The sequence below is a fragment of the Stigmatopora argus genome, chromosome 7 (genome assembly GCF_051989625.1).
Source record: "Stigmatopora argus isolate UIUO_Sarg chromosome 7, RoL_Sarg_1.0, whole genome shotgun sequence".
NCBI classification, from domain to species: domain Eukaryota; kingdom Metazoa; phylum Chordata; class Actinopteri; order Syngnathiformes; family Syngnathidae; genus Stigmatopora; species Stigmatopora argus.
Window position 1 is genome coordinate 16,787,038 of NC_135393.1, and position 70,983 is coordinate 16,858,020.

Below are 70,983 nucleotides of genomic sequence, written 5' to 3' on the forward strand. Positions count from 1 at the left end.
GCTTTTTTTCTTAAAAAACGACATAGTATAGTAAGGCTTTTTTTCCGTAAAAAACGACATAGTATAGTAAGGCTTTTTTTCTTAAAAAACGACATAGTATAGTAAGGCTTTTTTTCTTAAAAAACGACATAGTATAGTAAGGCTTTTTTCTTTAAAAAACGACATAGTATAGTAAGGCTTTTTTCTTTAAAAAACGACATAGTATAGTAAGGCTTTTTTTCTAAAAAGAACGACATAGTATAGTAAGGCTTTTTTTCTTAAAAAACGACATAGTATAGTAAGGCTTTTTTTCTTAAAAAAACGACATAGGATAGTAAGGCTTTTTTTCTTAAAAAACGACATAGTATAGTAAGGCTTTTTTCTTAAAAAACGACATAGTATAGTAAGGCTTCTTTTCGTAAAAAACGACAGAGTATAGTAAGGCTTTTTTCGTAAAAAAACGACATAGTATAGTAAGGCTTTTTTCTTTAAAAAACGACATAGTATAGTAAGGCTTTTTTCGTAAAAAAACGACATAGTATAGTAAGGCTTTTTTCTTAAAAAAACGACATAGTATAGTAAGGCTTTTTTTCTTAAAAAACGACAGAGTATAGTAAGGCTTTTTTCTTAAAAAAACGACATAGGATAGTAAGGCTTTTTTTCTTAAAAAACGACATAGTATAGTAAGGCTTTTTTCTTAAAAAACGACATAGTATAGTAAGGCTTTTTTTCGTAAAAAACGACAGAGTATAGTAAGGCTTTTTTCGTAAAAAAACGACATAGTATAGTAAGGCTTTTTTTCTTAAAAAACGACATAGTATAGTAAGGCTTTTTTTCTTAAAAAACGACATAGTATAGTAAGGCTTTTTTTCTTAAAAAACGACATAGTATAGTAAGGCTTTTTTCCCTTAAAAAACGACATAGTATAGTAAGGCTTTTTTCTTAAAAAAACGACATAGTATAGTAAGGCTTTTTTTTGTAAAAAACGACAGAGTATAGTAAGGCTTTTTTCGTAAAAAATTGACATAGTATAGTAAGGCTTTTTTTCTTAAAAAACGACATAGTATAGTAAGGCTTTTTTTCTTAAAAGAACGACATAGTATAGTAAGGCTTTTTTCGTAAAAAAACGACATAGTATAGTAAGGCTTTTTTTCGTAAAAAACGACATACTATAGTAAGGCTTTTTTTCTTAAAAAACGACATGGTATAGTAAGGGTTTTTTTCTTAAAAGAACGACATAGTATAGTAAGGCTTTTTTTCCGTAAAAAACGACATAGTATAGTAAGGCTTTTTTTTCTTAAAAAACGACATAGTATAGTAAGGCTTTTTTTCTTAAAAAACGACATAGTATAGTAAGGCTTTTTTCATAAAAAAACGACATAGTATAGTAAGGCTTTTTTCATAAAAAAATGACATAGTATAGTAAGGCTTTTTTTCTTAAAAAATGACATAGTATAGTAAGGCTTTTTTTCTTAAAAAACGACATAGGATAGTAAGGCTTTTTTTCGTAAAAAACGACATAGTATAGTAAGGCTTTTTTTCGTAAAAAACGACATAGGATAGTAAGGCTTTTTTTCGTAAAAAACGACATAGTATTGTAAGGCTTTTTTCTTAAAAAAACGACATAGTATAGTAAGGCTTTTTTTCGTAAAAAACGACAGAGTATAGTAAGGCTTTTTTCATAAAAAAAACGACAGTATAGTAAGGCGTTTTTCATAAAAAAACGACATAGTATAGTTAGGCTTTTTTTCTTAAAAAACGACATAGTATAGTAAGGCTTTTTTTCATAAAAAAACGACATAGTATAGTAAGGCTTTTTTTCTTAAAAAACGACATAGTATAGCAAGGCTTTTTTCTTTAAAAAACGACATAGTATAGTAAGGCTTTTTTTCTAAAAAGAACGACATAGTATAGTAAGGCTTTTTTTCTTAAAAAACGACATAGTATAGTAAGGCTTTTTTTCTTTAAAAAACGACATAGTATAGTAAGGCTTTTTTTCTTAAAAAACGACATAGTATAGTAAGGCTTTTTTCCGCAAAAAAACGACATAGTATAGTAAGGCTTTTTTTCGTAAAAAATGACAGAGTATAGTAAGGCTTTTTTCTTTAAAAAACGACATAGTATAGTAAGGCTTTTTTTTTTAAAGAACGACATAGTATAGTAAGGCTTTTTTCGTAAAAAACGACATAGTATAGTAAGGCTTTTTTTCTTAAAAAACGACATAGTATAGTAAGGCTTTTTTTCTTAAAAAACGACATAGTATAGTAAGGCTTTTTTTCTTAAAAGAACGACATAGTATAGTAAGGCTTTTTTCGTAAAAAACGACATAGTATAGTAAGGCTTTTTTTCGTAAAAAACGACATACTATAGTAAGGCTTTTTTTCTTAAAAAACGACATAGTATAGTAAGGCTTTTTTTCTTAAAAGAACGACATAGTATAGCAAGGCGTTTTTCATAAAAAAACGACATAGTATAGTAAGGCTTTTTTTCTTAAAAAACGACATAGTATAGTAAGGCTTTTTTTCATAAAAAAACGACATAGTATAGTAAGGCTTTTTTTCTTAAAAAACGACATAGTATAGTAAGGCTTTTTTTCCGTAAAAAACGACATAGTATAGTAAGGCTTTTTTCTTAAAAAACGACATAGTATAGTAAGGCTTTTTTTCTTAAAAGAACGACATAGTATAGTAAGGCTTTTTTTCTTAAAAAACGACATAGTATAGTAAGGCTTTTTTTCTTTAAAAAACGACATAGGATAGTAAGGCTTTTTTTCTTAAAAAACGACATAGTATAGTAAGGCTTTTTTCGCAAAAAAACGACATAGTATAGTAAGGCTTTTTTTCGTAAAAAATGACAGAGTATAGTAAGGCTTTTTTCTTTAAAAAACGACATAGTATAGTAAGGCTTTTTTTCTTAAAAGAACGACATAGTATAGTAAGGATTTTTTTTTTTAAAATTGACATAGTATAGTAAGGCTTTTTTTCTTAAAAAACGACATAGTATAGTAAGGCTTTTTTCCCTTAAAAAACGACATAGGATAGTAAGGCTTTTTTTCTTAAAAATCGACATAGTATAGTAAGGCTTTTTTTCGTAAAAAATGACATAGTATAGTAAGGCTTTTTTCGTAAAAAAACGACATAGTATAGTAAGGCTTTTTTTCGTAAAAAATGACATAGTGTAGTAAGGCTTTTTTTCTTAAAAGAACGACATAGTATAGTAAGGCTTTTTTTCTTAAAAAACGACATAGGATAGTAAGGCTTTTTTTCTGAAAAAACGACATAGTATAGTAAAGCTTTTTTTCTGAAAAAACGACATAGTATAGTAAGGCTTTTTTTCTTAAAAAACGACATAGGATAGTAAGGCTTTTTTTCGCAAAAAAACGACATAGTATAGTAAGGCTTTTTTCTTAAAAAACGACATAGTATAGTAAGGCTTTTTTCGTAAAAAAAACGACATAGTATAGTAAGGCTTTTTTCGTAAAAAAAACGACATAGTATAGTAAGGCTTTTTTCGTAAAAAAACGACATAGTACAGTAAGGCTTTTTTCGTAAAAAAACGACATAGTATAGTAAGGCTTTTTTTCTTAAAAAACGACATAGTATAGTAAGGCTTTTTTCTTAAAAAAACGACATAGTATAGTAAGGCTTTTTTTTCGTAAAAAACGACATAGTATAGTAAAGCTTTTTTTCGTAAAAAACGACATAGTATAGTAAGGCTTTTTTTCGTAAAAAACGACATAGTATAGTAAGGCTTTTTTTCTTAAAAAACGACATAGGATAGTAAGGCTTTTTTTTCTTAAAAAACGACATAGTATAGTAAGGCTTTTTTCTTAAAAAACGACAGAGTATAGTAAGGCTTTTTTTCGTAAAAAAACGACATAGTATAGTAAGGCTTTTTTCGTAAAAAAACGACATAGTATAGTAAGGCTTTTTTCTTAAAAAACGACATAGTATAGTAAGGCTTTTTTTCTTAAAAGAACGACATAGTATAGTAAGGCTTTTTTTCTTAAAAAACGACATAGTATAGTAAGGCTTTTTTTCTTTAAAAAACGACATAGGATAGTAAGGCTTTTTTTCTTAAAAAACGACATAGTATAGTAAGGCTTTTTTCGCAAAAAAACGACATAGTATAGTAAGGCTTTTTTTCGTAAAAAATGACAGAGTATAGTAAGGCTTTTTTCTTTAAAAAACGACATAGTATAGTAAGGCTTTTTTTCTTAAAAGAACGACATAGTATAGTAAGGCTTTTTTTTTTAAAAAAACGACATAGTATAGTAAGGCTTTTTTTCTTAAAAAACGACATAGTATAGTAAGGCTTTTTTTTCTTAAAAAACGACATAGTATAGTAAGGCTTTTTTCCCTTAAAAAACGACATAGGATAGTAAGGCTTTTTTTCTTAAAAGAACGACATAGTATAGTAAGGCTTTTTTTCTTAAAAAACGACATAGGATAGTAAGGCTTTTTTTCTGAAAAAACGACATAGTATAGTAAAGCTTTTTTTCTGAAAAAACGACATAGTATAGTAAGGCTTTTTTTCGCAAAAAAACGACATAGTATAGTAAGGCTTTTTTCTTAAAAAACGACATAGTATAGTAAGGCTTTTTTCGTAAAAAAAACGACATAGTATAGTAAGGCTTTTTTCGTAAAAAAAACGACATAGTATAGTAAGGCTTTTTTCGTAAAAAAACCACATAGTACAGTAAGGCTTTTTTCTTAAAAAAACGACATAGTATAGTAAGGCTTTTTTTCTTAAAAAACGACATAGTATAGTAAGGCTTTTTTCTTAAAAAAAACGACATAGTATAGTAAGGCTTTTTTTCGTAAAAAACGACAGAGTATAGTAAGGCTTTTTTCGTAAAAAAACGACATAGTATAGTAAGGCTTTTTTCTTAAAAAAACGACATAGTATAGTAAGGCTTTTTTTCTTAAAAAACGACAGAGTATAGTAAGGCTTTTTTCGTAAAAAAACGAAATAGTATAGTAAGGCTTTTTTCGTAAAAAAACGAAATAGTATAGTAAGGCTTTTTTTCGTAAAAAACGACATAGTATAGTAAGGCTTTTTTTCTTAAAAAACAACATAGTATAGTAATGCTTTTTTTCTTAAAAAACGACATAGGATAGTAAGGCTTTTTTTTCTTAAAAAACGACATAGTATAGTAAGGCTTTTTTCTTAAAAAACGACAGAGTATAGTAAGGCTTTTTTTCGTAAAAAAACGACATAGTATAGTAAGGCTTTTTTTCTTAAAAGAACGACATAGTATAGTAAGGCTTTTTTTTTTTAAAGAACGACATAGTATAGTAAGGCTATTTTCTTACAAAACGACATATTATAGTAAGGCTTTTTTTCTTTAAAAAACGACATAGTATAGTAAGGCTTTTTTCTTTAAAAAACGACATAGTATAGTACGGCTTTTTTCTTTAAAAAACGACATAGTATAGTAAGGTTTTTGTCTTCTTAAAAATAGACATAGTATAGTAAGGCTTTTACCCCCTAAAACAAAGCCCTACTAAGCCTTACTACAAAGCTTTTCTAAGAAAAAAGGCCTTGTATAGTTTAGAAATATCTGATGCGTCAGGCTCTGATTTGTTCAAAAAATGTCCTAGCAAGGCTAATTATGGGTGTTAATGGCAACCTCTACCTCTGCGTCAACCTTGGACAAAAAAGTTGCGGTGACACCCAGATCACCATCTTTATTATTGACACTTCACAGACATGAAAAGCAACTTCAGTTGAATGTATTCATATGAAATCAAATGAGTCCTCACATCGATATTTATACTCACTACACACCTTTCAATAGCAATAACTCAAATTATCCGTTCAAAACGGTCATCTGAAAAAAACGCAATGCGGCGGCGGGCGTGTTAAGAGAGAAAACTTAAATCGTTTGGAGATAGCGATGATTTCAGGCGTAGCAATCGAATCGCCCAGCGAGCGACCCGCGATGGCGTTCTGCGCACACGGTCGCTCGATAGACGCAAAAATTCCTGTAGCTAGTCGACTTAAATAGAAACGCACACACCTGGAAAGCTAAAATGGTCTTTGGAGCGAGGCCAAGGTCCGTTCCTCCCTCCTCCTGTCCGTCCGTCCGTCCAAGAACCTGAAAAAAAGTCTTCTTTTGCATAGCCAGGGAGGAGCGCCTGAAGAAACGTGTGGCCTCCGTGGCGCTGGTCGGGTTGGCGCTCCTCCCTGAATCAAGTCCCGACCTCCCGGCTCACAAGGTGGCCTCCTTCTGCCGCTCGCGCCCGTTGGACGTCTTCTTGACTTTGGAAATGCCTTCCAGGGCACCCGACTCGGTCACTCTGGACACGCAAAACGCAATCAGTGGTGTTATAACTGACATCAAAGTGAAAATGAGGATTGACTCAATTTAATGCGATTTGGACATTAAAAATGTCCAACAAAACTGACTATTCTGCCATTACTTCAAAAGAAATATATATTAACAAACATATCTTCCTTGGGCAAACAACAATGGCCAATGTAATATTGCTAGTCGATCTTTTCTCAGTTACTTTTAGCTTTCAGTACACATTTAAATCTCAAAACGTTGTTAATCAGGCGTGATTTGTACAAGTCCAAAATGTACCTGTCGTTAGTAGGGCGCCAAAATAATCTTACATTTCATCCATCTCTTCGTCTTCTTCGTCTTGGGGTAGCTGGAGGTAGGGATTGTTGGAGGCGGGCCGGAATTTGTAGCCCGTCAACACGAAGAAGACGAGCGTGGACACCTCCACCAGGAACTGAGGACGGAGACTGGGGTTAAAAAAAATAAAGCTCACCCTCGTCACCGCCCAGGCGCTTTGAATCCGGAGAACCTCGTAGAACCACTGCCACTGGAAAGGCATGGTGACCTTCAGCAGGATGGCGATGATTCTCGTGAAGTAGATGTAACACACGATCTGACAGGGAAATAAATGCAAAACCAAAAATCAAGGTGACAAGTCCTGAAAAATAAGGTCAAAGACAATGTTCCCTCTAATTTTTTGGTTGTCTGGGCAGAAAGACAACCTCCCTGAGCACACCGAGTACCGGTGTGAGCAACATCATCATTGCTCGCTATGGCCACACACCAGTATCACACCTGCCATAAGCAGGTGTATGTCTACTACACATAAATGATTTAGTAATAATAAAATGTAATGATTAATATCTATGAATGGGCGGCCCGGCGGATGAGTGGTTTGCGCGTCGGCCTTACAGCTAAAATATATATTATATATATATAAAATATATATATAAAATATATATATATAATATATATAGAGAGAGAGAGATAGATATAGAGAGAGAGATAGATATATAGAGAGAGAGAGAGATAGAGATATATATATATATATATATAGAGAGAGAGAGAGATAGATATAGAGAGAGAGATGGATATATAGAGAGAGAGATATATATATATAGAGAGAGAGATATATATATAGAGAGAGAGATAGATATATAGAGAGAGAGATATAGAGAGAGATAGATATATAGAGAGAGAGATAGATAGAGAGATAGATATATATATATTAAATTGGGATTTTATTTTGTGCGCTCCATATGATTTGCTGTGCGCAGAGAAGACGAGAGTAGTGCGCAATTGCGCACGCGCGCAGCTTAGAGGGAACATTGACAAGGCCAAAGCTTACCATGACGTAGTAGTGACGGAAGAGTTTGAGCTTCTCCAAATTCATGGCGGCTGCAAGTTAAAATCAAATACGTCAGTCGCCGGAATTCTTTGGATGGTGGAATCATCCGCAGACTCGCCTTTTCCGTCGGTGCTCGATGCCTCCTGCAGGTGACGGATGGACCTGCCAAAATATGCGCAATGTATACGTTTCTGTTCTGAATCACGGAACGGACATGGAACGGGCTAAAGACGAACCAGACGACAGGGAAGAGGATGGCGCCGCAGCAGATGAGGTCCACCAGGAAGAGGATCTCCTTCCACAGCGGGTACTCGCTGGAGCCTTCCTCGGTGGACTCGATGATGATGTACGCCACATTGGCCAGGCACTGAAATATTGTCACAAAGTTAACAAAAAACAAAATCAACTCCACTGAACTGCCAAACATCAAAAATCACATTTGGTAGTGGGTAAAGTGAATTTCTGATATTATGACGCTTTTGCTTAGAGGTCTTAACGTGAACAAGAATAAAGCTCAATATTTTTCAAATAATTTCCTTTTTTCAATAGTTAGATCTTGCAATGAAATAAAAAACTATGACTGAAATTTTCATTTTGGTTACCACATGTCAACAATACTTGAAATAACTAAGGAAAAGTGAGCACGCTACTTAGATATCAAAATATAATAAATAATAAAAATGTTTTCACAACGTGCAAAAGACAAAACTTATTTAAAATACGATGTTGCGTTTCAAAATGAATTGTTATGGTGAGTTATAATGGTAAGCCATGAACCAAAGCCTTATACATTTTTTAAAACGTGAATTGCTGAAGATATTGCCTTATTTTTAAAATGGTATTTTCGTAGTTTTTATACAAAATGCGTCTTTAATAGTTGGGTAAAAACTGGCAGTAAACTACGGAAGATTTGCGGTATTTATCACCTGCAGCGGGATGACGATCATGAAGATTTTCTTCTCCTTGTCCGACAAGATGTACTTGACAAAAGCCCAGCCGGTCCCGATCAGCGCCAGCGTGATGAACAACAGTGCCCCCTTGAGCCTGGGAGGGAGAGAACGCTGTCATTGTCTGATGCATTCCAGGTCATAGAAATAAGAAAGCGGGCAGGCTCACTCACAGGTGAGTGATGTAATACATGACGGCCCAGCCCTCGATGGGGTGTCCCTCCGTGTTGATGAAGTGATAGTTGATCTGAAAGAGAACGCGAGTAAGCTTCGTGAGAAGAACTTGGCTTTGTTGACCGCATCTGCCCAAGGGTAAACTTTTTATTTTGGACTATAAATTAAGGATGGCTAAGTGATGAATTTTTAAAGGAACCCAATTTAGAATGATTTTTTTTCATACATAGTATAGTAAGGCTTTTTTCTTTAAAAAACAACATAGTATAGTAAGTTTTTTTTCTTAAAAAACGACATAGCATAGTAAGGCTTTTTACTTTAAAAAAACGACATAGTATAGTACGGCTTTTTTTCTTAAAAAACGCCATAGTATATTAAGGCATTTTTCTTAAAAAATGACATAGTATAGTAAGGCTTTTTTCTTAAAATAACAACATAGTATAGTAAGGCTTTTTTCTTAAAATAACAACATAGTATAGTAAGGCTTTTTTCTTAAAATAACGACATAGTATAGTAAGGCTTTTTCTTTAAAAAAACGACGTATTATGTAAGGCATTTTTCTTAAAAAATCGACATAGTATAGTAAGGCTTTTTTTCTTTTAAAAAACGACATAGTATAGTAAGGCTTTTTCTTTAAAAAAACGACGTATTATGTAAGGCATTTTTCTTAAAAAATCGACATAGTATAGTAAGGCTTTTTTTCTTTTAAAAAACGACATAGTATAGTAAGGCTTAAAAAAAAAAAAAAAAACGACATAGTATAGTATGGCTTTTTTTCCAAAAAAAACGACAGTATATATAGTAAGGCTTTTTCCGCGTAAAAAACGACATAGTATAGTAAGGCTTTTTTTCCGTAAAAAATGACATGGTATAGTAAGGCTTTTTTTCCGTAAAAAACGACATAGTATAGTACGGCTTTTTTTCTTAAAAAATGCCATAGTATAGTAAGGCATTTTTCTTAAAATAACAACATAGTATAGTAAGGCTTTTTTCTTAAAATAACAACATAGTATAGTAAGGCTTTTTTCTTAAAATAACGACATAGTATAGTAAGGCTTTTTCTTTTAAAAAACGACGCATTATGTAAGGCATTTTTCTTTAAAAATCGACATAGTATAGTAAGGCTTAAAAAAAAACCCGACATAGTATAGTATGGCTTTTTTTCCTAAAAAAACGACGTAGTATATATAGTAAGGCTTTTTCCGCGTAAAAAACGACATAGTATAGTAAGGCTTTTTTTCCGTAAAAAATGACATAGTATAGTAAGGCTTTTTTTCCGTAAAAAACGACATAGTATAGTAAGGCTTTTTTTCCGTAAAAAACGACATAGTATAGTAAGGCTCCCCCCCAAAAAAACGACATATTATAGTAAGGCTTTTTTTCTTAAAAAACAACATAGTATATATAGTAAGGCTTTTTTTCGTTAAAAAAACGACATAGTATAGTAAGGTTGAGTACTATAAGTAGTATATTTTTGAGAGGCGGGGGTTATCATATTTTGGTGGTGAGGCTGACAGACAAGTGAGGTATGTGTGTATTTTTTCTTGCAGTTTCATGGAATGTTGGGGTGCGGCTTATATTCAAGTGGGGTTTAAATGTGCAATCCTAAGATTTGATCACATTATATGGTGGTGTGTTTTTTTAAATTTGATCTAATTATGCTAGTGAAATGGATCAGCCAACTATGGCCATCAAATAACCCGCGGTTATTCAGACTTACGCTGTGGAAAACCAGCGATGTGGACTTGGTGAAAGCCAGTGCCGCCATCAGCCAGTGGATCTTAAAAACGCTGTACCTGCGACACAAGCCACGTTGACAATGTTGACAATGCACCATCACCTTTCAGAGATGGGCGTGCGGTCGCTTGCCATACCTGTGCTTCATAAGCGTGTACACCCACAACAAGGCGGCCGTGAAGAAGACTGCGGCCATCCCGATGTAGAGGCGGGAGAGCGGGATTTCGGCCGCCGACAAGAAGCCGCCGGGATTCTTCTCGGTTACTTCCAGCTGACGGGGGCGGGCGAGGGGCGTTAAGGTTTGCGAGTCGCGTCGGACGGCGAGAGACTCACAGTAAAGGAGTACGGCAGGTCGATGCCGGGCGCCATGTTCTGGCAGTAGTAGAAGTTAAAGTTGTACAGGCCTTCGGAAAGCAGGCCGAGAAGCAGATGGAACTGTGAAGGAGAAGAGGTCAGTGGGGTCAAACCGAAGGCCGGCCGGCGTCGCACGGTGAAGCCGCACTTACATTGAAGGCGTAGGTGTCGTTGACCTTATCCAAAGCCAGCGTGATCTGCTTGGTGGACGCCAACTGAAACCAAACATAGATTTGAGAATTTTTACAAACAAGGCGATCGCGCGCAAGGACTAAAAAGCTCACTTGGAAATCCATTGTGATCTTTTCATCTTTCTTTGGATCCACGGGCGCCGCGTTAGTTTTCGCCTTTGTGTCGTCCACGGTCGAGTCGGGGGTCTTTTCGCCGTCTTTAACGGTTTCTGCGGGATTTCCCAGAGCCGGGTCAGGGGCCTCCCTTTTGGTCTTCTGACCTGAATGAAATAGGCGTCACGGATTGGACGGGGCAGTCCAACACAAAGCCCCCTACCAGCGGGTTACGACACTAACCTTTCTCTTCGGTTGGTACGCTGGCCTTCGGTTTACCGGTCAGTACGCCGTCATGATTTCCGAGGACGCGGACATTGACGCTACACGGTGAGAAAATTGGTCACCATTTCTATTCCTCGCATCGCGCTGGCGTGAACGCACCTGGTGCTGCTCATGTTAATCAGAAAGAGGATAAGAGGTTCATTGCTGGTCACTTCGGTGATCTTGAGAGGGCATGTCCCTGTCTCTTCGGCCTGTGAAAGGAGAAAAAGAAAACACGGCATCAAAACGGTTGCGTAATTGTCGCCGTCTAATGTAAACCAAATGTGTCATGTTCTAGGTTTCTGTTTTGAGGAACAAAGCCAAGAATTACATCAACTGTCACTACACAGGGTGTGAAGATTACTTCTTCTGAGTAACATGCACTATGAATTCAATGTAAATGTGTCATTAAAAAAACACAGAAGTGTTTTTAGCGAGCCTAAAAAAATAAAAATAATAATCATGAACCCTGTTCCAGACCAAGTAAAAAAAATGGAGCTCTCGGATCAATAAAAAGCGGCCTATGCTACATAGCTAGCAAGTTTCAAGATTATAGGTTCATGAATGATGAAGGAAAAGGATTCAAAAGTTAGTGTTCACAAGAACAACAACAATCTGGGTGGCAACTAGATAGGCATTTAGACTGTAATAGACACATGATTTTTTTCTAGTGTCAAACTGGCAAATCATTTTGTTTGGCCTGCAAAACTAGTTTTGTTTCCCGCTATAATTTTTATGAGTCTCCAAATATTTTTGTGCCTTCTTACATTAAGACATTCAACATAGTTACCTTCTTGTCTTTTAGACAAATGTTAACTGTTGTTCCCCGTTTTGTTATATTAATAACAAAGGATGAGCTTCTCATTTGTGTTTTTGATTTTAACAAATAAAGGGAAAATGTTTCGAATTGCTATTAAAAGGCTCAAAAACGTGTATAAGGACAATTTTTAGGTCACCGATAGCTTTAAATAATTCATTGACTATCAAAATAGTTAACGATTCATTTGCAAATGAACAGAAAAACTTTGGCAGCCTTAGGAAACTTTTTGTAATGCGTTAATAATGGATTTGGATGTATGTTGATGGCGGTTATTATTTGATAACTAGTAATGATAAGGTATTGGGAATACTCACCGTGTAGGACAAGACTCCACTCACACGGGATCTGGAAAGAGTGAACCCAACCTAAAAAGAAAGAGGGAGTAATGTATCACATGATGGAGAATGATCCTGCACGTGACTCCTTTTTTTTCACCCCAACACAAGCGAATGTGATGAAGTGAACAAGCCGCCATAAAGCTTCTTACCGGGTTCAAACTGTAGTCGACGAGCTGTTGCGGGAGCCGCAGGGAATGTAGTTTCATGTCCAGGGTGCCGTTGGCATAAAAGCCAAACGTGTTGAGGTGGACGAAAAAGCGAGATTCATTCTGGTGACATGGAAAGAAACATTACTAGTCACAGACAAACTTGGCAATTGCCACATAGTGACCAGAGCACTTGTTACACTATAAAATGAAAGGAGGAAGAAACTGAGTACTATGAAAATTCACTGTGAAATAGCTGATAATTTCGTCACCAAGTGTTAACTTGTAAATACACTAGAACAATTTTGTTTCAAAAAGTAGACATTTCAATCAGAACATTCCTTTTCAATTAAAAAGGTGGAAGTTTTGGCTGATTTTCAGAACTAAAAGAGCTGTAGTTTACGTATTTGTTGATCGATTTCAAGAAGTGAACTTTGTTGCCATTTGTCTTCTCAACAAGAAAGTTTGAAAATTTTGTCCACGTCGAAAAGTAGCAAATCGAAACGTTGCGTTCACATGCTATTGAACATTTGGAATTACAGAATCTGGTGCGAGAACCCGTGACAATTGAATTGCATGTTTGTATTGGCATTATACAAGTATAATATGCAAAAGAGAACATTAACACGCAAAAGGCCTAACTAACCCCTAACCCACATTTCAAAAGTGAAAATTAATAACGTCAAATGATGTATTTGAATCCCTTATTACATGTCGCGTGGGTTATCTTTACTGGCATGGAAGGATTTCGCTACTGTGTTTTTTGGCCGAATTACTCGGCTGATAACCGCAATGTGACGACTTACCTTCAGGGTGAGTTTGTGTATCCTTGCTTTGCATCCACTCAGAAAAAATAGTAGTATGAATCCAGCCACGACGCCAGTTCGTTCAACCACGGCCATATTCCGGCAGAGAGAACGAGAAGCTACGTTACAAACCAAAACGATGTACGAAGCGGTTCGCAGTCCCTCGCTTGCTAGCGCTCTCCCAACAACACAAATAAGAGCAACGCAGATAAACGGCCGGCGAAATTTACTTTAAATCACGTCGATTATTAAAAATATCACTATTTGGTGAAGCCGGTGCGCTTACATCGCTACAAATCAACGGCAGCTTTGAACATTTAGCATTTAGCTCATCTCGCTTCCTGGTGTTGTACTCGCGACTAGCCAAACATTTAACAAGGAACCGGATGTGACGTCACCATTCTCGTCACTTCCAGCATGGAGAAGAGAGAAAACTAAAAAAATACGCTCTTTAACTGTCATATTTATTTAGTAAATTAATTTTGTCCCATGTAATGTTTATTTTTAAAACTTGCAGTGGTGGAATTGGAATGAGTTGGTAATATGACAACCAGTGTTGACAGACCACTTCCTGTTACACGTCCCCCGTGTTGCGATGACGTCACGTACGTTTAACAGGTTTGACACGTGAAAATAACGAAGTATTTACGTAATACGTCCGGGGCTGATAATGTATAATAATAATAATCTGCCATTAATGGCACTGAATAACGACCATTCAGAGCCAGTCAATAATACATAAAACTGCCATTAAAAAGTGTTATTGGGGGCCATAACCAGAGTATATTTCTGTTTTTGCTCATTTACTGAGATTGTTATCGTATTTGAACTATGATTTAATTTTATATATATGTTGATTAAAAAATGCATAAATGAATGACTCAAAATGTGATGTGAACACCAGTATTTTGATATTTTTTTAAGTGACCAAAAATAGTGCATCTATGGTACCTAGAAAAAAATAGAAAAGGTTTACCTACCTTATTCCTTGATACATAACTCACCTCTCATTGTTTTGAATGGAAGTACAACTCCTAAGTTCTAGCCCTCCCTGAAAAAAGGAGAAATCATTTTTTAAAATGTGAAAAATAGCACTGTAGTATAATAATGTAGAAATGACCAATAGAACTTAAAAAAAGTCATTGTTTAAAAACATTAATCAACATGGTCTTCATCACACACACCATTTTGTCATCAGACCTAAGACGTCATCAATTTAATCTCGAACCCCCTATTTTCAAACATTGTATGGCTCATTTTTCCATGATGGATTTTCATCCACCCGCATAGGCATAAAGGGGTGCGCCATGCCTCCTTGCCCAGTGTACTGCAGCACTCCCTACCATTATTCTTGACCCTCCCTTCCTTCCTCCCCCGATATACCAACAGAGAACGCCCATGGTGCCTTTGAGAGGCCAAAGCAAAGGAATTGCCTGGTCATCAGCTTCACACACATAACCAAAACACACACACACTGAGACCCCCGTCATAAAAGGCCGAAGACTCACCGCTCTGGCATCGAGTCGTTAGCCGGCGTACTCCCAAAACGGTCTTTCTGCTACTCTTTGGGAGACAACGTCGAAGATACAGAACTTCGTGAGGGATGTGCGCCTCAAGGTGGATCAAAGTCACTTTGCTGCTTCACCTGTTTTGCTCAGGTAAGTCATCATAACATACTAAAACTAAAAGTAGTCACATAAACAACTGGAGGCATGAAATAAATCAACAAGACTGTAAATAAAGAACTGACATGGTTGTAAAGTAACTGGAAATATCATTTCAGGATCTTTGTTTCAATTTAATAAGAAAAAAAGTACTTTGTACAGAAGTCATTTCTCCATTTAAAAATATATTGCATTTTAAATACCAAATTGAGTGATGAGTAAATAAATTAAATTAGAATTTAGTACATTATAACATAGCACACTTACTCTGTGTTATATTGCATATTGATTTTATCTCATCAGTTTTCTTTACTGATTTGAGTAAATAATAAATTAAATTAGAATTTAGTACACTATAACATAGCAGATTTACTGTGTGTTATATTGTATATTGATTTTATCTCATCAGTTTTCTTTACTGATTGGCTAGCGGAAATCACATGGTGATCAGACGATAAGCTTGTGTTTAATTTTTAGAGTTAAAGGGCTTCGATTGTTATTTTTAAGTGCGAAAAAAAAATGGAAATGTTAAGAAATGTCAAATTTGATGTCCCACAGTCAGTCTTGTGTTTACGGTAATGCACGAGAGAAATTGAATTACAAAAACAAAAATAAAAAGATGTTATCAGAGTCGTGTTCCTGTTACTAACGGCTGACAAAAGTTATTTTCTTCAAAAATCCAAGTCATTCATGACTGAAACAAGTCAAGACTACAAAAAAAAAAGCGAACAACCATCGGAAAAGTCGAGGGGCGCAGATACAAAATCCCTCCCAAGCAGGCGCCGAGGAAGGAGGAGAAGGCGCTCAGCGTCCAGTGGAACAATGGCGCTCGAAAAGAGGAGCCTGTTCTTTGGAGTTGGGCAGGGTGTCCGTCCTTCCTTCCTCAAAGGAACACATTGGGTGGATTCAGGGCGCAATAAAACAATGGTACACAATAGATCATCTCAAAGCAGTCTCATTTCACATGATAGCAACATTTCTATTGACCTTTGTCTGCCGCGTGTAACAATGACTCAGCCAGAAGAGGAAAAATAATCAGACGCAGCATTTGGCCTCCAATGAAAAGTCTGCTTTTCAGCGACCTCGTCTCCGATGATAACGCACGCACCTGCCGTTGCGCTGGCTTCGCCATTTTCAACAATCTCGCCGTCCGAAGACCGGATGAATTCGGTGGAAAGCGCCCGTTGCCCTTTGACCTTGTCGCCCGCCAGCCTGGTGGTCAGGTAAGGCGTAAATCCAAATTGCGGACGACGCACGTGCGGGCGAGCGATGGAAATCGGTTCAAAAGTTGACTCGTTCAGGTTTGGAGATCCGGTCGAGGTCAACTGCTCTGTGCCGATGAAGAGATTTTCTCTGCTGGGATGGATCACATCGGTGAGAGCAAATCAAATTTTGTCCCACTTCAAATAGTTTTACACTCCGCAAAAACAGCATTTCCACCTAAGCAGCCAAATTCAAAGCATCGCCATCATATTCCATAAAGTAGGCTATCCTTTTAAGTCTGAAACAAGAAATTCTCTCTGACCTTTGACCTCATTTAATTCCTCTTTTATTTAATTCACTTTCATTTCATATCACAATATAAACATTTCCAGCAACCTTTTATTCAATCTTACCAAATTATTTTTCGAACCCTTTCAGACATTTGAGTTAACTGAGAAAAACGAGAAACTATTTCTAAAATACCAAATAGTTCAGGAGCAACTCTCCCAATCTCTCAATTTTGTGATTATTGCAGACAAACAAAAAACATTTCAAACAAACTACGACCACCCGTCACACTAAAACAAAACCATACGCACAACCAAAGACTGTGCAAACTTCCAACCTTCAAGCAAAAATATGTCCACCCTTAGCCGAGAAGAAAAATACAAATTCAAATTCAAGAATAAATAGTTATGAGCCATTCACAAATATAGCAGCCATTTAATTGCACTTAACAAACAAAAAAACTACAAAGTAACCAGACTATCTACAAATCATACTAGATCAAGACCATTGATTCATAAGTATTTTTTAAATGCATATGGAGCAAAAAAAAACAATTAATTTTGAAAAGTAAACATCCTCAAATTCTGCAACGACCCTTAACGGCACGACATACGTGATTAATGTGATCTTCAGCTCTCTCCGGAGCCCACCACGAATAGCTTTCTAGTGTGGAAAGTGGACCACCTGACCGAGTGGAGCATCACCTCCATGTGTTACGCCGTGTCAGACCTGGAAGGACCTTGTCACCGTAATCTCCCCGTCCTGGTCTTCAGTAAGTTTTAGCTCTAAACAAAAGAACTCAGTCCAATTGAGGGCCTTTGAAAGTGTCTTCAACCCTTTGCCTTTGCTCGCCTTTCAATCAGAACCCCCAGACGACGTCTTCCTGACTTTGGCGAACCACACCGGCTCCCTATTGGAGCACCACGAGTTCTCCCTCCGCTGTACCGTCCACAACGTGGCCCCGGCCAGAAACCTGCTAGTGACCTTCTACCGAAACCAAAGCCGATTGGCGCGATTACACTCCAACACGACGGACGACACACCTGTGACCGAAGTCTTCGCTCTGGACATCGTAGCCACGAGGGAAGACGACGGCGCCAACTACTGGTGCGAGGCCGAACTACAATTACAGCCAACGGAAAGCCAGAAACCCATAGCGGTCGCGTCGCAAAAAGTCACAACAACTGTCCTATGTAAGTCAAACGATTAGTTAGATTAGACGACTATTAGCGGCTACTTTTAGCATTTAAAGTCACAACAACTGTCCTGTATGAGTCAAACCATTAGGTAGATTAGACGACTATTAGCGGCTACTTTTAGCATTTAAAGTCACAACAACTGTCCTGTATGAGTCAAACCATTAGGTAGATTAGACGACTATTAGCGGCTACTTTTAGCATTTAAAAGATTACTTTTTCCGCCCCCAGTTGGCCCACAACTGCTTTGCCCCGCAAAGCTTCAGGTAAAGATGGGAGAAAGCCTACGCTGCGACGTCCGAGGAAACCCCGAACCGTCGGTCATTTGGCTGAAAGATGGCCGCAAGGTGATCCCGCCCACCTGCTGCAGCAGAGAACACGCGGGAAAATACACAGTGCTCGCCACGGGACTTTTTAAACAGAATGTGACCGTGGAAGTGGAGGTGGTCAATTGCAGAGGTAGATTTTTTTTTTTTTCACTTTTTGAGTCTAAAGTGATCTAAATCTACCACTTCCCTTTTTTTTTCAGGCACTGCAAGCGCGTGTAAAAGACTCTTCCTGCTGCTTGCACTGATGGTGAACTTACTGTAAAGCTTAAAAAAACAAAAAATAAGTCTCACTGCTGTTAATACAAATGTCTGCTGCTGGGAGGAAAATTTGTCAGGGAGTTTTGGATTCACGTTTAGTCTTGTATTAGGATTGTTGTGTAAGGGATGACTGTTATTTTTGTAGATTTGCAATAATTACGGAGTGCAAATTAATGGCCACGTATCAGATCACATGGAGAGGCACTGATGATTTTGGCGGACCTCCCTGGACTGCCAAATTGGGCAAAAAAAAATCCCCAAAAAGGCTACTTGGTGTCCGTAATTCGAGGAAAATAGAGTGCCGTATTTTCTGCACTATAAAAGGTGCATCGGCATATAAGGCGCAGCTTCAATGAATGGCCCATTTTAAGATTTGTACGCAGCAGTAGTGGTGGTTGTGTTCTACATCTTCTAGATGGGGCGGAGCTAAAGGGAATTTCATACCATGATTGACCAATATTGATTATAAGGAGTACTGGTGGCTTTTGAGAAAATCAAAGTCTTTTACTTGCAGCTAATAGTGCGGAAAATACGGTCATTTGTAAACTTTCCATATTGACGGCGCTGGACATTTGCTTCAAATGAACTGGATGTCTTTCTTGGATGTTTGTCATCGTCAATTGCTGCCAAAGAGCTCAACTCAAGAGAGCTGCGGTCTAGGTACTTTCAATCATTTTACACTTTTCCAAAATGGCAGATTATCAGACATCACATTTTTTTATGATTAAGGGCAACATAAATGACTACTTTGAAATAACTTCCAAAAAATTGAGAAATCAACATCCAATCCATTTTGATAATGAGTCGAATACATTAGAATGTTTTATATATGCTGTATTATTTTTTCAATTTCATCTTAAAATAAATAAAAAAAAACATTAAGGGGCTTCAATGTTTTTTTTTTTTAAGTTATACCAAAGTTTCAGGCCGAGTTGGAATCCAAGACGATGACTTCGTTGTTCTCCGCCGTAACGTAGGAGGCGCTGGAACCTTCGACCGGCGAATCGGCTTCGTAGGGAAGGTCTTCGTCCAGCGGCAGGGAAATTGTGCTTTGATCGAAAACGGGCGGAAAGACGATTGAAGGCCGCTTCTTCTCTGTTCTGGACCTCCGCCTGGTCACAATTCCAATAAACCTTCATTGATCTGCTTTAAGCACCACCGAAAACCGGCTATACTCACGGAAACATGGGGTGCAGTCCCAATAACTTCCTGCTCTCTTTCAGTAGCACCCTAAAAAAAGGCACGTAAGCACTTGAACGCCACGCGAGATCAACGCAACGGTGCTAGCTCTCACCTGGTCTGCATCCAGCCTTTGGGCCAAAGAGGTTTGAAGTCCTTGACCAACAAGGCCTTGAGGTAGTCATCAAATTGGTGGTTTTCTTTCCTTCTGCCTTGAAAAAGGGACATTTTCTGTCTCAGAACGTGACAGAGCGCCTCTCTAGACGCAGGAGGAGGAAATGAGAATTGTTGCTTGTCCCATTTCAAGATTGTATATTTTACTTGATCACCTGACCCGCTCGTTCCACTTGAACAACTTCCTTGGCCCGCCTCCTTTTCTGGAGCCCTTGTCCTCCCCCAAATCGTACTTGGCGTCACTCCCGTCATCCATCGTCCTGACGAGCAAACGTACATTTTCACTCGGCATTAAATCATTTTTTTAAATGTTAGCAATTGTCAAGTTCACACACCAAACCAGTCATACAGTATCATAATCTTCCATTACTAAAAAAGATAACGCATACGGCACGATATTAAAATAACATCTCCCAATCATTTTGGCAATTAAAGATTGTGCGCTTCTGAAAAATTGCATTTTACTTAAATATCTCCTTTTACATACATAGTTCCTAATGTTGTGTAGACCATTTCCCACAAAATATGCCCAAATTAGCCTAAAAACATAATTCATATATTCATTGTGAATACTTTTTTTGGCAAAAATGTCAACTTTTGAGTTTAAAAGAGTCCAGTCAACTGTTCGTCCCCACTTCTGTTTACATTCGAACAGCCGTTTTGTGGAGAGTGATTATTTCTCCAAATTATCGGCAGCTAACAGAATTTTTTTTATCATTTCTACAGTTTGTCGGGAGCATGGCGCTAACGTTTTTTTGGAATCCGGTGCATTTTTGCTATTTAGGCCTGTCACGGCACCGTTTAAATTTTCGCAACAATGTGCTTTAGGCAGTCAAAGGATTTGTTTGAACGACCAAACTCACTGGAAGGTTTTGCCTTGCTCATATTCGTAACAACGTTTCTTGAAATGCGCAATCTGTTCCGGCATGGCTCGCTCGATTGCCTCCTTCAGCTTGGACATGGGATCCTCCATATTTGAAAGCTCTTCCTGTGTTGCAAGAAGGAAAAAAAGAACAAAACTCAGTGGGTAAAGAATATACTAATGTCCGCTACTAGTGAAGCACTCACCGCCATCTTGAGTCTCTTGACTCGCTTGAGGAGCGTTTCCTTGCTGCAGGGCAAGAAGGAGGACAGGTGCGTGTACACTCGGGAGCGCAAGTTGCCGCCGTGCTCGCGACACTGACACTCGATGCTTATGTGGAAGACAGATGGACAATGAGCAGTAACGTCAATGGAAATTTAAATTACTCGCCATTTTATACCTCAATGAAAACCTTCAAAAATGTACTACAGCCCTATTTTTGATTCAACAAAAAAATGTCAATATGATCTAAAATAGAATATTTGCTGCTATTTTACTGTTATAGTTGAATAAAATTACAAAAAAGAAAATATACAGCTATTCACCATTTTTTTTTTAAATCAGTTGTCAATCGATATATTAAAGATAGAACGCCCCTCTGAGTCAAATCATAAAGTACAATATAGCCCAAGCCCCCCAAAAAATGTATACTCACTCGAGCAAAAGGGAATTGATTTCCGGGGTGAAAAACTTGAGTTTGGACTCTCCCTCCGCGGTCTTGGCTGCCTGCCGAAAAAAAAAATTGTGCCGCCATCATATACTCTTCCACTGCTATTGACAAAGACAGAAATTCTTCAGCGGGGAATTTAGATGGGTTTGTCGCAAGTAGACTTTAGGGGAATAAAGCTAAAGGCTGACACAATGAAGTTACGAAAGAAGAAGGACGGAACAAAGTATTTATGAGAAGCGGGAATGAGCCAGTATAGTGATGCCTTCAGACACCACATTTTTGTGGATATTTAAAATGTATTCACCCCCCCCAAAAATGAAAAAAGTATTTTTCGGAGGCGCGTGATTGACCAATGAACATCTACGGCACATGTGTCAAAGTGACGGCCCGCCGCATCATTTTGTGTGGCCCGGGAAAGTAAATCATGAGTGCCAACTTTCTGTTTTAGGATGAAATTAAAATGAAGAGTATAGATGTATATTCAATTTCCTGATTTTCCCCCTTTTAAATCAATCATTGTCTTTTTTTAATCTATTTTTTCTGTGTTTTTAGTTCAAAAATCATTTTGTAAAATCTAAAAATATATATTAAAAAAAAAGCTAAAATAAACATTGTTTTAGATCTATAAAAAACTGAATATTCAGGGCTTTTAATCCAGTTCTTTTAATCCATTTATAAAAAAAATATTTAAATATTATATCTAAAATGGTCCGGCCCACATGAGATCTGGTCACCATGAATGTGGCCCGCCAATCAAACTGGGTTTGACACCCCTGAACTAGATTGTGATCAACCAATTGACCAAGATGGACCTTACCATCATCAGAGTCTTGATGCTGTCCTCCAGGTTTGGCGGTAGTCCCTCAGGGAAGGGGACGCACGGGAAACATCCCACGTACGCCGGATGAACTTTTGCCGCTTGGGTGGTGGGAGGAGTCACCAAATCGATTTCCGGCGGCCCATGATAGACCGCCTCCGTAAAAGACAGAGGCGGCGAAGGCACCTCGTCGCCGACGTCCAACAAGCAGTCCAAATCGATGTCGAACTCAACCGTGCTGGCGGCCTGGAGAAGCGCCTGGTCGTCGGCGGCGCCGATCAAGCTGAGCAGAGGGTCGGCCAGTCCCGAGCCGCCTCCGGCGTCCGCCGCCATCTCCGTTTTCTGCCGTTCCAGCTCCTTCTCCAGGCGGAACTTCTTCAGCATGCGAGTGACGCTCAGAGGGCCCGACCTTTTTTTCCCCTTTTTTGTCAGATCGTCATCGGCGCTGAAGGAGAACGGTGGTATTTATCAAAACACGTGCCACAAACACACGTACGTATTCTTACCAAGCTCACCTTGACTTTGCATCGACGTCATCCTTATCCTGTTGAACCTTTCTACATCTCTTCTTCTGCCTCTTTTGTTCTTCTTGGACTTTCTGGACGGTCACAATTTTTTTTTTTTTTTACCCCTTTTCCGCTCAACTCGGAAAGTTGTCAAAAACAACCGAGATTTTTCCACCTACCTGGGAAGGCTCGGGCGCGGAGTCGTCCCTACTGGTTTCGGAAGCCTGTCGGAACTGCAGCACGCCGGTGTTGATGTAGAAGCCTCCGAATTCGGGAGCGATGGAAGACGGCACGTATTCATCGTACTGTGGAAACAACATACAGTGGTACCTCGTGATACAACATGTTCGTCATACAACATGCTCGTGTTACGATGAAAATTTCCATCGGATAATTCGCTCGCGGTACAATTAAAAATTTCGAGATGCGACCAAGCCAGGTGGCCATGACATTAGAGGCTGTTTATCATTGTAGCGTCTTTTTTGCCGCATCTCTTTCGTGTACAACTACTATAACTACGAGGACTGAACGATTTATTCAGACGAGTTTCGACCGGGAAACGCACAACGCGCATGGGCGGGCAAAAAGAGGGCTTTCTGGGTAATGAAGTATACTCGTACCAATGGCACCCTTTCTCAGAATGAAACTTCATTACCCACAATCAATAAGTGGGAAGCTCAGCTATTGCATTTCCTGTTATTCTTTCTAAGGAAAGGAGCTCCCGCGATCGCGCATTTAAGCCTATTTCTCGTTGGCAAGTGGTTGTGCGTTATCCTATTGTGAGGACATTTGTGTGCATCATTTTCGGAATATTTTGAAGGAAATACAACAACAAACAGTGCATCGATAGCGAACGTGAGGGTGGAGGCGTGGCAAACCGCTAACCCGGAAAACGAAGGTAACAAAAGATTAAGACAAAACTAAAATTCAGTTTTGTGTAAAGTTACATTAAACGTATGTTTGAGTGTCTGTATATATTTATCCAAGTTAATTTAAATTTGTTTGTTCGTTTACGAGTGCCGTGGATAAAGTCGCCCCCGAACAGCCCCCCCCCCATCCGCCTCCGTGTGTCGTTGTCTCTCCCCTCCGCAAAATGCGTATAATTTTACATCTTTTTACATCTATTAAACACATTTTATTACTATTAAACCACTCGTTATTTATTACTTTGTCAATATATGGCGAATTAGAAGAAATAAAACATTTTTTTCCAATCCAATATCCTGTTTTTGGTGTTTTTTCAGAGGGTTGGAACAAATTAATTTGTTTTCAATTCATTTCAATGGGAAACGTTCGCTCGAGTTACGAAAAGCTCGGCATACGATCTCAGTCTCGGAATGGATTACGATCGTATGTCGAGGTACCACTGTAGTTCTAATTCAAAACACGCAAAAGGATTTTGATCTTTTCTTCCACGCGTTTTGTACTCACGGCTTCCGAGTTGTCAATAAAAGAATCCTCGTCATCGTAGCCGTCACCGATATCGACCAAGTCCTGAAGACGGTCCTGCTTTTTCTTTTTGGCCTGCAAGAAAGATGCCATTTTCTCCCTTGCGCTCCCCAAAATGACTTTTGGAGAGTAAAATGACTGACGTATTTTTCCTCCATCTTCTTCACAAGTTCGGTGATATGCGCCTTCTCCCTTTTTTCTTCAGCTTCAAACTTGAAGCTGGTTTGGACTTCATCTTTCTTGCCCTTGTGGGGGAAAACAAAAACACTTTTGTAAGCGGGTCAGATAACATGAACAAATTAATTAGAATAGTCATTTCATTTTAATAGGTTATCCTTAAAGATGGAGTAATAGAATGTATTGGACAACAAAAAGTAGAAAAAAATAAAGAAAAACAGTTTGATTGTATTAAAATAGTAGGCAGATAATTGTGCATTTTAATCAGTTTTGAAGATAAACGACACAACGCACATATGAATACATATACACACAATTATATGAAAATGACTGAAGACTAACTACTCTGCAATTACTGGTCAAATTAAATTAAATGAGCTTCCAATAATTAATTTCATCATGTCATATAAGCACAACTCAAGCTTTCTGTATAGGCTATCTATATTCATTATTTGCCAATGAAAACTGGGCCGCAGGTTCGACTCCCCTAGCCTACACACTAATGTTGTTGTTCCAAAACAACTCACATACGCCCAATAAAAGCTAAAATTTGGTTTAAAATAAATACATAAACACGCCCGAAGTACAACAACAATTTAATTCCAATAGCCAATGAAAACTGGGCCGCAAGTTCGACTCCCGGGCCTAGACCAGGTTTAAATGTAAACAAAAAACCATCAACTAAAAAAATAAATAAATAAACACGCCCGAAGTACAACAACAATTTAGTTCCAATATCCTTTTAACCCCGTTTGTCACGTTTACCTTGTCCCCTAGCAGTTGAACGTAACTAAACTCGTTGAAAGTGTTTTGTTCCGGCTCCAACAAGGCCACAACGAGGCGGACCGTAGCCGAATCGCAGCCCGGGGACGGGGCCGAGGCCGGTCCGGGGACACAACCGCTGTCCGTCGACGCCTTCGCCTCGAAGACGGTCCTGGTGACCGTCTGGGACTTGACGTCATGGGGCAGCTCGGTGAGCCGGACCCGACGTGCCTGGGCCATCTTGCTAGCGAACAAAAACGCAGTTTTTGCCGCAGCCTGGTTAAACTTAACGGTTAAATCGAATTAGGTGTGCCTTTGACTAGAAATTAAGCGTTCAGTGGCGTCAGGTGTGCAGTTAACGGCACAAAATGGCCGACGGTCGTCATTACTTTAATAGTTGTAGCTTCTCTGTGTTTACACAGCACAAGTCCGTTAATTATACCCATAACTCGAGGAAAGTATGATAACTTGACAAAATGAATAAAGTGGTTGGGAATTAAAATAACTAAATAAAATGGCTGTCAAAGTCCGAAATACAAGTGCGCAATGGGAAATACATCATAAGACATCATGGCTGTTCAACACAGTTACTTCGAAATGACATAAATCGGCACGGGCGTCGTCACGGTTTCGTCGTTACCTCAAATAAATGTTCCTTTGAATTGGATTTTTTCATCAAAGTGTGGTTTTGATCAGGATCGAAACTCAGTTTGGAGTGTTTCAAGTGTTACTGTAAAAATCCGACAACTTTGAAGAGGGCCCGATCACGTGATCGGAGATCTAATTGATATAATTATTTGATAAAAAATAATTTAAGTTCAATTCTAACTATTCACACTGGTATTATTTATGAACTGAATCCACGTTGCCTTCTTCCAAATCAAGCGAATTTACCTAATTGTATCAGTAAAAAAAAAAAACATGCATTACATTTTTCCACCACACGGGGGCAGTAAATACAAGCTAAAAAGGATACACCGTACTTTTCACTTTTCGACGGCATATTTTCCATAAAATTAGTAATAAACCGTAGAGTTAAACACTTGGAAACATATTTAAATAATGCTAAATTAAACATTTTAGGAAAATACCTGTACCAGATCAGTTTAATCACAGTGTTTCAGGAATCTAATAACAATTTGACAATTTAACTCTCATTTAAAAGTGCTTGTATAGTTAGGATTTGGTTTCCAGCTAATGCCAAATACATAAAACAAAGCTTGGCACACCTAACGAGAAATCCCGCTGACTTTATTAAATCTGATGAACAAGATGTTTCCTTTAATTGGGAATTGAAAATGCATCCGTTCTATTGCACCAGGTGCCCATGTACCTCCCTCACATATGTTTATTTGGGATGCAATTCAATTTGTACAATTTTCCATGTGCTGCATTTTCTCAAATTACCAGACGGGGCAACCACTTTCACATTTTCTTCAAAAAACAACTGTAAACATAATTACATCTCCACTATTGTTCAGACACAGAATTGAAGTCAAATCATAAAGTAGCACAAAAAAATAGCAGTATATTGGAATTGTGTGTGTGTTTTTTAGATGAAGCTGTACTTTGGTCAAATACATCAAAGTCATGATCTTTTTTTGTTACAATGACTTCCATAACTGAACCACATTATTATTTTGATCTAACTCTCACCAGAAAACAAGTGTTTTTTTGTGATTTATACCGACTGGCCATACAATAAAGAGTTCACTAACTAACAATATAATATAATATAGCACATTATAAAAAAGACAATATGTTTTTCCACCATTGCCCACCTAAAATCACTTATATATCCTTAAATATACTTTTCCAATTCAAGGCCTTCCCACCTAATTGCAGTCAAGTAAACAAACACTCGGGGCCTCTAGTCGCGGAAATGGAGTATTTATCTCATTTCAGAGGGTCTTAAAGAGCCCGGCACGGCTACGTCCCCCCCCCCAACCTCCCTCCCCTCTCCCCCCCCGCACGCCAACCCGCCGCAGTCACTCTGCACGGAATTGACTTTGACAATTACAATAACGGGATAATTGCAATCTGTCACCATACATTCCGTGTTAGCATATCACTAAATAACCCATTCGGAGCGTGATTGCCTCCACACATGTCCTTCATTTGCATAACTGCCCCCCCTCCCCTGCAGCCCACCCCTCCCACACACACACACACATCCTCCACCACCCCATTTTTGTAATTATACATGAATTTCACGGTGCAAGCGCAAGGCTTTTAATGCAAATATGGATCCTCTTTCTCTCCCCTCCACCTCCAAAATGGCCGTGTGTGTGTGTAAGGGGATCAGATTGCAGCCAATTTTGCTTTGTCAAGCCCCCCACACCTCAATGCCCCCCTGTGCCCCCACCTCTTCAACGTGTTAATGGGATGGAAGTTATTTGAGCCGATGACACGGGCTGCATTAAGATAATAAACACGACGGAGACAATGAACCAAAACACACCCGAATGGGCCAAAAAAAGATGGACGGGACAGATGGACTCGCAAAAGGGGGGTGGGCGGGGGGCTCAATATGTGTGCGAGGTGGTCTACTCGGTGACACGGGCCCCGCCGGTGTGAGATCAGAGTGGTGAAATTGGAGGACAATACTGGTTCCCAGAAGTGGAGCATTCATTCACTCATTCATTAACACAAGCAAACGGAGGCCAATATTAATGAAGTCCTTCTGTGGGGAGGCTTTTGTTGTCAATTGGAGGAGAAGGAGTTAAAAATCAAAGTTGGGGGGGGGGGGGGGGCAATGGAGGGAAATGTTCATGTTGGATGGGCAGGATTTGCATGAGAAATGGACTTGGGGATGGTAAAATAATTGCAGTAGGGTTGACGCAAAGGATTATTCGGAGAGTTGCTTTATCGCTTTTTATTTGGTCAGAAATTTGGGGTAATATAATGCGCAGAATGTTGCCAAGAGGAAAACCGTAGAATGCAAGTTAAAGCTTCTGTAATAATAAATTTGTGGGTAATTTTTTTTTTTTGAAAACTGAAAATTTGGGGCCGGCGCGGTGGTGAAGTGGTTGGCGTGTCGGCCTCGCAGTGCTGGGGTCGAAAGGTCGATCCCAGGTGTGGGTTTTCCCCAGGTACTCCGGTTTGACCCACATCCCCAAAAATATGCATGCTAAGCTAATTGAAGACTCCCTACATCACAGGTGTCAAAGTGAAGGCCTGGGGGCCAAATCTGGCCCGCCGCATCATTTTGTGTGGCCCGGGAAAGTAAATCATGAGTGCCGACTTTCTGTTTTAGGATCAAATTAGAATGAAGAGTATAGATATGTATTAAAATTCCTGATTTTCCCCCTTTTAAATCAATAATTGTAATTTTTAATCAATTTTTTCTGTGTTTTTAGTTAAAAAAACATTTTGTAAAATGGAAAAATATATAAAAAAAGCTGAAATAAACATTGTTTTAGATCTATAAAAAACTGAATATTGAGGGCTTTTAATCCAGTTCTTTTAACCCATTTATAAAAAAAATATCTAAATATTATATCTAAAATGTGAAATCAAGTTGACGTTAAAGCGGCCCACGAACCAACCCGAGTCTGACACGTTGATTGGCTGCCATCTTCAAATGGATTGGACGTCTATTAGTGATAAAATAATTGGCGGGAGGATGCCTCCTGGCCAGAGGAAGTCATGTGACCCCCAAATGTGACCTTTAACGCGATCATTGGCCGCCGACTTTCCCGTTGGAAACGGCGATCGGGACCAGGCACGGCCATAAACGTCGAAAGCGAATCCATCATTGTTTTTCGAGCGGAGCCTGACCACAAGCGTCCCAGAATCGCATGTTTGGATTTTACGGCGCGTCCCAGAGGTCGGCGTAAATGTGGGTAAAAAAGCCATTTGGAGACACGGCCTCTTTTTCTTGGACGCCAGTGCAAAAGCCTGGTGGCGTTTTATAGGCCTATGAAACACTGGAAATAGAGTCGGACTAGAGTGGAAATGGACACCGTGGGGCTCGCGTAAAAAGGACGTTGAAGTGATGACTGGATTCACTTCAACTACGGACGGTAGCGCTTTGACTTATGAGTATTCATCGGGTGGCGCTTGGAAGTCAAAAATGGAATGGATAGTCAAATATGGAAAGTCCATAAATTCTAATGAAAAAATTCTGGCACGTAGATTGCCAATAGTTTTTTTTCTAGCGTTCTATCTATTACTATACCGGTAGTTATATATTGTATTGTTTTATGTGGTACAGTATTATATATATTGCTATTTTACTATTGTTATTTTCTATTATTCTGAGGGAAAATGTGCTTTTAAACTAAAAACTAAATGAAAACAAAAGTTGAATTGTATCAATTTTGTCTAATTTCTGGTAATTACAAATGTTTGTGTATATATCATTCCATTTTTGAATCAATATAATGACATTTTATATGCACACAAATGTGCATTTAAACTAAAAACTCAATAAAAATAAGACTTGTGTCCAACTTCCTCATTATCATTATTATAATTATTATCATTATTGTCATTATTGTGATTATTGTGATTATTGTCATTATTATCATTATGATCATTATTATCATTATCATCATTATGATCATTATTATCATTATCATCATTATAATTATTATCATAATAATAATGATTATTATTGTTGTTATTATTATTATTAAAATTATTATCAGCATTATATTGTAATTTTGGTTAATTACAAATGTGTATATACACGTTAAATTTTTAAATTAATGTCAAAATATTTTAAATGCACACAAATGTGCATTTAAACTAAAAAATAAATGGAAATAAAACTGGAATTGTTTCATTGGTGTATCATTGTATTTTTATAACTGCTATTATTTAAACCATCTGCTTTTAAGTAGAACAACAGAAGTCAGAAAATGTTTCCTTTCTCCTTTTTCTAATAAAAAATGCATATATTTTAATGATTGTTATACTTTTCAATTACTTGATGAATAAAAAGGTAAGAAAATAATTGAATATGTATTTACTTTTATTTCCTTGTTGTTTTATGATTAAATAATATCAATAATGAACATGTACCACAAGGAGGTTCAAAAAAGGTAAAATAAATGTAAATATTGTCTTTAACTCCGCCCAGTTTGCAGGAAAATGACACAAACAATGTGCAGTAATTTCCGCATGACTGACTGATTGTTTTTCGTGTAATTACCGCTAGGGGGAGCCCTTCGCCACAGCCCTCGCTTTGATTAAGCTTCAAATGAGCTGAATTTAATGAACGCTGCCTAATTAGACCGGATAACAGCTTTAATTGATAAGTCATTATCTGCCACCATTTTTAAAAAATATAAATTAATTTCCTCAGCTTTGTCTTACAGTGCATGGGGGTCCTAAACACTCAACTGCCCCCCCAAAAGACCCCCGTGCGTTTGTTTGTGTAAACAAGCTGTGATAAACAATTATGCATGTTAGCATGACTGTGATTGATTGGGCCGCTGCCAATGGGGAAAACTTTTACAACATTTACCTTTTGTTTACATGGATCATGATTAAAAATGAATACATAACAATTTAGATTGTGTATATCTATATTAGGGGTGGACCGATGGCATATTTTTGTGCGAGTCATCTGATAGTGAGGAAATATTTTAAAAGAGGGAAAACTAGCACAAACCCAAAAAGTGGAAATTCAATATTAAAGCTGTTTATGAGGGTTATTAGAAAATCATATTTTTGGGGAAATCCGTTGTGCAGCAGAAAATAAGGTTTAAATATTGAATAAACTTACCTGAAAGATGTTTTTTGAGATAAATGGAGGTCTCTTGATTGTAATTTTCTTGACTTTTTTGCCTGTAAATATGAATAGATATTATAAAAATGCCTCATATATATTTTTTTGCAAAAAGTATTTCTGGATTATTTTTATTTATAACTGAAATGGGTAAATTGAGCTCTCTTGATTGTGATTTATTGATTTATTTGGGGTTTTTGTTTGCAAAGTTTATTTCACTGATGTAAACAAAGTGTGTTATACTGCAAAGGTATTTTTTAGCAATAAAGTTTTGAACTATTTAGTTGTTTGCAACTCTTTGACTGCCATTGACAGTTATAAATATCAAATTAATTTCAATTGTAAAGGCTAGCGTTCATCACGTTTCACTGCCATTGACGGAGAAAGACGTCCAATCCATTTGGACGGGAAGGTTGGGCAGTGATAATCTATTACCGTTATTGGGAGCCAATGAGTATGGATTAAAAAAAACGACATAAAGTTATTTAACAGATCAAATGATTTGCTGTTTTTTTTCCATAAAGCCTAGAAATACACAAAAAAAAGATTATTTGTAGTTACACCCTTAAAAAAGGTTAATTAGTAGTACTATTTTTGTACACCGCGTGCCAAGATGGCGCTCAAAGAATAAGCCGCTATTTCGTGGAATCCATAAAATGAGTCGAGTTAGACCATTCAGATTTGTGTGTATCTGTGTGTGTTTGTGTGTGTGTGTGTGTGTTTACCACGTTTAATCCCTCCAAACGAGAAAAAAATGCATTGAAGGAATAGCAAACAAGCGCCATCGGAATATTCAGTCATAAGCGCAATGAGGCTCATAATTAGAAGCGAGTACGTTAATGAGCCCTTCACTTTTTTCCAAATGATCAAAGCCGCCATTATTGGCGCAAAACACAAGATCAATACCTCCTTTTACTCGTAATGGCGACGCCATTCGCTCGCCCGGTTTGAGAGCACGCGCGCCATCAAAAAGCGTCGGCAATTAATTTAGATTAGACTCTTAATTATCAAGCGATTGGCTAAATAATGAGCGATAGTTAAAATTAACTTGAGCGCAGCGACAGACTAATTAACGCTCCTCGTCGTCACCTCGCCACGGCTAATTAAAAAAATAAATGTGACTCCATTCCTTTTCTCAAGAGGCGAGTGGCGGCTCCAAGCTTTTTTTATTTTTATTTTTGGCTAACCTGCAAATCTGTTTTGTATTTTTTCTTGAACTTTGGTCTGGTAGGCAGATCTGTACATTTTGCTAACGTGATCAAATTCTAAAAAAAAAAAAAAGAAGATCGTACCAACCAATTGAAACAGTGTTGATAGACTACTGGTCTGGGGCTGCTTTGCATCTAAGGGGCCTGGACGAGTTAGATGTGGGTTGATTAATGGTGTAGCGGTATTTGTACCTGAAAAGCTACATTTTTGTCCAATTTGACTACTTCTGGATCTGTGTGAGTCTTAATTGTTTATTTTTAAACACCTTGGCAAAATTCTATCGTTGAATTGGTGTGTACAAATGCGTGATGAGGGGTCTTTAAATGTATCCTTGCTAAAAAGTCTTTAGCTCTCTTAGCATTTTTATCTTCTACGACGTATCTGGAAGGAAATCTGTCACTGAAGTCAACGCGGTTGGTACGATGTGGATGGAGGACTTTCCTAGACGTCTGGACTCTGAACAATGAGCCCCAAAGAAACCCCGCTGTGACTGTATTTGTGCCTTAATACAGGAGCTATCTATAATTACCATCTTGTCCTTATGTCTTAGGCCTGAATAAATTGGCGGCACACTCACAAAGACACGTTATTAGCCGCTTTCAGCGCAGGCTAGCATGCGTCAACTTAAGTAAATCAATATGCTAATAGTGTGTGCGGACTGTATTCTACTGTCTCAGCCAATAGTCGTGCGAATACATTCCCAAAGCACATTTCAAGTGGGAGGGTGGCCACCAATGAACGTTCAAAAGCTAACTCCAGTGCGAAAATTTTAAGTTGCTGAGTGAGGTGAGCATGTTAACTCTAAAGATAGTTGTTAGTGCTGCAATAGCAAAACGGCAATTTGCATTTCAAAGCGTTTTGTAACCTGGAAATTTTGTATGTAGAAACATTTGTACGTAGAGGTATACCATGGTGTGCTATTATTTAACTCTCGAATGTAGACACTGCCCCTAGTGGCTAGCAAAATAATCTCCAATTGTAACTTACCTTTTTCCCCGTTTCATTTCAAAGTGTTTCATAACCTGAAAATTTTGTATGTAGAAACATCCGTAAGTAGAGGCATACCAGTGTATAAAAAATATTATTTAACTCTCGAATGTAGACACTGCTCCTAGTGGCCAGGGAAAAAATCTAAAATTGTGACATGCCTTTTTCCTCATTTCACGAACTATTATCTAACTCCTGAAGTTAGACACTGCCCCTAGTGGCCATTCAAATCCACTCCAATTGCGACTTGCTGTCTTTTTCCTCATTTCATGCTCGTATTATTGCTCCTACACGATAAAATGTTCATCCATATTTACCGACGTGGTGAATCTTCGATAGTCGCTCGGCAAAAAATGGCACGCTCTGACCGTACCACGACTTTTTCTTCTTCGTATTTTCTCGTCCCGAAGCACCACACGTTTTTTTTTTTTGCGTGAGCGAGGGCGGCGTTTCGGAGGCCGGCGCGGTCTGCCCGCCTTATTATCAAGTTAATTAAAGCCGGCATCTGACAATGTCACTCGTGCCCCGCAAATGCAAATGCGGGGAAAAAAAAGAGAAAGAGGAGGAAGGAAGAAAGGCGAATTTAAATGCTGCGCTCTCGCGGGACCTCATGTCAAGGGCTGCTTTTCATGGAGCGCCGCATGCGTTTGGCCGGCGGCGGCGGTGGCGGTGGCGAGGAAAGGAAACCCCCCACCCCACCCTGCACCCATGGCCCAGGCCTTTGTGGAAGAAGAAGCCTTTCTGAGCAAATGACAAGAAAGCCACAGATTGCGATGTGGAAAATAAATAGGCATCAGAAGGAGAGCGGCGGGGAAATAAAGCAAAGCGACGGCGCCTCTCAAGTGCTCAAAGTTGCGTGCAGATTGCGGCAAAAGCCCGCCAAGGCCACATTAAAGAGGCCATTTAAAGCGGCGCGCATTGAAACGCAGAGAGCCGACCGGCGGGTCAAGTAACGGAGGGGATTATATGCTTCTTCATAATAATATTAATTAAACAATTTACATGCTAATAAGGTAACAATTATCGGCGCTTCTGGTGAAAGATTGGGGTTATTACAACACGCCAATCCCGGGGCCGCGGGGTCACGCGGCGAGAAATCTCCACTCAAATTAACATTCTGTCAGCTCCAGAAATTGGATAAATAAAGTCGAATTAATTCACAGTATAATGGAAGAAGGAGGGGGGGGGGGGGGGGGCTTTGGGGGGTCTCTTATTCAAGCAGCTCTGATTACCATTCAGTATTCACCAGCACGCCGCTCAGTGTCTCTCTGTCAAGAAATTGAACAGAAAATGAAGCAGTCGCCGCCGCCTCGGGCCAGATTTGGCCCCCGCGACACCGTTTACAATTTATATGTATAATCTTTTGTGGTCCGCCCCCCCTCCCCAAAGATGCGGACCCCCGCGCCAGCCTGTTGCGGGGAAGGTAAATTTCCACAGCTCTCCTTTTCCAATGCACACTTCAAGTCGAGGGCCATTAGACAAGTCCTCAACTGGGTAATGAGCTTATTTCAAGCGCACGCACGACACTTCGCGCTCGCGACGCCAGCCGCCGCTCGCTTGAAAAAACAACGCTCGTTAGGAAAGAGCGACCCCCAGGCAGCCAATGAGTTCATAAGGAACCTTAAAAAGACCCCAAAGTAACAGGACAGCACCCAGAAATGACCCAAAATGCCGGAAATGACCCAAAATGACAAGAAACATCACAGAAAGTTCCTCCAAATCAATAGGAAATGATTGCAAATTTACCAAAGTGAGCTGTAAGTATATGAAAATGACAAGTGGCACAAAATGAACTATTTGCCTATTATTGACAATTAATTGTAGATGTCCAATTCACTTGGACTGGGAGGGCCGAAAGAACCAACAACGTTCAGGCGTGGGACTCTTTGGAAATCTCAAATATTTGTTCCTAAATTATTCAAGCGCTTCAATGTTGACTATAAGAAGAAAATCTAGCGATTTAGCGTTATAGCTCATTTGCTTGAACACTGAATTGACTCTTGTTAACTTGGCTTATTTAATTTAATTTATTTTTTTACATTTGTTTTGTTCTTAACTCTTTAAAATGTATTTGACGTCTAGCACTGTCATTGGCAAAGTAAAAATGCCCATTTATTTTATTTTTCAATTGCAAGCAAGGCAAATGCTATGAAATTTAAAAATATTTCATATTGGGGGCCACACAATGATATATATATATATATATATATATATATATATATATATATATATATATATATATATATATATATATATATATATATATATATATATATATATATATATATATACACACACACAATAAATAAAATCATATTTGGGGCTCCGCCCCTCCCCCTTTTTGGGGGGGATACGTCATATTTCGGGTTTCTATACTGGCATAACAGATTAATTTTTCAGGTTGAAAGTAGAAAAAAGGGTACAATATTATTGAATTGGGGATATATGTGAGTTTTCATGTTTGGACACGCTGAGGGGGGGGCTTCGCGTTAAGAGGTGAAGTTAAAACAATAAAACGCCGCCGTCGCCAGGCTAGATGACGTCACGCACCGAGTGCGGCTCGTGATTGGTCTCGCCGGCAGTTCGCGATGAGCCGGATAGGGGAGCGAGCTTGACATCGGCGGCCCGGAGCACAACACGTCGCCGCCGCCGGCTGGAGCGCACGGAGCGCTGCCGCAGCCGCCGCCGCCGCCGCCGCAGCCGACCGACCAAGCCGACCAAAAACCAGCATCTTTTTTCACCCCCCTTCCCTTCAATTTCCTTTTAATTTTCGCTTCCTTCCTTCTTCGACTGACTGACTGACCGACTGCATGTTCAACCACACGCCCGCGCATCCTCACTTGGGCCCGGGCGAGCATGGACAGTCGCGTCCTCGAGCATCACCCTCACGCCCACTTCGGAGGCACCTTGGGCGGGTTGGTGGGCTTCCCGTACCCGCTGGCCGCTCCGCACCACCATCACCACCAGCAGCAACAACAACAACAACAACAACCACCACCACCACAGAATCAACAGCAACAACGCCATCAACAACAACACCATCACCTTCATCACCACCACCATCACTACGAGCTCGCCGGCGCGCACCAACTGCAATCGGCGGCCGCCGTCCCCTTCACCATAGACGGATTACTTAACGGCTCTTGCTCGGCGTCGGTGGTCAGCTCCAGCGCGCTTTTGTCCCCCGACGGCCACTACAAACTCTCCGGTAAGATCCAAACTACATTTTTTTTGTTTCAAAGGCTCGCTAAACATTTTTAATAGGGGGAGTTCATTTTTCTTGCTATTCACTTGATATTTAGATTTATTTATTTAAAAATGAATTTTATGTCCTTTAACACCAATTTGGAGTTTTAATTTTTGAAACAGTTAAAACCTTACAAAGTAAAACTGACTTTGACATGTTTTTAATGTAAAAAGTCCAGTACTTAATATGTCTTATCTCGGGTTATATTTACAAATTAAAAAAGCAACAACTTTCAATCTATTTTCTTTAAAATAATAGTAATTACCCTTACAAGTGTGGCCTACATCATCCAAAATGTGGACTCCAGCTCTCAATGAAAACGACCCCTTTTATTATTATTAATTATTTCACGTACAAATGAATAAACAGAATCAATTCAATTTTTTTACAACAATTGCTGCCATCCCTCTCAGCTAAAACAGACTGGACGTCCCACACCGTCAATGGCTCACTACACCGACCACATTTTCCATCTCCTATATTTTTTAAATTTCCATTTCCTCGCAGTATTTTTCCACCCCAACTTACAAAAAAAAGAGCACATTTCCATCCATCTTCCCAGCAAAAGCGATTCCTTTCCACCCCATATTATTTCTCTCTTTAAATCCAATTTAATGAAGCCACGGCAAAATCATTCCAGTCATTAAGCAGGCGTCAGCTAATTGGCAAAAGTGTCAATCAATGCAGGACCAAGTACTAATTCTCAACCCCCCCTCCCCTCCACCACCACTAAACGAACGACCATAAACAGATTCCGGGGACCCCGACAAAGAGAGTCCGGGTTGTAAACGGAGAAGAACCAGAACCAACTTCACGGGCTGGCAGTTGGAGGAACTGGAGAAGGCCTTCAACGAGAGCCACTACCCGGACGTCTTCATGCGGGAGGCGCTCGCGCTCAGGCTGGACCTGGTCGAGTCCAGGGTTCAGGTAAACTCACTTTCAATTCATTATTAAGGGGGGGGGGGGGGGGGGGGGGCATTTTCTGATTTTTTAAAAAAAAAATATATATATATATATATATACATATTTATATACCTCTATATATCTCCACCTAGCTTCACTGTGAAGGCCCACCTCAGTTTTTTTATTTAATTTATTTTTTTCATAACAATTTATCCCCCCTCGAACCCCCCCATGAATAATGCATAGACATGACCTATTGATTGAGGGGTTAATAAAAACAAGGCGTGATCTGAGCATTAAAATGATATTGGGGTACATTTGTTCTCAGGGTTAAAGTCATTTTTTTATTATGAGGAGGATATCAATTGGAATGGATTGTTTTTTGTGGATATTTACAATCCACCAAGGTGCATTTGAGACACTATTTTACTATCACAGATGTGATTTAGGAATTTCATTTATGAAACTAGAACATGTCTAGAACAAACATTGCATTCATTCGAGGTCATAAGCATTTATAAGCGCAAATCACTAAATAATTGGAAGCCAATCTACAAAGACAAACAAAAAAAATCATGTATTTTTTGTATCCTATTTATACTTTGTTCAGAAGGAAAATATCTATTTTTCATCATACATGGCCACTTCACTGCAATCATTTAAATGAAGGATTTCTGGTCATTTTATAAAAACGATGACGATGACATGATTTGTTTCCTCGTTCATTAACACTAATCAAATTATGAATTCCGTTTAAAAAAAATAAAAATCTGCCACCAGAAAGCCTCTTCAGCTTTAAAATGAAAGACATACTGACATTTTTAACTATGAATTTGCCACAAACAAATGTCATTTTTTTAGGCTTATGTTTGTTAAAGACGCACGCGCATGTACGTCACGGTCAAACAACCTTTCCAAACGGGCCATCGGCGAGATTTGGCTGCCTAAACTTCCGCTTATTCAGCCTTCAAGCTGCTTAAAACGCTCTTTTATCGCAGGTTTGCGTTGCTGAGGGTGAGGATGGAGTGGGGGGAGGCACATGTGAAAGGGGGGGTTTGGGGGGGGGGGGGGGGGTCTCGAACGGGCGACATCAAGCATCCCACGTATTGTCGCGCGTCGTGTCCGCGTCTCACGCCCTTATCAGCCGCCAACACGCGGCCCTCGGCGAGCACACGGACCGACCCGAGAGAGATCCCGGGCGGGGAGCCCGGGGTGGGTTTTTGGGGGGGGATGGGGGTCGCCTGGTGCTCCCTCAAGGAAGGCTGCATGCGTTTTTTTTTCGCTCTAAAAATGAGGTTTCCAGTTAAATTGAGCAGGAATTAGGCTTTTAACCATTTCACGGTTGGATATTTCAAAAATTGAATCCAATTTGTTATTTATTTTGTTTTTTGATTGTAAACGATTATTGGATTTTTTAAAAATTGTTGTATGATTATGAATTTATAATGATAGTGGACAGTGATTCAAAAGTTAAAGCTTTAAAGGGCAAGTAACTAAGAGAAAATATTATTAACTTTATTTAGCACCTTATTCACTAATATAAATCACTATTTTAGGTTTAAATAAGTCCAAATAAATTGGACGTCTATTGCAGTCAATAGCATTGTCTTACCATGGGAAAATAAAAACCTAAACCAAATAAAAATCATAATTCACACACCATAAAGTAATAAAAGTCCAACTTGTGGATTGTTTTGAATGGGTCATAAATAATAATCTATGCCTGAAAGAGTTTAATATGTTAATAAAAGCGAAAATGACTGAAATTAAAAAGAATCAAAACATTGTGTTGTGATAAACGTCCAATTCATTTTAAATGGGAGGGCAGGCTGTGAATGGTCATCTTTCAGCGCCTTTCCAAGGGAATGAAATGGATTGGACGTCTACTACCGTTAATGGCAGCCAACACGGTTACTGAAAAGTTTTTAAAAAATTCAGTCATTGACGCTGATAGATGTCCAATTCTTTCTAACTGGGAGGACGGGCTTGTTAAGTGAGCACATGGGAAGTCCAATGCGTCGCTCCTCCCAATCAAAATGGATTGGACGTCTGGCACCGTCATTGGCAGCCACTGAGGAAAAAAACAAAAAACAAAGCGGGAAATTATAATTCATGTACAGAAATGTAATAAATTGGAGTAGGGTTTCATTCTTAAAGGGTAAAAAAAATAAATCATTATTTTATAATTTATCGATTTGTTCACATTTACTTCAATTCATCAGTATGGTTTATATGGTTAAATTCTATAAATCAATTTTCACTTCATATTTCAACTGTATTCCAAATATGGATTTTTTTTGCATTGTAGTCAATTATTTAGCAATTTGCATAATGTCTTGTCATTATAAAATACAATCAATTAAATAAACGATACAATGCTGTCTCAGTTGACTTAATTTTGAACAAAATATCAAGCGTTCATTTGCCTTAATAATAATAACAACTCCAATTTGGGTTCAACATAAGTTTGTCCCCATTTTGAGCCAGAAAGGAATTGATCTGGATTTATTTTGAAAGGGTTTCAAAAAGGAAATTCTGCCAATCTTTCAGCTTTATTACGCAACAGCAAGGCTGAATCCTAAAAACAGACGTGGCGCTTCCACTAATAACGTGATCCCAGACGCCACAGTCCTCCAAATTATCTTTTTTTTTTTTGGTCACGCATATCAAGAGCTTGAAATGTATAAACCGGAGGCTGACAATTTGCCACGTGAACTCTGCAAATGGGTTCAAAGTAAGAGTCACTTGACAAAAGGTGCTTCCAATATATACACGATATAAATATAATAGACGAATGAGATGATTGGACAGGAGCTGCCGTGTCATTTTAAACCGATAAGCAACGTACGTAAATGTTGACGGGAAGAAAACATGATGTCATACTGTAAAGCCAGGCAAAATCTCTCATTGTACAATACACAAGTGTGTCCTCGTATCGCTTTTAATTGCCTGGGATGATTATTGTTGCTAATTAATTAACAGTCGGCTCCGTGAGGCAATTGCCGGCTTCAAAGTGGGAATTTAAAGGGCTTTGTATTCCTGACACGCCAAGAAGGAAGACGATTTGGAGAATGGAAATGCGGTTGGTCAAATAAAAGAAAACTATGGATGGCAGCTTCACCAAAAAAGCAATACGAGAAAAACATAAAACTATTCCGATCTTTTGGAAAATAGCGCATCACTACAAGACGCCTGTTAAGTGTAAACATGAATTCACGTCGACCTTAAGTCGGGAAAAAAATGATATATGAGATCATTTTACAGATAGGTCACTTACTCAGAAGCTCAGAACTAGCAAGCATTAAAAAATATAATAAAAAGAACATGGTAAACAAGAAATATTTGCATAGTCATACCTCTACTTACGAATGCCTCTAGGTTCTAAGTTTTCAGGTTACGATTTTTTTTATATGCAAACGAGTGACTCGAGATACGAAAACGATCCAAGTTACAAACCCCCCCTAAAAAGTATGAAAATATTGTCGCACTTTAAACCACCGCTACCCTCTACTGGGCCTTCATTTCATGGCTCTCATTCTATATCATATCATGACAATAAAAGCATTCAATTCAATTGGATGTCTCCCAACAACCACCATCCATGTTTCAAGATTCTCTCTTCCACTTCGTCAAAATGTTCCCCTTATTAATCATTGCAATTCTCCTTATTAAGCGATTAAAAACCGTACAAATGCAACGTGGCACATATTTCCTCACAAACACACATACACCGGGCACACGTAAAAGTCTAAAATGTACTACAAAGTGGACGGACAGCTTTCTGCCCTGGTAGAAGAAACAGGGGTATTATGTCTCCCATAATAACGGCTGCGTAGGGAACTATTTCAGCGGTGCAGGGCAGATTTTCATATGCTTTATTTTATTTAATACATTAATAAATCATTCCCTTATCATTTTCTCTATTTTTTGTGTGTTTCCTCACATCTTTCATATAAAATTGGGACACTTTGACCAATTTTAAAGGGTTTAGTTGGTAGTTGTGTGAGGACTGTGAAACGAATTTGAGAATTTACATACAAAGCACACCTCTACTTACAAAATTTTCAAGTTCTGTAAACCAATTAATTTCGTAAGTAGAGGTGTACTTTGTATGTAAATTCTCGAATTCGTTCCACGGTCGACTGTACAAGTGTCAGATGGTCTAAAAGAGTGGACACAGTATCAGACTCTGGTCAGACAAAATGGCCACTCATCGCTCAACAAGACGCAAGCTAACATCGAGACCTGGCACGGACGAACGAACGAGCGTTCAACGTTTTTTTTTTGTTGTACGCTCAGGTTTGGTTCCAGAACCGGCGCGCCAAGTGGAGGAAGAAGGAGAACACCAAGAAAGGTCCCGGCCGGCCGGCGCACAACTCCCACCCGACCACGTGCAGCGGCGAGCCCATGGACCCCGAGGAGATCGAACGTCGCGAGCACGAACGGGCCGAGAAGAAGAAACGCAAGCAGGAGCGCAAACTGCTGCGCTCGCAGAACAAGCTCCTGCAGGGCGACAGCTTCCACACGCCGGGCGGTTCCGAGAGCGACAGCGGCGTGTCGCAGTTCACCGACAGCGAGCAGCAGCCTTCCTCGGGCCCCGACGGCTCGCGGGGCGCCGAAGGACACCCCGGCGAGCCAAACCAAAGAAGGGAAGGCGAGGGGGCGTCCCCGGGCGCCGCTTCCAGGACCTCGCCCCCGCAGAAGCGCAACCCCTTCAGCGTGGAGAGCCTCCTCTCGGACGCCGCGCCCCGACGGAACTTCCCGGCGCTGCCCGCCCAGAGGACGCTGGTGGGTAAAGGCCATTTCTTGCTTTACCCCATTACCCATCAGCCCCTGGGCTTCCTGGTGCCCCAAAGGGCCCCGAAGGCGTCGCCCCCGCACCTGGACGAAGCCGGGGAACTCCCGCGCGCCCCCGTCGACCTCTCCGAAACCCACGACCGCCACGGTCCCGTTAGCAATAGCGTCCGGGCGAAGGAGGAGCCCGACCGCGACAGCCCGGTCGGCGGGGAGGCGGGGCGCCACGCCCGTCGAGCCGAGGGGCCGTCCCCCGGGCCCCCCGAGCGTCCGGGCGCCGACGCGGACTTTCGAGAAGCGGCCGATACGGACGGCGAAGACGTGGATATGGACTAACACGCTAACTTGCTAGCGAGCTAACATCGTTGGCTACAAAGCAGCAGCGCTCAGACAAAACAGGGCTAAAGTAGGAAGCCGTTTTGACGGCGTTCCGATGACTGCCAAGCTGGAATGCCGCGTTCGGACCGGACGCCAAACCCCGTTTTGGGTTGGCGCCGACCTTGAGGAAAGTCGAAGTCCGCCAAACCCGTACAACTTCCACTTTACGTCACTAAATATAGAAATATGTGAGTGATGTCATTCTACTTCAAGTTTCTAATATTCCAACAAAAATAGTTTTGGTTCTCATCCATCGGCAAAAGCCCATCAAACGTCAAAATCAGCAACAAACAAATGTAACCCATTAATATTACGATATGAATCCTTTATGACATGACTTTATTCTTATAATATTACGACTTTAACCTCGACTTCTCTTACAACTTTCTCTCTCATAACAACACAACGTATGACGTGTAATATCGTGACTTTATTCTTGTACCATGACGACTTATTTCTTACAATATTATGACTTTCCTATCGCAATATTACCACGTATGACTACATTCTCGTAACGTCGCGACTTTTATCTCGTAATATGACATCGTCTCGCTTCGTTTTTCAGTTTGGATTTTCACGTTGTCTAACATAGTCACGAAAATCCTGCCGCGGAACGCCGGCCATCTCCTGAAAATGGCCGACCGTCGCTTATCCATTCACCTTTCCGTCGACTTTGTACGGGACGCCGTCGCCAGACCAGAAAAAGGGCGTGGCCGGTCCGAACGCAGCATTCGAGCGTCGACGGAGACGAAAATTGTCCCGGTATCCCGACGTCTAGATTTTTCTAAGAGCGGACTGTTCAAACATTCCCAAAGCTCTGCATAGATGCTTACAAACATATCAGGAATCGAAGGGGAGGGGGGGCGTGGCCTTTCCCTCAAGCGCGCCGCACTAGAATCCATCGCGATTGGACCGTTCCCGTTGTTTTAGAAGCCGTCTCGACACTCGTCTGAGATGACGACGACAAAGCTTAGTTAGGTCAAAGTAGGTCAACCGGAACAGTCCATTCGGTGATGCTACCATGAATTATGTGACATTTTTAATTCTCTAAAAAATAAAGACGCGGCCAAATCTATTGCCGGCTTACTCAAGAGAAACCAAAGTCTCATTCATGCATTCATCCATTTAGGTTCAAAAAATGGGAAATATTTTTCCCGTTTTGGACATTTTTACGTTTTCGAACCGTGCTACGTCAAGTTAGCATTCGTCTCCTTTCCATTACAGCTTTGTATCGAGGAATGAGACGGGAATAGTCCTTATTTCGATGTGGATTACTGACAGGGCGATTTGCTCCCCTCCAATAAAAAGACAAGGCTGTAACGGAGGGGGCGGGGTCTTATTCGGTAAATGAAATAAGTCCGAACGCGGTAGAACATGACGCGGAGGATGCGTCCGTTCTACTCGGAATAGCAATCCCATTTCCTCGCGCGGAGCGCCCCTTGTTCGTCAACCAATCAATAGACGGCAGCGCGTCAGTCTCCGCCCACTGTCAAGTGCCAATTTCAAAGAAGGCTATTCTATGACCACCAACGGCGCCGCTTGTCGGGGAAGGCCGGCTGGAACCCTCCCCTATTTTTTAACCGCGTATCCCGAACGCCGAGGGTTTCTTTTCCTCTTTTTCTGGCGACCAAAAGCTGTCCCAAAAAAAAAAAACGAACGTTGCAACGGAAATCCTCAGATATTGTACAAAGCAGAAAACAATATTTATATGTTGACGTTTTGATAAATAAAAGCTATTGTTTCAAAAAAAAAGTGCGCACTGTCTTTGCAAGGAGGGCGGGAGGGGGGTGTCGGAGCAGACCGTCTGGCTGTTTGTATTTATTGCTTTAACAAATTTATTCATTTGAAAAGGCCGGCCGCGAATGAGGTTAGCGGCCGCGGGCTATAGGACCCGGCGCCTCCTGCTGAGTTTTGATATGAAAGTAATTATTTTCCCACTGGCTGCTGCGGGGTCTCCAGGCAGGGCCCCCCCTTTGCCCCCCCCTTTCCTCCGCCCAAAGGGTTATTAGACATTAGTGATTTCTAGTGATATGGAATCACATAAACTTCCTACAATAATAGAATTAGCATGAAAGGCAGGGGTGTCAAATTGAAATGGGGGAATAATAGCCAGCTGCACGGCGCCCGCTAGCTTGCGCGAGCGCGTGTGTGCGCATAGACGATGGAGCGTAGGAGGGGGGGATGGCGGGGATGGCGGGGTGGGCGGCGGCGGATTCGTGGGGCGGAATTTTCATGAGCTGGCGCGCTTGTCAGCCAGCCCTTGTAGCCGGCTATATTAAGATAGATGTTCGATGATATCCCTCATTGTTCTGTCGCTTATATTGATGTCGCTGCCTTATCGCCCTATTGATCATGTGTCGCACATAATAGGACAGGCGTGCTCGCTCGCGTCCCGCCCCCCCCTCGCCTTCACAAAAGGAGAGCCTCGTCATCTGTTGTTATTGTGGGGGGCCCCTACGGGAGTCGGCTAGATAAAGATTCCGGGCAGGGGGGGGGTTGGATGGAGGCTGGCGTTATTCATTCGTTTTGGTTTGGGGTAAATCAAATGATAGAAAGATGTTTCAAGTTGATTTTTTTTTAACTTATGGAGGTGATTTTTGTTTTGCTACCAAATAAGCGATGATTTCAATGCGGATGTGATGTCGGTGGAACGACAACATTTTCAACACCCAGTCCCAGCTGGAGACCACGCCCCATCGACGTCGGGGCCCGGACCCGCAGCAACCCCCCTAAAAGCCGCCCCTGGATAGTATTTTGGATGAAATTCGCAAATGATTGGATTAATTGATTTGTTGAGTTTATTGATCCTGTATAGCATTTAAGAGTGAAAAAAGAGAAACAAATTTTATACACTACAAATAATACTATTTTTTCAATGTTCAATGCAAATTAGAAATGCTCTGACCGCCAACAGCTAATGTTTTGTATCTTTAGGCAAAAGTTATCCTAAAATCTGTTAATATGTTACATAAAAAGGGGAACATTTTGACTGTGATTCTCTATTTTATGTTGTTTCTAATGTTGGTTCTTGGTTTGTGATTTTTTTTTAACATTTAAAAAAAAATGCCCTCCCTAAAATGCGATTCGTATATTTTTCCCTTTCACTGAGAGTTCGTTGGCTAGTGCGACTTATATTCAGGTGCGACCTATAGTCCGAAAAACACGGTACCAACTATGTCAGAGTCAAAACAGTAGCTCCTATCAATGGACATTTGAACTGGGATGGGGGTGCCGTGTCCCACACGCCTCAGAACACAATTTAAACTCGGCAGATCACCGTCCAAAAACAAGTCGACGAGCTAAAACGGGTTAAACGGCCGTGAGCGCCGTCAAAAAATGAAAACTCTGGTTCCGTGGGCGCTCTTCTAAACGCCACCCCGGCCGGTGCCCCCCCCCCTGGAAAGCCAAATCCCAATTATTAAAAGCATTAATTCTGTCCGGCGCGTGGCGTGTTGACAGGGCGCCTAAATATCCCCGATCCCTCCCGGTCACAGCGCCCGCTTTATTTGCAAATAAATTGACGGCGTATCGGAGGGACGGGGGGGCTTTGCGCCGCGGAGCCCGGGCTTAAAATGAATTTCCGCGCCCCAGTCCCTTTAATAATATTTACATAATTTTCGTCCGGCGAGCGCGGCGTCGGCGCGGCGGGAAGCGGGGCGGCTTAGAGGAAAATAATTAGACGCGAGGAAGAGGAGGATGGAGGATGGGTTAAGACCCTCAGCTCAACACTAAATTCCCAGACAGCTAAAATCAATGAAAGTAATAACCCTATTATTTAATTCATAAGGACATTCTTTTCCCATAAGGCCCGGGGAAACGTCCCCTTCGACCGAAACAATCACATTAAATCGTTCATTTTGGGGGAATCGGCGCTATTATTTGCTTTAATCGGTTCGTTTCGAGAGGGCGATTAATTGGAAAACGTCGGTTTGCGTCTTGACGTATGGCCAAAAGTACTTTGGGGGATTTCTTCCTGAAAAATCTCACAATCAGGGAAGAAATAGAGTGGATTTGAGATAAATAAAAAACAAGTCTGAGCGATAAATCGATCAAAATATAAGCAGCCTAAATGCTTGTTTACAATATCATTATTGTTCATTATAGCATTACGTATTTGAAAATATTGACTGCCATTAACAAAAATACAGACTAATCTGTTTTAAATGGGAGGGTTGGCATTTAATGATAACGTTTCAGTGGTGAGAATCCAAGTCTTCGGATGCTTTGTCGCCTCAAGACCTGGACGACAATTGGACAACATGTAGTTGATTCATTTTGACAGACAAAATGTTCCTCTGAAGGAAAACCTCAACTAGGATGTGATGTTTGCTATTACCAGTACACACACACACACACACACAAATCACACTTATGACATCCACTTGATTGGTCCCATTTCCACGCGAGCCAGCCCGCCAATCCACCTGGAAACCTCCCGCCGTCTCCCCCTACGCGTCCCCCCCTTCATGAATTCAATTTCAACCCAGGAGAAATTTTCAATTTGAGCGCGCCGTCATTACGGCGTGGAAAGAGGAGGCTGGGCCAGGGCGCAACTGGGAGTGTGTACGGTGTAAATTGTTTTTGCTCTATTATGCATTCGGACGCCATCATTTTTCTTTCTAATTACCGAGGTGTCGGCGCGGTCTGTCACCCGGGCGCTGATTTTCAATTTAACTGATCATCATACATTCATTTTCCCATTTGATAAATCTGCAATCTAGACGCGCGCCGCCATGCCCGGAATATTAAGCGGCGCCCGGGCGGCGGGGCGGTAATAGGGGGATGTGTATGCGGCACTGAGCGCGGATCAGCCAGCTAATTTAGCACCTTCCTCTAGACCCCCCCCCCCACTCCGCCATCTCCAAAACCTCAAGAGGAAGTGGGAGTGGGAGAACGAGCGACTGCCGGGAACCACGCCGACAATGTCATTTGGACCTCCCGTCTAGGCAGTTAGACCGATAATTGAGTTGTTGTTTTCCTGATTCAATACGGACACATTTGCACTTTAAGTATCACGGGCAATCTCAGAAGCTCTCCGGCTCTTCATCACCCCCTACCACCAGCACAAGAGTCAATTAAGGCCCACAATGAGCTAGTCTGCTCTCACTTATGTTAAGCACACTCGCCAAACGTCACAACGGCCTTTACCTGAGGTCGCTGACTGGCGGGCGAGACTGAGAAACGGGTCCAAGTGGATGACCAATAGCTAGAAAAGACTAGGCTAATCAATTATGAGTGAGACGGGTTAGGATAGGGTAGATAGATTGGAAGTAATCGTGACCGGACGTTTCGTCGAAAGACGTTTGGTCCCCGGACGTTTGGTCGACCGGACGTTTGGTCGACCGGACGTTTGGTCGACCGGACGTTTGGTCGACCGGACGTTTGGTCGACCGGACGTTTGGTCGACCGGACGTTTGGTAGAACGGACGTTTGGTCGGCGGGTTCGCTCGCTGTCAAATTATGACAGAGTTTAATGTTGATATTTTGATATTAGATATTTAGATATTAAACTCACTCTCTCTCTCATAATTATAAGTTTGAGAGCTGGTTTCAACAGTAACAACCAGGCGACCAAACGTCCGTTCTACCAAACGTCCGTAATACCAAACGTGCGTTCTACCAAACGTCCGTAATACCAAACGTGCGTTCTACCAAACGTCCGTTCTACCAAACGTGCGTTCTACCAAACGTCCAGTCGACCAAACGTCCAGTCGACCAAACGTCCGGTCGACCAAACGTCCGAGGACCAAACGTCCGAGGACCAAACGTCTTTCGAAAGAAACGTCCGAGTACCAGAAGTAACAGTACAAGAGCTCAGTTATTTGGTAAAGAAGATAGAAAGGTATAGCTGTCAAGCGCATATTAATGACGATGGTGTTTTCGTCCGAGACGTTCCGGATTAGAGCCGAAATGGGTAAAACGAGATCAGTTTTACAAAAACAACTACAGAAAAATCGCTTACCAAAGTTGTTATACGGCGTACACAATTTTAAAAGATAAAACAAAATGTATAAAGTACGGGAAAAGCGGATAGGTTGACAGGTAGTTTGTTTTTTGGCAAGCCGGGTTTATGGTGAGTCAGGTTAAAGGTCGCTTTCGGGACAGGTCAAGTGAGAGTTGAGTTTTAGGGAAAAAATTGGAGCTGATTTTAGTCGGACGAGTTACGGATTAGTTTTCAGGTAGGAAAATTTAGCGCTGGGTTTTCGGGCAGGATAAGCTACGGTTAATTTTCTGGAAGAACAAATTAGAGCAGAGGTTTTCTTGGGGGACGAGTTGGACCTTGGTTTTTCTGGAAAAGTTGGAGCTCGGTTTTCTGTCCGACCTTAAGATTTTCCCTTCAAAGTAACACATTTGCAGTCCCTATTAAAACAATAAATATGGAGGTGAAAATTGTGAATCAGGGGGGCGTCTTATACGAGAGAAATTGGAAAAATTCAACCATTTTAAGGTCATTTTAAGGGTGCGGCTTATACGCGGAGGCGGCTAATATGCGAGAAAATACAGTAATGCTTCGTGTCATCAATGATGAAAGGTAATGAGTTCCTTTAAATCTCCTTATTTGCCTGGTGGGCTCAAGATGTTTATATGATTGACTAAAACAAACCTTACCTTAAACCTTGTTTAAATGTCACAAGAGTCGGCAGGCCGAGCATATATTAAAGAGCGCGCGTGTCGCTCGTAAAATGTTTACTGGCACAAAGCAGCTTTGCTTTTGTCGTCGCCTTTGTTTCATTAGCCCCGCCGCTCGTAATAAATGCCAACGAGCCGACGGGATGGATTTTAATTAAGTCGGTGAAAGATGAGCGCGGCGCCACGCGAAAGGACGGCGCTGGCGGTGGACCAGCCGGGGAGAGCGAGGAGAGCGGGGGCCATTTTTCAATAAATGGCTGGGCTCAGGGGTTAGTCGGTGATTTCCTCGGCAAAGCGTTTGGGCCGAGAAGGACCGGCGGTAATTTGCTTGATAAATCAGCGGCGTCGGGGCCAGCGAGCCGGCCGCTCGCTTCCGCCCGTGATTTATGTCTTTCCCGGGGGTCGGGAGCGAGCCGCTGACGCTCCGCCGTGAATTAGCCGGGAGGCGGCACGCTCCTAATGAGCGGCTATTATTTCCCACGCACGCCTCTCTCGAAAGAAGCGTGAAGCGCCGGGCCGGCCGGCCGACCCGGGCGAGGCTCGAAGCGCCCCCCCCTTCCGACCCCGTCGTCCCCGGGTTCCCTCGGCGCCGGTCCCGAGGCGGCCCATCGATCGGGCCGGCCGTTCCGCGGAGGTCCGGCACCATTTGATTGAGGTTAAGGGGAGAGGAGAGGCGTCAGACACACGCCACCCGCTAAGGCAAGGGTGTCAGACTCGGGTTGGTTCGCGGGCCGCATTAAGGTCAACTTGATTTTATGTGGGCCGGACCATTTTAGATATAATATTTAGATTTTTTTTTTAATAAATGGATTAAAAGAACTGGATTAAAAGCCCTGAATATTCAGTTTTTTATAGATCTAAAACAATGTATATTTTAGCTTTTTTTATATATTTTTAGATTTTACAAAATGATTTTTGAACTAAAAACACAGAAAAAATGGATTAAAAAATGACAATTATTGATTTAAAAGGGGGAAAATCAGGAAATGTAATATACATTTATACTCTTCATTTTCATTTGATCCTAAAACAGAAAGTCGGAACTCATGATTTACTTTCTCGGGCCGTACAAAATAATGCGGCGGGCCAGATTTGGCCCCCAAGCCGTCACTTTGACACCTGTGCGCTAAGGAATCAAACGCGACACGCGTGCCGCAGAGCAAAACACAAAGTGTGACGTGAGATTCTGGGCGACTGATTAGCGGACAAGAATCCCCTGAAAATGCGAGTACCCCATCGAGCAAGGTTGACGTTAACGCGGGCCGCGTTAACGTCAACTCGATTTCATCTGGGCCGGACTATTTTAGATATAATATTTAGATTTATTTATATATATATTTTTAATCGGATTATAAAAACTGAATGAAAAGCCCTAAATATTACGTATATATTGTCAGCTTTAGTGTCTAATTTAACTGTTATTTTGCTTAAAGGTGATCTAAAAGAATGTTCGTTCATTTACCGTATTTTGTCGCATTAAGCCGTACCCTTAACATTGCCTTAAAATGGTTGGATTTCACAATTTCTCGCGTATAAGCCGCCCTCTGATTCACAATTTTCACCTCCATATTCATGGTTTTAACAGGAAGTACAAATGTGGCACGTTGGCCTTGCGTTATGGCGTTTCATCTTTGTCACCTTGCAGTTTCGTGCATGTCAAGTCTAATTTATGCGCATATAAGCCGTACCCTCGATTCAGTCATCATTTTTTTAGCTACAAATACAGGGAATATACAAGAAAATACGGCAGCTACTTTTTAACGAGGCCATATTTAAAATTAGCGGACCAAAAGTTTAAATTATCTACATCAGGGGTGTCAGACTCGGCTTGGTTCGCGGGCCACGTTAACGTCAACTCGATTTCACGTGGGCCGGACCATTTTAGATATAATATTTAGATTTTTTTTAAATAAATGGATTAAAAGAACTGGATTAAAAACCCTGAATATTCAGTTTTTTATAGATCTAAAACAATGTTTATTTTAGCTTTTTTTAAATATATTTTTCGATTTTACAAAATGATTTTTGAACTAAAAACACAGAAAAAAATGGATTAAAAAATGACAATTATTGATTTAAAAGGGGGAAAATCAGGAAATTTAATATACATCTATACTTTATTATATTTTAATAACCCTTAATTTCCTGGGCCACACAAAATGATGCGGCGGGCCAGATTTGGCCCCCGGGCCGCCACTTTGACACCTGTAATCTACATTGTTCTTACCCAAATTGACACACATTAAAAAATAAAACATTAGGTTAGCTTCGAAGCTAGCTCGGTTATAAAAATACATTGATTTGGATTGATACAGCAAATTGGTTACGATCCAATCAAAACTCAAACCACTACCCACAAAGTCATCTTTTCGATATAACTTACCGTCGTCTTGATATTAATAAAAAAATACAAAAAAACCACCAATGTGCTAGCTATGTTTGTACCAAAGTGCACGTTAAGCTTTATATTTTACTTGGCAAGTGACAGGGCTCCTCTCATCAATTTTAAATGTTTTTTTTCCCTCCAAATACGGCTTTTACATCTCATTTCTGTGCTGATGTATTATTTCTGTCAATGAAAATGACATTCTGGAAACTCCCACTGGAGCGAGAGAATTATTATTTTCAAGCCACGCAAACGTAACGCTATTTCTATAACCCGACAGTTGAGCGTCCGACTCAATAACAACAGAAAAATGTGACTTTTGCTAAGAAAAACAGTGCAAAAAAGAAGAGTTCTCTTGCCAACAGTTGATTATAAACGCACCAGTTAGCCGAAACTTTTCCTTCCCCGCGTACGCTAATCTCCGCAGCGGCCGACAAGATTTTTCTTTGTGTTTATTCTATGACGCTCGTCCCCCAAAATTGTAACGTTGTGTGTCGAGAATTAATGGGAAAGGCCCCGACTGGTAAATCGGAAAATTTGAATTAGGCAAGATGGCGCGTAATGCACGGTCGAGCTTTTATTAAAGTCACGCCGAATAATTGAATTGTTCTGCTGCTCGGATTTGTTAAAAAAAAAATAGAAAAAAAAAAGATTTTGGGTGTCGAACATCAACGTGAGGATTCAGACGGATTGTATTAAAAAGGCGCAGGTATTTTTTTCTTTTTTTTGGGAGACGGAATAGGACTTTTTTTTTGTTGCTTTCGTATCGGCGCTTTTTCGCCGTGGCGTCTTATCTTTGATCCAATCCCATGGCGAGGGGCTTTCAGCCACTGTGACAGGCAATGAAAGACCGTCAGTTGCCAAAAAGATCGCAATCGGCGGACGGGAAAAAAAAATAACAAAAAAAGAAGGTAGCTGCTGAAAGAAGTTAATATCGTTGGACGTGGAATAAAGCTTAGGAAATGCTTGCTTTTGTTTAATGCTTCGATGACATTAGGGAACAATTTCAGAAAAAAATACATTTAAAAAAATGTTGCCCCTTGGTACCAACTAAAATGGTGTCCAAAATGGTGGTTATTTTTTTCTTTCTTTAGTTTCCCATTTGCTATAACGAGGCCAACTATACAGATTATGATATGGCCATACGATAATAATTATTGATAGACGGTTCAGGAAATCATTAAGAATGGTGTAATCGCACCGGGAGAGCCCATAGTTCGCTTTCTTTGGTCTGGGGGTGCCGAACTCAGTATGGTTTGCAGGCCACATTCATGGGAAATAGATTTCTAGTGGTACAGAACAGATTATTTTTGGCCCAAAAAATTAACTTTTTTGCTGTCAATGGCATGGAAAAATTAGCATCCACAGAAATCAGTTCATTTTACATCCTTTTTTTCCCCCCACTTTCACTTTAGAGTACTTACGGTAAAATTTGGATACTGATTTTGAGGGACTGTCTGGGCTGGGGTGCTTTTTATCATTTGTCGCTTCCTGCTGATTTTTGGGCAATTCCAGGTGACTTCCTGCTAACTTTTGGATAATTTAATACTGATTTTGAGGGACTTTCTGGGGTGCTTTTTGTCGTTTGTCGCTTCCTGCTGATTTTTGGGCAATTCCAGGTGACTTCCGGCTTTTTTGGGGCAAATTCCAGGTGACTTTTGTTGCTTTTGGGCAAGTCCAGGTGACTTCCTGCTGATTTTTGGGCAATTCCAGGTGACTTCCGACTTTTTTTTTTGGCAAATTCCAGGAGACTTCCTTCCTGCTGACTTTTGGGCAAGTCCAGGTGACTTCCTGCTGATTTTTGGGCAATTCCAGGTGACTTCCTGTAACTTTTGGGGCATATCAACATACACATGAACTCATTCCCTCCCATTGAACGCGCCATTTTAAATAAACCAATGGGATCTCGGCTAGGAAACCAAACAAAGTTCAGCACTTGCTCAAACAACGCGCAAACTTCTGTTTTGGTGGCGACCTGGCCGAAAAAAATAAAAGCATTTAATCCATTTCTAGAAAATAGCCTAAAGCTGCCAAGGGGGGGAACTTAGTGTTTTAGTAAACAAAATTTCACACATTGACAGGAGGTGTGCTTGCTTTTCCGCCGGTGTAATTATCACTCGGGCAGAAGTGTTTCATTAAGAAAAAGCTCCACTTTGAGACACTTTTAGTCACACACACTGTATTTAATTCCTCAGCCGTGTCTCCTCGTCTTCACACCTCCTTCATTTTTCCGAGGCGTTCGATCGGCGAGACAAAGATAATAATCGAACTTTAGCTTTTCTCTCATTATCTCGCCCGTGCCCCCCCTAAAAAAGCCGTCATCCGTGAAGCCCCGCCCCACCGGCCAGCTCGGGGAGGTCTGCGGGTTAATGAGTCATGAAGTGTGAAAACTTCCTGAGACTGGAGCAGAACTAAACGCGCTTTCCAGATGTGGGTCCGGCGACGTGTGGATGGGGAGGGTGGCGCCGAACGGGGGGGGGGGCGACGGGGGATACCGCAAAGGGGTTTCGGGAGAAGACAGGGGTCATCGGATCGCGTTTGCATTAGACTTTTACAGTTCGTTTACGGGGCGAATGGGATTTTGTCGGAAGCGCCGGTGGAGAAAAAACTGTTGGTGATCAAAGGGGTCTTGAGATGTCCACAAAAAAACGGTTTTAACTGTTTCAGTGCCATTGACAGTGATGATGTCCAATGATGCAAGTTTCAAAATTAAATTAAAATTCTTGAAAGGACTTCCTGAAATAGATACTAGATTGCCAGTTTATTTTAATATTAGCAGATGTGTACGAGGGTAAATGTGGAATTTGAATGGGAATTTTTCACAATAGTTTTTCAGCATGAAAATTCTGCCACGATAAAGCAAGTGTTATTTTATTTATGATTGTTTTGATGAAAAACTGGATTTTAAACCGCATTGAAATTTCCGGAATATGGGATGAATAAAGTTATCTAATCTAATAAAATGTTTGGGATGGCAGTTTAAAAAAAAAAATCAGAAACCAAGAACAAACCAAAGTAAAATGGAGAACAACAGCCTAAATAGGGAGCTGTTAACATAGGTGTCAAAGTGGCGGCCCAGGGGCCAAATCTGGCCCGCCGCATCATTTTGTGTGGCCCGGGAAAGTAAATGATGAGTGCCGACTTTCTGTTTTAGGATCAAATTCAAATGAAGAGTATAGATGTATATTAAATTTCCTGATTTCCCCTTTTTTAAATCAATAATTGTAATTTTTTAATCCATTTTTCTGTGTTTTTAGTTCAAAAATCATTTTGTAAAATCTAAAAATATATTTAAAAAAGCTAAAATAAACATTGTTTTAGATCTATAAAAACTGAATATTCAAGTCTTTTAATCCATTTATTTAAAAAAATCTAAATATTATATCTAAAATGGTCCGGCCCACATGAAATTGAGTTGACGTTAACGCGGCCCGCGAACCAATCCGAGTCTGACACCCCTGTGTTAACATAACGGTTTTTCAGATAACAGTGCTGAGTTTTAGTAGCAAGAGTGGCTTCTGCTTACGAGTTTCAGTGTGGATTTTCACATTTTTATGAACTTAAAAAAAATATATATAATTAAGAGGAAAAAAAATAGCAAAGTAGTGAATTCACGATAAGTAAAGACGCGATAATCGAGGGATTACTGTAGTCACAGATTATGGATAGAAAAAAGCGATTTATAGTCCGTAAAATACTGTACTCATTGTGACTTGAACAGTGGCTAACGTTGAAAATTTGCCGAGCGGAGTGTCACGACCCGTTTAGCCACGGTAAATACCACGGCTCGATCTTCCAAAATGTCAATTAGCAACGTTGAGCACTTTGTTGTTTGGCTAACGAGCGCACTTTGCACAATCATTGCTGGAGTGCTAAAAAATTGGAACAGGCTTGAAATGAAAGCAATCAAAAACGTGCTTGACCCCGACGCCGGACCCGGACAAAAAAAAACACCAACGCCACCGCAGATCGTCTAACACAAGGGTGTCAGACTCGGGTTGGTTCGCGGGCCGCATTAACGTCAACTCGATTTCATGTGGGCCGGACCATTTTAGATTTATATATATTTTTTTATAAATGGATTAAAAGAACTGGATTAAAAGCCCTGAATATTCAGTTTTTTATAGATCGAAAACAATGTTTATTTTAGCTTTTTAAAAAATATATTTTTAGATTTTACAAAATGAATTTTGAACTAAAAACACAGAAAAAAATGGATTAAAAAATTACAATTATCTATTTAAAAGGGGGAAAATCAGGAAATTTAATATACATCAATACTAAAACAGAAAGTCGCCACTCATGATTTACTTTCCCGGGCCACACAAAATGACGCGGCGGGCCAGATTTGGCCCCCGGGCCACCACTTTGACACATGTGGAAAACCGTCCCGATCGAGCGACCAGCCTTTGCGAGAGAAGTTGAAAACGGGCCCGCGATCGATAGCGTTTAGCTAGCAGCCGTGCTGCCCGGGATGCGTTTAACGCGTCAAGCTGAAGAAAACAACCAATTGCCTCCAAACGCACACATTATTGACCCCACAAACACAAACACACAAAAACACACACACTGCGGGCGTATCGACTGGTTTAAGGCAATTAGAGCAGTATACTACTTCCATCCACAAAACCACTGCGATGCTTTGTGAAGTTAAAAAGTGGGACTAATGACACTTTGTTAAATGAACGCAATGGCAACAAGATTACAGGTGTGTCTAAACAGATTACAATATTGAAAAATGGCGGTTATTTTAGTGGAGTGGCTTTGCTCATTTCTTCAGGGAATGGATTTTTCAGGATTTTTTTTTCATTCTCATTCATTGAGCTGTTTTGAGAGCCTCGACTAAAAATAAACAATCGAATCAATTTGGCTGGTGCTGTGTTGGGAGATTCTTTTCCCCAAGATAATTTATGTGATTAAAAAGGACACGCTAATATACAGTCAAATTAGTGTCAGAGTTAATTTATGCTGGCGAAAAAATGCAATTTGTGTTTGTAAAAGTTATTGGTGGTGATAGTGAGGGTGAACGGAAATCAGCTGCCAAACAGCCATTGACTAGCTAGCTTGCCAGTAAGCCATGTGCTGATTGGCTGTTGGGGACAATGCTTTGATACGGAAATTCTCAGCAGCAAAGTAGTTTTGTGCAATGGCAAAAAAACATAAAATTGTGCATAAAAAACACAAATTCTGCATTAAAAAATGGACATAAAATATTTGTGCATTAAAAAAAATTGTGCATAAAAAATATTTGTGCATTAAAAAAATTGTGCATTAAAAAAAATTGTGCATTACAAAAAATAGTGCATAAAAAGAAAATATGCATAAAAAATTGTGCATAAAAAGAAAATATGCATAAAAAAATGTGCATAATTGTGCATTAATTAAAAAAATTGTGCATTAAAAAAAATTGTGCATTAAAAAGAAATTGTACATTTAAAAAAAAATGTGCATTAAAATTTTTTTTTAATAATAAATATGAATAATTATTTGGGGACTCTTGAAAAAAAAAATAGCGCAATTGCAACGAAGAATGTTTATGCAAAAAATAATTTTGCAATCCAACCCATTTGAAGCAGGGTGGAATGGAAACAAATTAACATTTATTCCCTGCCATCTTTCCTGCTTCAAATGGATTGGACGGTGACTAGTGATAAATAAACGAGCGGGAAGGTGGAATAGGTTAGTTGGCGTCCATCGACTTGGCGATGGAGCAACAAATTATTATTAAAGTGTGTGCATTTGTTCCTGAGGGAGACTTGGGTTGACTTTGTGTTTTCTAAACATTTGCCAACGCCCACAGCTCCCATGCGGCGGCGTCTCCCGGAGTCCTCGGCGTGACTCTCTAGACGTCTCTTTATCGACGCGGTGCAAACAACACTAGCGCACGCAAAGCCGCCACACGCCGGGGATGAAACGGCCAACTGAGAATTGGAAGTGACGGTAAACATTTCCATCTTATTGGCCTCTAATTTTGTCCCAAGAATTCACGTCCATCCAGATTTGGACCGCCAGGACATTATCACTGTCCAATCTGTTTGTTCTTTCGCCACTCCCGGTCAAAACGGATTGGACGGCGAGGAGCGCCAACGGCAAACGAAGACAACGAGCAAGCCTATCCCAACTAACTACGGGCACCAGGCAGGATGGGCCAATCGAAGTTCACAGGGAGACAAAGGACAACCAATTTAGAGAGGGAAATTAGCCTAGCATGCATACTTTTGTAACATGGGAGGGAAACCAGAGTACCCATAGAAAAGCCACCCGAGCCAGGGCGAACCAGCAAACTCCACACATTGAAAACCCACCTGGAATCGAAAGCTCAACCCCAGAAACACTCGCCCCACGCTCTAACGCACAGGTGTCAAAGTGGCGGCCCGGGGGCCAAATCTGGCCCGCCGCATCATTTTGTGCGGCCCGAGAAAGTAAATCATGAGTGCTGACTTTCTGTTTTAGGATCAAATTAAAATGAAGAGTATAGATGTATATTAAATTTCCTGATCTTCCCCCTTTTAAATCAATCATTGTAATTTTTTAATCAATTTTTTCCGTGTTTTTAGTTCAAAAATCATTTTGTAAAATCTAAAAAATTTATTTAAAAAAAAGCTAAAATAATCATTGTTTTAGATCTATAAAAAACTGAATGTTCAACCCCTTTAATCCATGTATTAAAAAAAAAAAAAATCAAAATATTATATCTAAAATGGTCCGGCCCACATGAAATCGAGTTGACGTTAAAGTGGCCCGCGAACCAACCCGAGTCTGACACCCTTGCTCTAACCACTCCGCCCGCCCCTGCCGCTTAGTGGAAGGCAAATATATTGTTTTGTCATGTAAATAGAAACAGGTGGCTACTCAGGTTAATTATACCATCTGCCATGTCGTAGAAGAGCATAATTGTGGGTTGGCAGGGATGAGCAAAGATTTGTCGCGCGTCGTGTTTAATTCTTATCCCACAAACGCGATAGCGATCGCTAGCAGTATTTTCATTGGCCGTGCCAAGAGTTGGCCGCTCCAGACTGACCATGTGTTGTCTTCCCCGTCGGATTCACTTGACTGACTCATCGCCCATCTTGGCTTTCCCTCGCCGTTTAGCTGGCTCCTCCTCCTCCTCCTCCTCTTCCTCCTCTTCCTCCTCCTCCGATATCATTTGCAAGCAGTGGAGGCGTGCGCACGCACTTCCTAGAATCAACACAATAATTGAAATATTTTCAACCTGATTAGGTCTGGCCTGCCGACTGGGGCGGTTGCTAGGGCTGTGCTCCCCGGTTGCTAGGGGGAGTAAATCAGCCGGCATTATTTGATTTCTGGGCCAGATATGAAAGCGTTACCGTGGCGATTAAATGTTTCACAGCTTAGACACCTTGAGGGGGGGAGAATGGAGGAAAGAAGTGGTTACCTCTGTTATTGCCATTGACAATCATAGACGTCCGTCTTATTTAATTTATTTATGAAGGAATTGAATGTCTATCATGGTTAATGTTGGTTGTGGTCAATTCTAAGGTGCATTTTGAGACATTGCGAGGCCACTTCCTCTACATTTACATCACTTTCTTTTAATTTTAGGTCATTTCCATGTCACTTCTTGTACATGGGTCCATTTATGGGTCACTTTTTGTTGCTTTTTGTCACTTTAAGGTCACTTTTGGTTGATTTTGGGTTGCTTTTTGATGAATTATGGGGCCTTTTTGTGGTCTATCGATGCCAAATAAAAACAGAGTTTGAAACTAGAAATTGAGAAATGCTGGCAGAATGCGAAATAGTTATTTTAATGATTAATAACAAATGAATTTATGGTTCGTTATTAGAATACAATAGTTTACCGTATTTTCACGACTATAAGGCGCACTTAAAAGTCTTAAATTTTCTCCAAAATAGACAGCGCGCCTTATAATCCAGTGCACTTTATATATGGACCAATACTAAAATTGTTATCACAATAAAATAAAATAAAAAAATCAGTCGATAGGGTACACCATCCTCTACAGCGCTTACAACTACGGCAAGCAGCCCCCGACTTGCTGTACATTTTGGGGTCTTTCGAAAAAGTTCTGTTTATCAGGGATAATTAAACAAACATTTTTTGCAAACTTTTTTATAACAGGTATTTTATGGTGATATTTCTATGATATTTACGGGCATCACAATCACTCGTAGTCATCGGAACGGAAAATATTTTGGGAGTTCCATGTCCTAAATGCTAACAATAGCTAAAAATGTCGCTAGGCACGTAGCATTTGCAGTGAAAAAGTACAACGGAAAAGCTCAAGTCGACGTCCGTGGTACGAATTTTTCGCGGGCACGTCGGGACAACCGGCTGCTTTGTTGTCAGTGAGGCTGTGAGGTGTTTGAGTGCTTTCACACTTATTTTGTTTTGACAGTTTGAAGCAGCTTTCCACTCTGAAAAAGCGTGTTGCCACCCAACTGAAGAGCCAGCCAGTAAAAAAGCAGGGGCTATTGTTAGAGAAAATGCCAAGTGGTTCTTTGGGTGGAAAACGTCATGGATTAAAAAACTGGATTAAAAGCCCTGAATATTCAGTTTTTTATAGATCTAAAACAATGTTTATTTGAGCTTTTTAAATATATTTTTAGATTTTACAATGATTTTTGAACTAAAAACACAGAAAAAGTTGATTAAAAAAATTACAATTATTGATTTAAAAGGGGGAAAATCAGGAAATGTATACTCTTCATTTTAATTTGACCCTAAAACAAAAAGTCGGCACTCATGATTTACTTTCCCGGGCCACACAAAATGATGCGGCGGGCCAAATTTGGCCCCCAGGCCTCCACTTTTGACACATGCGGCCTAGCATGACATTTTTGGAATGTGGGAGGAAACCAGAGTACCCGGAGAAAACCCAAGTAGGCCCGGAAAGAACATGCAAACTCCACAAAGGTGGACTGACCTGGATTTGAACCCAGAGCTGTGAGGCCGATGCGCTAACCACTCAAGACACCGAGCCGCTCATATCGATATTGATCCCAAATCAATCCTTACTGTGTGGAGATTGGATGTTCTCCCCGGGCTTGCGTGGGATTTTTCCGGGTACTCCGATGTCCTCCCACATCCCAAAAATATTCAAGTAAGCCAATTTAGCCCTCTAAATTGCCCCTAGCTATAATTGGCTGCCCTTTGTCTCCACGTCCCCTGCGATTGGCTGGCTGCCGATTCAAGGTGTCCGAAGCTAGCCGGGATAAGCTCCAGCTCCCCCTGCGAACGACCCTTGTGAGGATAAGCGTTTCGGAAAACGAACGAACGTGACCCCTCGACGGGATAAAATAGCAATATCGTCGGCATGCACTGCGCCATATTCAAATTCCATTTTTTTTTATTCGGAATTGTTGACGCGCAGACGGAAAATGCAACTTTTCCAATTTGCCGTTGACTTTACAAAGACGGAGCCGCTCAAGTCATTTGAGTGCGCGTGCGTGTCCGTCGGAAGGGCAGCTGGGCGGAAAATTGAGTGCGGATTCATTAGCGTGCGCGAGCTGAGCTGCAGTCGCTTTAAGTGATACATTTCCTCCGCAAGTGGAGGTGCGTGGGTGGCGCCGAGGGGGGGGGGGGGGGGTATGGGAGGGCCGGCCGGCCAAGGGGGTCAGCGCGTTTGGCGCTCTGGCGGCCGCCACGCGCCAGCTATTCCGAGGCCTTTTTTTTTCTCCTCGGTCTAAACGCAGAGTGACACTGTAAATCTGAGCCAATTTCCTCCTCTAATCATCATTAAAAAGCGCAAATGACTCCACTCGCCATTAAACACTCCCACGTGCGCGCCGCCATTAGCGGCGCTTCCGCAGCGCCGCCCGGACGGACGCGGCCTTCTGTTTTGAGGGCTCGCGTTGCCCGACGTTAACCGGCTTCGTGCCGAACGGATTGGACGTCTGACGAAGTCGATGGGACGGAATCGTCGTCATTCGCAGTACAAAAAAAAGTTGGTATATTTAAAGTGAAGGCTGGATTTTCATTTTAAAAATTGGGTCATTGGAGTAATAAATTATAAGATAATTTAAATAAACATCTAAAAATTGTCAATGGAAAAATACATTCATAAGGAATAAAAGTACATCTAGAAAATGTTTTTAAAATGAAATTATATACAAAAAAATTAAGCAGGAATTTATTAACATATTTATTCACCATACAAAATATATAAATAGATAATTAAATCTTTTGGAACTTTTTAATTTTATATTTTATTCTTTTCATGCACTATTATTATTATTCAAGTAAATAAAAATTATCTGTCAATTCTCTACAATTCAATGGCAAGTGCCGTTTTGGTTAATATTTGCTATTATATTCTTAGCTTGATATTCCAAAACAGTGATTAATTATTTTTTTTAAATTAATTAATTAAGCTCCGGTAGATAAATATTTAGAAAATTAAAAGATGGGATGAAACGCAAACGTGCATGATATTAATCCAGAACATAAAGCCAAAAAAAAAAAGAAAAAGAGACCGCTGGAATTGAGACAATGCGAACCCAAACAAATCCCACGTCACTTTTAGTCTAGCGAGCACAAGGGGATGATGGGATTTCATCAACGGCTGTTGTTGGTGGCAAAGTCTCCTTCCTCGCCTGCGGCCCGCAATATATTCTCCACCTCAAAATTAATTTCCGTCTGACATTTTGGCCCCAAATGTAACCTCGGGATTTTGATTTTGGATTTTATTTTTTTGCCAAACTGAAATATTAACACGGCAGAGAAAAGTTAAAACACGGCCGGTCATACCATCGTTTGAGCTTTAACGCGTAGCCTTGACCTTCAAACGCGCCCTCCGTTTGAAATATGTAAACGGCATCGGTAGTCATCTAGCGGCGAGATGTTTAAAAGGCGGACCTTCGCTCGCTGGGCGCCGAAATGAACTCCACGAGGTAAAGTCGTAAAGAAGCCTTTTAGTCCTAATGGAGAGAACCCCGCCGGGCCCGACTGCAGCTGTGCCGTCATTAGCCGGCGTTTGTTTTCACACTTTGTTTGTTTATCGCTTTGTTTTTGCACCTGCGACACGGCCGGAGAGGGTCGTGAGAAAGGATCCGCTTCCGGAGGTCGGGGTTGTTTGTCAGAGGGATTGGTTGATTTCCAGTTCGGAGTGCAGGTTTGAGAGGAGTGGGATGCTATGGAAGGTGGCGGCGCTGGGTCAAATGCAACGTTTTTTTCTTGAATTTTATTCATAGACGTCAAAATTAATTTTGTTTAGCGTTTTGTCTGTTTTTCTTTTCTCTAGTTTGAAATAAATGACCATATCAGCTGCATTGTCTTGCGTTATGGCGTTTCGCAAATGCGACATATATGCGAGTAAATAGGGTATGTTAAAGATCTCTTAAACCAAGGGTGTCAGACTCGGTCGGGCTGGTTCGCGGGCCGCGTTAACGTCAACTCGATTTCATGTGGGCCGGACCATTTTAGATATCATATTTAGATTTTTTTAAATAAATGGATTAAAAGAACTGGATTAAAAGCCCTGAATATTCAGTTTTTTAATAGATCTAAAACAATGTTTATTTTAGCTTTTTTAAATATATTTTTAGATTTTACAAAAATGATTTTTGAACTAAAAACACAGAAAAAAATGGATTACAAAATTACAATTATTGATTTAAAGGGGGGACAATCAGGAAATTGAATATACATCTATACTGTTCATTTTAATTTGATCCTAAAACAGAAAGTTGGCACTCATGATTTACCTTCCCGGGCCGCACAAAATGATGCGGCGGGCCAGATTTGGCCCCCGGGCCGCCACTTTGACACCTGTGTCTTAAACGATACAATTTGCTGACTAATTCAAAATCATCTGATTTTAGCAACCGTCAATACAGAAAATCAACGTCAAATGTGAACACCAAGCAATCCGGCAACAACAATTTTTTGAGTCCACCAAATCTACATCACTTTTCTCTGCTAATTAAGATACCCATCAATACCTTGGACCTTAATATCATTACATTCCCATGTTTTTATGTGTGTTGAATCACACAGAAAGAAGATAAAAGTTCTAATCTTCCACACAATGTTGTCGATGCACAAGTGTGTGTTTGTGTGTATGCTAGTGGCGCAACGATAACAAGTTCCCCCTAAAAGATAAACTGTAACACCCCCCATGGGACGTCTTGGTGAAGAATCGCTACCTTTGTGTGTGTGTGTTGATGATGCAACCTAACTCGAACCCCCCCTGTCCACCTCTAATGACTCCCCTCGGAATCTGGCGCGTGATGTAATTGAGTCGCGACTCCAAAACACGCACGCCCAGGTACAGGTTTGTTTGCATGTGGCGACATCGCCCCTCCTGACCGGGACATGCAATGAGATTTGATATTTCATTTGGGGAAATAAAGAAATATTTCATTACCGGGCCGAGAAAGAGTGACGATGCTTTAAATTGGCAGCGGAAATCAATAGCTGAAATTCATTAAAAAATAATAATATAAAGAAATAATTTGACTTTGAAATGACTGATCACTAGGCAGAACTAAGAGGCGGATTTATCCACTAGTATTTTAATGATGGATATCAATTTATAGTGACAGTTTGACTTTTTAAAATTTTTCTGAGCTCAGCCTTTTGACTGTATATATGATATGATTACTGATTAAAAGACAAATGTGACTATGATACAGAGCTGTTGATAAATTTTGATTATTTCAATCTTGTCAATTGATCGTAAAGAGTCACTCTTCGAAAAGAGTCAATTTTCAAAAAGAGTCACTTTTAGCCTTGACTGTTATTATGGAAATACTGTTATGACAAAAGGTGCAGTGAAATTATTCTATAATGACTTGGAAAATAGATTAGTCAATATTTGACTTAAACTGTTCGAGTTAGCCTCTCCACATAAAAAATATTCTTAGATTATTTTGGAAATACGGCTATGTCAAAGATGAACAGTAGATATAGCTGCATGTCAACTACTTTGAAAAAAAAGCGCCATTATTTGATTTTGAATTGTTTGATTTCAGCCTTTCGACTAAACATATTCTCGTTATTTAGAAAATACTGCTGTGTCAAAGGTGAACAACAAGCCTAGCTGCAGTGTCAATATATCTACAACCACTTTGAAAGTGGATTATCAGTCATTAGAGCCATTCTTTGACTTGAAACGGTCCGATTTGAGACCATCGACCGCCTTGTTAAAAGAAACACGACATATTTTTGCCGTTACCGTCGACTTAGAGCGAGCCAATCAAGTCCGTCCGATCCCCCCCACCCCCCACAGCACCTATCATCCCGTCCCGCCTCTCTCGTTAGCGCTCTTTATCAAGCTGCCCTCTGCCGCCGTCTCTCCCCGGGCTCGCCCGGAGACCGCCGGCTTTATTGTCTTCATTAAAACAGAGCCTGTTTAATTATTTTAATCCTCACGACCGTACGGCGAGGACTGTCGAGAGAGGAGAGAGATGGAAAGGGGGAGGTGGGTGGAGGAGGTGGGCAGAAAGGAGCAGCAAGGTGAGGAAGAGGAGGAGGAGGAAGAGGAGTCGCCCTGACATTTCAAATTAAGCTCTTCCAGTTCAAAAGCTGGAGTTCTTATCACTTTTCCTTTCTCGCTCACTTTCCAATTTGCGGCCTCCTCTCCGGCTCCTCTCTCCTCCTCCTCCCATCGCCTCCCCTCCTCCCGTCGCCTCCCCTCATCCCCCTTTTCTCCTCCCTCTCTCTTCAGCACCTTTGAGAGATTAACAGTTTGAAGGCAGCCCCTGCCGACATCAAAAGAACGGGAGAGTTGCTCAGAGTATTTCCTTCGCTTGCACTGACGGACTGACGGTGATAGGCGTCCAAACCGTTTGAAGTTGGTGGGCTGGCAGTCGACAGTCGCGTTATATGATCATCTTCTTAAAAAAAGAGATGATTTAGCGATGAATCTAATATTTCTAGACGACTTGACAATGCAATTTTGCTACTAACCCTTTTCGCCTTTCTGACAATAGTTTTTCCCATTAGAATCAGCAAATATTCACAGTTAAGAGGCTTGAATCTGACATTTTTTAGTTTAGCAGTGGCTTTTGAGCGATTGTCATAAAAAGCTGTAGATGAATTGACACTGCAGTTTGGCTAAATGTTGACCTTTGACATCACCATACCCGTCAACCTCGGCCAATTGCTCCCCTTATTACACGATAAAAAAAACTTACAAATGCAACGTGGCACATATTTACTCACATAGGGCGCACTTAAAAGTCTAAAATTTTCTCCAAAGTAGACGGGGTGCCTAATCAGTATGAACTAAATTCAAGATTCTGTAGATGTCGCTGTATGACGCTGACAGCTTGACTGACTGGGTACATTGCTTACTGACGTGCTATATTCATATAGAGATGCGCATGCGCATATCATGCTTAAAGCAGGATCATATTAGCAGTCGATGGCGTTTTCGTCTTCTACCAGTGACCGAGACGATCCGGAATAGAGCCGAAATGGGCCAAATGAGATCGGTTTTACAAAAAAGGTCTTTAAAAAAGCCTGTACAAAAGCTGTTATACAGCATACACAATTTGAAATGATCAAAAAACATATAAAATACAAGAAAAATGTAAACATTGATAGATATGCATTAGTTTTCCCCAAATAATCTGAGAATAGGAGCAATCAAGAGGCTGAAATCAAACAACTATGAGTTACCCAACGGCTCGTAATGATGAATCTATCATCGAAATAGTTGTAGATGAATCGACAAGTTCACCTTTGACCTATTTCCATATCAACCAACAACATTTACAGTGGAGAGATTGAAATCGGACATTGAGTCAAACAATAGCTATCAATGACTACAATCAAAATAATAGGAATTAAATCACGACATAATCTGGGTGTGACCGCCTTCTCCCATTGCACTGTGGGCGATCAACTTTTTACATTTCCAAACAAACACGGGAGTCGTCGACGAGGGGGGGCTAACGGAATCCCCTCCTTGTTGACTTACCTCCCCCCCCTCCTCCCCGTCGCAGTTTATCGTCCCACCTCTCCATCCATTTCATCCGGGGAGTCTAAACTCTCCAGATTTTCCCCGTTTGCCTCCTGATTAAGGAGCGAGCCGAGCGCCGGCGCTATTCCTCATTCACGCGCCGCCGCGGTAACTGGCCTATTATCTGACAGTTCCACTCCACTGACCTGTCCAATAACAGCTTCCCCATCCCCGTAAATGCCCTGGAGAGAGACCGGAGACATGGAAAATAAAGGGGACAAAAAAAAGGAAGCGTGTGACTGGACGCGCAGTGATGGATAAACCCCGGAGATTGTCCTCGTGTTATAAACATTTACGCCGGGCTAACAGATCATCTCCGAGATCGGGGATTGATGGGGACCCCCCCCTCTTTCTGCCTTTCTGCCCCCCCCCCACCCCGCATCCACCGCCCTCCCTCCGGCGAAATGAAAGGCCGAGATTAGAGAGATGATAGCTTTTCAGATTGGAGAGGAGATACTAAAATGAGTTTGCGGAGGTGAGACTCCAGCAGTTAAGCGGCGGATAAATTGACGGCGCTCTCGCTCGTTGGCACTCATCGTTCGCCTAACGGTATGGCGGACAAATCTATTAAACATCAACGACCTGTTTTGAAGTAGTTCAAAAAAAGGGGCGCCCACTTAGACGGAAAAAAAAATCTACTTTGGGTCCAATGGTACCATTTTTACACAAATGTTATTCGTCGTTAAAGTAGGGCTTTTCGATGAAATGATGGTGAATATTTTATCTATATTTAATAATATTTTCTAGTCCATTTGTCGGGATCAGAGAATTTCCTTGATCTAACGTGAAAATATGTATAAGTTTTCAGTACAGTATCAGGGTAAATATATGTTCATGTATTTCCCTTACTGCTTATGCTGACAAGGATCGCAGGGGGTGTTAGAGCCTATCCCAGCCACCGGGTGGACCCTGAATTGGTCGCCAGACAATCCCAGGGCAACCAATCATAGCTAGGGACAATTTAGAAGGCTAAATTAGCCTAGCATGCATGCTAATCACGTGAGAGAACATCCACTGAGCCGTAAGTAAATATATCTTTTTCTCTTATTTAATTTCACTAGTGGCGGCCATCTTGGGTAGGGCGACCCGCTGTGGAAAACTCAAAAATGACAAATTGACAGCATCGGCGCATGATTTTACCGTACTTCCTAATACCAAAGATGACATTTAGCGCAACACAAAAAATATTACTATACATTATTAATATATTTTTAAATTATCCGTTTGTTTTCATCTTCAGGGCAAGAATTTCTATTTTGGTGCACAATTAAAAAGACTAAAAACATAAACAAAATGGTTACAGCCCCAATTACTGTCTGTAATTAATAGTCCCCAAAAAATACTGTTTATGTACACTTTTTTTCATAATTTTTGGGTGTTGAATTCAAATCTATCTTACTTTTTTTGCAAGCCAAGTTTTTTGTAATATGTGTAATCCAAATTTATTTCTAACAAAAGTGGGTATATAGTTGGCACTTAAAAATATCTTAAAACCAAATACATGTAACAAAATAAGAATGTTTATGATCCATAATCGGTCAACTGTGGTGAGCTGTTGTTCAGAAAAATATGCGCAAACTAAACTAAGGAATAAAAAGTGATGAGTCGTTTCGAAAACAAAACAGAAAATGCAAAAAAAAGTTAGCCGCGGTCATCAATAAAATAACTAATAACTCGCAACCTACTGAAAATTTGAGTTAATAAAAATAACAACAAAATAAGAATGTTTATGCTCCGTAATAGGTCAACAATATGCGCAAACTAAGCTAAGGCCTGAAAAGTGATGATTCGTTTCGAAAACAAAACAGAAAATGAAAAAAACAACGGAAAATCTGCAAAAAAAAACAGGACGCGTTGCGCAACGTTACAATCATTGTACTGTTTACGCGCCGTTATGTGAATGGCCGCGGTCGCATGCGGGTGCGTCCTTGTTGTTTGGGAAGACGGGTGGGTACATGTCACGATGTGTCATGTTAGTCACTGCCCCTCCGACAGCTCATGTCAATAGGCTGCTGATACAGCTGTCATCATGTCGTGGTGTGAATGAGCTTGGCTCGACGGTGCACGTCTGTATGTTTGTACTCTTTCACTGCGGTGTGCGTGTGCATGTGTATGTGTGTGTGTGTGAGAGCGAGTCTCGTCCCAGACGGAAGCCCAGAGGACAGATGGCGGCTTCAGACGCAGACTGACACAGCGTAACCAAGTGATTACACACTCAATGACTCCCCCTGACGAGAGCGAAAAGGAGAAGAAAGGGAGGAGAAGTGGGGGTGGAGAAAAGCGAGGAGATTTCAGGGGGTTGATGGGGGGGTTAACGGATCAATTATTGGATATTGATGGGGAAAGTGTGAAGATAGGGGGAACATGACAAGCGGAAAGAGAGGGAAAAAGGTCGTGTTGAGGAAAGCGGGATTACATGATAGGCGATTGGAGAAAAGGAGTGAGACGTCCAATCTATTTTGATCGGGAGTCGCCAGTTCGGCATGGACTATGATCTTTGTCTGTGATCGTGGTCAGCTAGCGATGGAGAGTCATTGGTTTGTTGGCGTCTCCCAGTCAAAATGGATTGGACTTTACAGCCAGTATTCTCGGTTTAAATCGCATGTGTCAAAGTGGCGGCCCGGGGGCCAAATCTGGCCCGCCGCATCATTTTGTGTGGCCCGGGAAAGTCAATCATGAGTGCCGACTTTCTGTTTTAGGATCAAATTAAAATGAAGAGTATAGATGTATATTACATTTCCTGATTTTCCCCCTTTTTAATCAATAACTGTATTTTTTTAATCCATTTTTTCTGTTTTTAGTTCAAAAATCATTTTGTAAATCTAAAATATATTTAAAAAAAACTAAAATCAACAGTTTTAGATCTATAAAAAACTGAATATTCAGGGCTTTTAATCCAGTTCTTTTAATCCATTTATTTAAAAAAAATCTAAATATTATATCTAAAATGGTCCGGCACACGTGAAATCAAGTTAACGTTAAAGCGCCCCGCGAACCAACCAGAGTCTGACACCCTTGGTTTAAATAAATTGGACGTCTACGTATGAGTACATTTTAAATATTTAAAAATCATCAACTATTTTCTTCCTGTTGATATTGTCTTTATTTAAAATGCTTTTTTAATTTACTTATTTTTATTAACTAAAATTTTCAGTAGGTTGCGAGCTATTAGTTATTTTATGGATGACCGCGACCAACTTTTTTTTTTTCATTTTCTGTTTTGTTTTCGAAACGACTCATCACTTTTCAGTCCTTATCTTAGTTAGCGCATATTGTTGACCGATGATGGAGCATAAACATTCTTATTTTGTTACAGGTTTGTGGTTTTAAGATATTTTGAAGTGCCAGCTATAAACCCACTTTTGTTAGAAATAACTTTGCATTACACATTCAAAAAAAAATCTTGGCTTGCAAAAAAATATGGCTAGATTTGAATTCAACACCCAAAAATGATGAAAAAATAAATGTACATCAACACAGTATTTTTTGACTAATATTATTAACCACAGACACTAATTGGGGCATTAAACCATTTTTAAAAATGGTTTTAGTCTTTTTAATTGTAGTTATATTAAAATAGGGATTCCTGATTATTATTTTTTTAAGAATAAGCCATTTTAAAAGTCATTATAATTGAGACTTGGCACTAGGCTCCATGATTAACCTTTGGCGCAAGTGTGACCCAATATTTGATGCCCATGAGAAGATTTTTGATTTTTGGGGGGGAATAATCACGCGGGATATAAAGGCCCAAAACCACTTGCATCTGAAATTGTTTGCACACCAACCGGACCTAAGAGTTAGCGAATGATTCACAGGTGTCGTGAACATCCCCATGTGTTTCTTCCGAGTAGCCTGTCAAAGCTGAGCCTGCTGTCTACGGCCTTAAACCCGAGTAAACTAGTAGGCGCTACCAGCCCAGGTCAGGTCAAGTGGGATCATGGGAAAACCTTCCTCGGGCCCTTCTCACCTTTTTCATCTCGGAGCGTCTCCAAAACATCCCAGATTTTACGCTCGGTGCTCTTTTTTACGCACTCTACAAATACGAGACGTCCGATTTCAACTACTGGCGAAAGATCACGTTTCATAGGCCATCGACGACGACAGACGTCCAATTTATTAGGACGGGGAGGCGCTGGTGGCGAATAATCGTGGAGCCCTTACTGTGGGAATTGTTTAGCTTGGTCGAAAAAAAACAGATGAAAAGAATAAGAAAGTATTTCACACGTTTCTAAGCTTAATAAATTGTATGGATTGGAGGTCTTTTTAATATGGTAGTGACGACACCTGCTTTAAATTGGTCAAGTTGAATTACGTTCTGGTCAAATAAACTGTTAAAGGTATACTAAAAAATTACAACTGTTGCCGTGGAAAGCAGCGATGAAAAATTCCAAATAAATAAAGAACTTGGACCATTCTCTAATGCTAGCACTTCTATAATATGGACAAGTAACCACAGCATGCTAACAAAGCTAGTATACTTACAGTTTATTGCTTGTTTGAGCTATAACACATTTCATTTGAATAATTTGGCATTCAGAAACTTAAGAACCAGCACTGTAATTAGGGAAACATCTACCTAGCTGATAAAATTCATTTTTTAGTCTTTACAGATGCTAAAATAGTAACCGTTCGTGTATTAGCTTTGGTACTCACCAACATGATTAGCCAAGAGTCTTCAGGTGATCACAATTCACGTCTCTTTCCTCGCTATAACATTTTATAAAATGTTCAGGAAGGAGAC

At 40.4% G+C, this 70,983-nt stretch overlaps 4 protein-coding genes across 10 annotated transcripts; 2 read left to right on the forward strand and 2 right to left on the reverse strand.

The window, feature by feature from the left end:
• Positions 1-5,654: 5,654 nt before the first annotated feature.
• On the reverse strand, positions 5,655-13,886 carry gpr108 (G protein-coupled receptor 108). The gene is made up of 18 exons (XM_077605998.1): positions 13,487-13,886; positions 12,684-12,803; positions 12,511-12,561; positions 11,497-11,588; positions 11,356-11,435; positions 11,113-11,279; positions 10,981-11,043; positions 10,808-10,909; positions 10,612-10,745; positions 10,458-10,533; positions 8,737-8,810; positions 8,543-8,660; positions 7,853-7,983; positions 7,735-7,778; positions 7,617-7,666; positions 6,798-6,881; positions 6,601-6,722; positions 5,655-6,281 (listed from the first exon to the last, which is right to left on the reverse strand). Exons 1-18 carry the CDS (start codon positions 13,580-13,582, stop codon positions 6,194-6,196), a joined length of 1,692 nt encoding a protein of 563 aa, XP_077462124.1. The 5' UTR covers positions 13,583-13,886; the 3' UTR covers positions 5,655-6,193.
• Positions 13,887-14,941: 1,055 nt separating this feature from the next.
• Positions 14,942-19,306, forward strand: LOC144077736 (intercellular adhesion molecule 3-like). Its single transcript, XM_077605684.1, has 7 exons — positions 14,942-15,144; positions 16,229-16,373; positions 16,452-16,524; positions 17,275-17,413; positions 17,505-17,834; positions 18,069-18,296; positions 18,367-19,306. The coding sequence occupies exons 1-7, from the start codon at positions 15,090-15,092 to the stop codon at positions 18,426-18,428; spliced, it is 1,032 nt and encodes a 343-aa protein (XP_077461810.1). The 5' UTR covers positions 14,942-15,089; the 3' UTR covers positions 18,429-19,306.
• ubn1 (ubinuclein 1) lies at positions 15,319-58,385 on the reverse strand. Of its 7 annotated transcripts, XM_077605681.1 has the most exons (15): positions 58,313-58,385; positions 30,755-30,816; positions 24,225-24,326; positions 24,064-24,156; positions 22,812-22,937; positions 22,642-22,724; positions 22,127-22,571; positions 21,295-21,365; positions 20,846-20,969; positions 20,641-20,765; positions 19,933-20,037; positions 19,719-19,862; positions 19,604-19,654; positions 19,340-19,536; positions 15,347-16,506 (listed from the first exon to the last, which is right to left on the reverse strand). In XM_077605681.1, exons 3-14 carry the CDS (start codon positions 24,237-24,239, stop codon positions 19,347-19,349), a joined length of 1,572 nt encoding a protein of 523 aa, XP_077461807.1. In that variant the 5' UTR covers positions 24,240-24,326; positions 30,755-30,816; positions 58,313-58,385; the 3' UTR covers positions 15,347-16,506; positions 19,340-19,346. The 7 variants fall into 7 exon arrangements, with proteins under 7 accessions (XP_077461805.1, XP_077461802.1, XP_077461806.1 ...); XM_077605679.1 differs by lacking the exons at positions 30,755-30,816; positions 58,313-58,385 and adding an exon at positions 25,024-25,611 and having other exon boundaries at positions 15,319-16,506; positions 19,719-19,811; XM_077605676.1 differs by lacking the exons at positions 30,755-30,816; positions 58,313-58,385 and adding an exon at positions 25,024-25,610 and having other exon boundaries at positions 15,328-16,503.
• LOC144077735 (homeobox protein unc-4 homolog) lies at positions 35,590-43,920 on the forward strand. The gene is made up of 3 exons (XM_077605682.1): positions 35,590-36,161; positions 36,952-37,127; positions 41,403-43,920. Exons 1-3 carry the CDS (start codon positions 35,810-35,812, stop codon positions 42,231-42,233), a joined length of 1,359 nt encoding a protein of 452 aa, XP_077461808.1. The 5' UTR covers positions 35,590-35,809; the 3' UTR covers positions 42,234-43,920.
• Positions 58,386-70,983: the final 12,598 nt, after the last annotated feature.

Coding starts and splice junctions, on each gene's coding strand:
- gpr108 (XM_077605998.1), bottom strand. CDS start 13,582: ATGGCCGTGGTTGAACGAACTGGCGTCGTGGCTGGATTCATACTACTA. Junction 8,661..8,736: donor ATGTATTACATCACTCACCT/GTGAGTGAGCCT, acceptor TCTCCCTCCCAG/GCTCAAGGGGGCACTGTTGT. Junction 7,984..8,542: donor TGATCGTCATCCCGCTGCAG/GTGATAAATACC, acceptor ACAATATTTCAG/TGCCTGGCCAATGTGGCGTA.
- LOC144077736 (XM_077605684.1), top strand. CDS start 15,090: ATGTGCGCCTCAAGGTGGATCAAAGTCACTTTGCTGCTTCACCTGTTT. Junction 15,145..16,228: donor GCTTCACCTGTTTTGCTCAG/GTAAGTCATCAT, acceptor TCTGCTTTTCAG/CGACCTCGTCTCCGATGATA. Junction 18,297..18,366: donor GGAGGTGGTCAATTGCAGAG/GTAGATTTTTTT, acceptor TTTTTTTTTCAG/GCACTGCAAGCGCGTGTAAA.
- ubn1 (XM_077605676.1), bottom strand. CDS start 25,260: ATGGCCCAGGCACGTCGGGTCCGGCTCACCGAGCTGCCCCATGACGTC. Junction 19,863..19,932: donor AAGTGGAACGAGCGGGTCAG/GTGATCAAGTAA, acceptor TCCTGCGTCTAG/AGAGGCGCTCTGTCACGTTC. Junction 19,655..19,718: donor AAAGGCTGGATGCAGACCAG/GTGAGAGCTAGC, acceptor GCCTTTTTTTAG/GGTGCTACTGAAAGAGAGCA.
- LOC144077735 (XM_077605682.1), top strand. CDS start 35,810: ATGGACAGTCGCGTCCTCGAGCATCACCCTCACGCCCACTTCGGAGGC. Junction 36,162..36,951: donor CGGCCACTACAAACTCTCCG/GTAAGATCCAAA, acceptor GACCATAAACAG/ATTCCGGGGACCCCGACAAA. Junction 37,128..41,402: donor TGGTCGAGTCCAGGGTTCAG/GTAAACTCACTT, acceptor TTGTACGCTCAG/GTTTGGTTCCAGAACCGGCG.